Below are 72,089 nucleotides of genomic sequence, written 5' to 3'. Positions count from 1 at the left end.
TTAACATCGCTTGAATTGATGCTTGAAAATCATCATGTTGGCAACAGAAAGAAAACATAGGACACAACAAATGTTGGTTAATGTCTTGGGTACGAAGTGTGCCAATGCTAAACATGCACCGAAAGACCTTAATTTTGCAAAAAAGAGATGTTGTGATGCTACACTTATCAAACGCATTATTACTGGTAACGAGGCAATAGAGGACGACTAACTTAAGGGATAAGAAATTATAAACTTAAAAACAAGTCATAACGAGAAATCTGTTTAAAAGCTTCGAAATATTTCGAAAAACTGAACTGAACTTCAATATTTTCAAAACAAATTTTGTTTTTTTTTAACTTTCCAAAAATTCGACCTTTTCAGGGTGCACCTTAACAATAGGCACATTAAATCAGGATTGCTAAAAAATATAAGCAAAAAATCAGTGGGTTTCGAGTGCACAGTTTTTATTGATTGAGGTAAATAACTACTGCTGGCGCTGAAGCTTCCGGAAAAAAAAAGAAAACTAGTTAATTTATGTTTGAGGCACCAATATTTATTCAAGTAACTGCAATAAGAAATAAAATCGATGATTTATATGAGTTCGTGTTGCAAGATTGACACATAACACCTGCTCCATCTACGCCAGTTCTATTGCGCGCAACTTCACACGTGGAAAGGTCAAGGGAAATTATTTTTACAACCTTTACGACACACAACGCCCAAAACAGTAACGGAATAGTAGCAAACAAAGGGAACGCTAGCAAATACAGAAAAAACGAATTTGCTACATTGTGGCAAGATCATTAAAACAAGTGAAAATTTCAGCGCTAACAAGAGCGCAGCTGCCACAATTAAGATAAAGCAGTGAGCTAATGGCTTTCAGTGTGTGAAAAGCCGACAACATCTATTTTTTAAGTACCTCAGTACAATTTTATTACTTTTTTAGCGGGTCCATGTCGAGCTTGGCATACAATAGTTGCATAAATTAATTTCATTTCTTTTCATTTCACTTTCAACGCAAAACAATGCAACAAAGCTCCGCGCTAAGCATAAGATCCCAAGCTCTGGTGGCTAAGCTGAATATTTTTTTTAGCCCTGCCAGCACCTATTTGCTTGTTTATGGTATTATTGTGGGAATGCGGGAGCGAGAAAAGGTTGCTTCGGTTGGTGCGAGGGTGTACAGTGGCAATAACTGTCAGCAACTGTCTGCCACAACTTTTAACTGTGGCGCTGTGGCGCCTCACCGCCAATCATTTCCATGCTTTCTTTCTGCGAGCGTAGCATTCATATTTTCCAGCAGCATAGATCCATTCATTAGCCGCCCATCAATCATGTGATTATATTCTCATGCACACTTTTTATTAAGAGCGAATTCTCTTGTAAAATATTTTTCGCCCACTCATTTCATATTCAATGGCAATTATTGTTGAAGAAAAACTATTTCTGTTTCGAACACAAAAACCGCAGATCACAGGCGCATGCAACCTCTGCAACACTCATTACAATCATAGACAGCAAAATGCACTCTGGTGCTTGAGAAAGTGCGCCACCGTAAAGCCATCGTGGTTGACAATGAAGCGAAGGCAGTGCCAGGCGAGAGATGCACAAAGTTCACACGAAGCACACCGCACATATTTGCATAGAAGTGCATGTAGTTATTACTTGGATGCTTTTGCTTTGCATTTTCTTCGAATTGCTCTCGATTTTTATGGCGACAACGCAGCCCACAAATGACATATGAGAGCAGTGAAAACCGCGAAGTCAACTGGGCGTTCGTTTCAGCGAAAAAGAAGGTCACACACTAGTGAACTTATTTACTCGCATGCAAGCTCACTCACTACACACTCACTTACAGCATATGTATGTGGTAGAAAATGCATACAAAATTGCTAATAAATCTCTATATATATGTATGTGTGTGTAGATCTCATTATTGTTCAAACAATGCATAATTTTTGCACAGATTTCTCAGGTATGCAAATATAAATAAGAAAATAAATTCATTTTATTTACAACTTGGAAATGGGAATGACAGAAACTCGACCAAATGTCGCCTTTTTGAAAATAAGGTGTGTGAGGGAGGTGTAGCGGTACAAGATCTAGAGTCGATCACTGATATTCTTTTTGTTGTTATACCATTTCATTCTTCTCACAAACGAAAAAATGGTTAGTGATCCAGAACAGACTCTAAGATTTCAGCCAATACCCCAGTTCACCCTTGAATAGCTGCAACTAGCAGAAAGAAAGCTCAAGGTCAACAATTCATCCGGCCCGGATGGGATCCCAGCAGAAATCGTGAAAATAATCATTGCTGAGCAATCAGCAGTACTATTGAAAATGTACAACGCCTATCTCGAAGCCGGAATATTCCTTGATGCCTGGAAAAAGCAACGGTTGGTACTAATCAGTAAGGGAAAACTTACTATGCTTGACACAGCTCTATGACAGGCTACTTAAACCCAGACTCGAATGGGCTACCAAAGAAGCTGAAGGACTTTCCCTAGACAACCCAACTTTAGACACGGCAGATCAACTCTAGGAACTATAAAATGCGTCATTGAAAGTGTAAAAGCCGCACAAAAGAATAGTGTTGCTGGCGACTTTAAACGTTCGAAACGCGTCAACAGCGCTATATGATAAATGATATGATCGACGCTCTCGAAAAAAGCTTTAAAATCTTCGACTACCTCGGAGCTGTGGTGCGGGGAGCTACCTTAGTAATAGAAAACTGCCGTACCAAACTAGAATGGGATCACGACAAATAGTGATCACGTCAGAAGCAGCACAAGGATCCATTCCAGGCCCAGACTTGTGGAACATCACCAATGAAACTCGAAATTCCAGACGAATCGTACTTAATTAGCTACGCGGACGACATTGTAGCAGTAATTACAGAAAATGACAGAAGAAAGGCGAAAAAAGCTTTATCAGGTCATGCAAGCATGGCTCGGCACACAACCTCCAATAGCCTCAATAAGCACATACTCCTCGAAATACAAGTAAGTATGCAAACGACTACGGATATATTTAGGACACAAAAAGCGCAATAGAACAAATAAAGATAAAATACAGTAACAACATGGCAATAAAGATGGAAGAATGAGAGTCCGCAGATGGACGGCCAGACTAATAAAAGATCTAAACTTATGGACAAGCCGTAAATTTGGAGAAGTCGATTTTTACACAACGCAGCGGTCACGGATACTTCAAAAAGTACCTCCACAGAATGGGAAAAGTCGGAGAACGGTCATGCCTGTACAACGACGCGGCAGAAGACGACGCTGAACACACATTCTTTGAATCTGTGCGATGGCAACGAGAACGCAACGCCGTAGAAGACCTGGTTAGCCCAATAAATGCGGACAATTTAATAAGCGTCAACATATATGATCATCATCCTCTGACTACCATTTTCTTCGGTCGATGCAGAACGGCCTCACTCTAAAAAATGGAAAAAACTTTGAACAGCGAATATTATATGCCTTAGAAAATAATTTATACCAAATTTCGTAAATATATCTTGTCAAATGCAAAAGTTTTCCATACCAGCATTTGATTCCGATCATTCAGTTTGAATGGCAGCTATATGCTATAGTAAGCGAATCTGAATTTCTGCAGATATTACATTATTTTAACAAACAATAACTCACACCAAATTTCGTGAAGATACGTTAAGATTACATTGTTGCCTTAGAAAATAATCTATACCAAATTTGGTGAAGATACATTTGCAAATGTGAAATTTTTCCATACAAGAACTTGATTCCGATCGTTCAGTTTATATGGCAGCTATATGTTATAGTGGTCCGATATCGGCCGTTCCGACAAATGAGCAGCTCTTGAAGAGAAAATGACGTTTGCAAAAACTGAGAGACTAGTTCGTATATATACAGACAGACGGACAGACGGGCATGGCTAAATCGACTCAGCTCAACATACTGATCATTTGTATATGTATATACTTTATAGGGTCTCCGACGCTTCCTTCTGGGTGTTACAAACTTCGTGTTCAGGGTATAAAAAGAATACTAACCTTAAATAAATGTGGCTACTATTACTATGTCTCCACGACTGAGGCCTATTTTGAAGACAAATTGTACCACAATAGTGATATTAAATTTAATATCTTCAGCCAAAATATATATTTTTGATAAAACATTATTTTTCTTCAAAACGATACGAACTTTTTGGTCTAAGTCGATTTGAGTATAGAATTTGCCTGTTCCGAAAATCTCATATCGGAAGTGAAATGCCGTTCTTCTCTAACGAGGGATATATGGACGGTAGAAGGTTGTTGCCAAGGGCTTATCATTACCTTGAGCTTTACTTGAGCTTTCCACACCACTATAGTATTTTTTAAGCAGAAGTGGCTGCAGTTAAGCTAGCGGTAGAAGTACTGAAGCACGGAAGTGCAGTTTCATTCAGAGAAATGTGCATTAAATCCGCCAGTAGATCAGCTATACTGCCCTTACGGTCGCACGGTCACTCAAGGATAATGAAGGAGTATCTGACTCCACAAGCATTAGCTTCAAGTTACTTAGATAGCAGAATGATTCGGATGCCTGGTCATAATAGCTCAAACTGGAAAGCTGATGAGCTCGCAAAAAAAGAAAGACATTTTAGTACTGGCTCTGAGGACTTTCGTGCGCTCAGCAAGCATTGGTTAACAACGAACATTTGTCCGACAGTGATATTTTTCTGGTTCAAAGTGGAACGGAAGAAGTCTATTGAATTACTTGCTCTTAGCATTTCACCGCAATGATAAAAGTTCTCACTGTACACTGTCTTATTGGGTCTCACACGGTACATCTTACACTATCCAATTTTGGTTAGATTAAGGCTGAAGGGGGGCTGCTCAAAAGGGGAGTGCTATCCCCACTATATGGAGTCTTGTCGTGGACGACCTACTAGTATTGCTAACTGACGATGAGGTTTAAACCTGGCAAAAGGGTAGTGTAGTGGGGTTGAGTTGAACATCAACACCTCTAAGGCGACCATCGTTCCGTTCCCGGCCTCAGGAACCTTACAGTTGGGTGCAGAGAGGTAGAGATTACCAACATGATCAAATATCTTGGTCTCACGCTGGATTCCACACTGCGATGGAAGCAGCATGTTGACCTGACCTTGGTCAAGGCCACTAAAACACTAATGGTTTGCAATCGGCTAGCTGGAAAATTCTGAAGCTGCAAGACAAGGATCGTTAGGTGATTGTACACCATGATCGTGCGATCGATAATCACGTAAGGGTGGTGGCCTGGGTTTCAAAAGCTTGATAGTCTTCGGTAGGGCTCCAACTATCGAAGCTGTAATGACTTGCATATATCTACATATCCGGTGCAATGTGCACTTGTCCGACCGCAGCACTTAAAGTCATGCTTGAGCTCACACCGTGATCGGTCAGGTAGTCAAGCACACACTTCTACAAATGACAGCAGAAGGGTGTGGCAGAGGTAAGGTAATCTCGTTCCAGCGGATGAAATAGTTAAGTGGTAATATATCATTGGCCCTTCCTTCAAGAGCCAGCATTACTAAAAGGGTTAACTTCACCAAAAAGTTCAAGGTTACCGTTGGCAGCAAGGCCAAATGGAATGATTCCACTCTCGAACTACTGTTTAGGGATAGTACGATCAAGTGGTACATTAATACTAGGAATAAACACAGACTACTGGTAGCATTTTACACTGCCCACTGCAAGCTGAAGAAGCATTTACACAACATGATCCTAGCTTCTTGCGTAAATTTCCGGCTCTGCGGCAGGGAGCCTGAAACACCAGAACACCTGCTAGTTGACTGCACAACAGTCTGCAGACCCAGGCTTAAGGCTCTTGGATCCATGTTTTTAAATAGGGATTACATAGCCCCAATAATACCTAGCACTTCTACGAACCAAGCACAGTGGCTGCAATTGTTGTTAGCCGCCTAAATTTGTTTTTTACAGCCCCAAGACACTACAATTACAACGAACCGAAGACTTCAGAATAAATAAAATCATACGATTGGCAGAACATCTTAATTAAAAACGATATCACATCAATATCATTAGGTTCTTGTAACGTGCCTGTAGTACTCAGAAGTCATGGAATCTCAAAGTGTGTCAATTTTTAAAATCAAAATTCATAAAAATTCTAACAAAATAATGAAAAATAAAATTCGACTTACCAACACAGTTGAAATTAGGATGCCAGTTCACTCAAACTTTTTTCTGTGCCTTATTTCTGAACCTTTTCTTCTTTCTTTTATGCATTATTTCCTTTCTTTTTACACACAAACACACACTATTTCGACTGACCACATAGCCAGTGGCAACGGGCAGTGCATACATAACTGCAATTTTAGCCATACACAACCACACATTATTTTTTTTCTTTTCCTTACAGGCAAAACCGATATTTACACAATTTTGAAGGCTAGAAAGAAAAGAAAAAAAAACAAAAATTTATAAATAATAACTCAAAAAGTAAAAAATTTTGAAAGGAAAGATAATTTAGTAAATAGTAATTTAGGAAATAATAATTTAACAAATAATTTTGTAAAAAAATAATAAAATTATATAATTAAAAGTTGTTTAATTTTGTATAGTTAGTATTTAATATAGCATAAATTGCTTGAAATATTCAAAAAAAAATTTTTTTCAAAATAAAATAATATATAATATAAAATAAATACATTTCTTTGTCAAATATTAATAGCTCAAAATTTCCAAAAAAAATTTCATTTAAAACCCTATTCAGCACTATCTTTTTGCTCAGCGGACCCCAATTGGTTTTATAAAAAAAAAACAATATTGCCTTTAAAAGCTCCACTTCCCACTACGAGGTAAAAGTAATATTAATTAAAACAAAAAAATTCCATACATTTTTCTTTTAAATATTTTTATGTATTTTTTTCCATATTTTTACTTCATTTATTTTCATTCATTCATTTATTATATGTAATACTTTTATCTTTTTTCATTTGCATATTTTCATAATTTTAATTATTTTTGTTTTTTTTTCTTCATTTATTTAGCATATTTACTCTATTACTCCAAACACATTTTGGTATTTCAAGTAATGTATGTTGTTGTTGCTATGTGTGTGTGTTATTTTTTTTTTTTGCCTTTAAATTTACTTCGTACGCCAAGCTCTCCCGCCACAAAACGCCTCTCTCAGCCGCTCATCCAACATACATGTACATATGTACTCACATTGCTAGCAGAAAATTTTCAATATTTTTTTCGTTTTTTTGCTTTTTCAATTTAAATTTAATTTTAATTATTAACTTTTCTATGCATAATTTGAAATACACTGTTGTTCTTGTCCAGATCGTTACAACTGCGAAAATCACTTAATTTTGTTTTTTAATATATTTAATATAGATTACTTTAGTTCTTAATAAATTGTACGTATGCATATGTGTGTGTGTTGTGAGTGTACAGGTGTGAATGTGTGTGTGGTTTTTTAGTATTTTTTTTTGTTAAATCATTACTGCAGTATTTTTTGCTGTGTTTGGTGGCATTTGTTTTTGTTGTTTCTTATTTTTATGGTAAGCCATTTGTCTTGCTGGCACTGCTGAGCTGCCATTTTTGCTACAATTCAGTTAAACTTTTTTAATCCTTTACTATTGTAGTTACTACTATTTTTTGTTTGTTGCCTGTAAGTAAGTCTATGTTTCGTCTTTTTTGATATATTTAACAATCAAGAAGTCTTCCATAACTAGAATTTTTATTTTTTGGATTTGAATTTCATAATTCTGTTTTTATTTTTTATTATTGCACTAGTGTTTTTCCTTTCAATATGCAATTATTTACTGCGCTAACACTGTTGTTGTTGTTGTTACAATATTAAACTTTAATTTTAATTGTTTTTTTTTTGTTTTGTTAATCTGAGAGAGGAAGAGAAAAGTTCGATATATACTATGTATGTATGTATGTTAGCATGTAACTATTTGCTGTTGCCTACGGTTTTTGTTGTTGCATTCTTCGCTTAGTTTTAGTTTTTTATGAGCGTGTGTATGTATGTTTTTTTCTGTTTTATAATTTTTATTTTTTTTTATTTTGCTGGAAACTCGGATTTTTTGCCAACATGTCATTTTTATATTTTCGTTTTATTTATTTGTTTTTGTTTGTTTGCAAAGTTATTAGCCGCCTATTAGAAAACATCTACAAATTGTTAAAATTAATTTATTTCTCTGTTGTTATACTTTTTCACATTTATTTTCATTGTAAGTATGCGTAAATTACTTGCAGTTTGGCTTTTTCTTGATTGAGTGGTTCAATGGATTCGCAAAATTCTTTTCATTTAATATTTAATTTAAAAATTACACAAGTGTCTATTTTTATTTTTTTGTCAGTTATTTTACTTAGTTTTACACTTCATTGTTCTATGTTGATTTATTTTTGCTTTTGCTTTGTTAATTTACTGGATTTGCTTTGGAAGTTCTTTCTTTTTTAAATATGTATATTACAAAATACTTAAAGTTTTAGTTTTCACTTCTTTTTTGTTGTTACCATTTATTATTGATGAATGAAATCTTCAAAAGTATTTATTTAGTTTTTTGTGTTATGTGATTTGTATGTTTGTTGACCATTTTATGTGTCTGTCTGTTGATTTGCTAGTGTTTTTCATCACGCTTTAATTACATATGAACAATTTACAGTATGGCCTTATGAAAAAATAATTTATTCGTTGTAATTACTTTTGGTATATGTACTATCATATGCGAAAGTTTTCGTTTTCCAAATTTTCGAAAAGTGGACGATGTTGATTTTAATGATGATGTGAAATACTAAAATTGAAAATTACAACAAAGTTGGAAAAGCAGGAAGAAAAATAAAAATAAAATAAAACAAAATTAAAAATATAATAAAAAAATATAAAAATAAAAAATAACAATAAAAAAATTATAATAAAATATGAAAAATAAAATATACAAAAATTTAAAAAATTTAAAAATATAATAAAAAATATAAAAAATAGCTCTTCCGATCTTATATAAAATTTATAAAATATCAAAATAACAAAAACAATTAATAAAAAATCATATAAAATAAAATAAACACTAACTGAAAGAAATAAATACAACCTAAAGTAAAACGAAACAACAAAACTTAAAATTATGAAATAAAAAACTAGCATCATACAAAAAAATTAATATATGTAAAAATATATTAAAAGATATATAAAAAACTTATATAAAAAAAATATTATATGTAAATAATATTAATAAATTAAGGAAATATTATAAAAAAATTAACAGTCCAAAATTAATTTCCAAAAATTAAAAAAAATATATAAAAGCGAAAAAATAGACAAATAATTAAAATTAAAAACAAGTTAAAATTGGAAAAAAAATTAAAAGATAATAAAAAAAATTAAAAAAAAAAATAAAAAAAAATTAAATAAAAAAAATTAAAATAAATAAAAAAATTAAAAAAAATTTAAAAAAATTAAAACAAAAAAAAAATTTAAAAAAAGATTACAAATTAAAAAGTCTATAAAAAATTTTTAAAAGTAAAACAAAAATTAAAAAATTAAAAATTAAAAAAAATATTAAAAAGTATAAAATATATAAAAAATACTAAAAAAAGTTAAAAAATAAAATTCTATATAAAAAATAAAGGAAAAAATAATAATAACAAAAATAAGAAAAAACGTTAACTTCGGCTGCTGCGCATGTCTTAACGCATAAAGGAGTCCGTATCCTAGTTTTGATCGATCAGTTTTTATGGCAGCTATATACTATAGTGGTCCGATCTGTACAATTTTTTTTTCTTTTAGATTGCAGCATTGTCTTGGAAACCCATGCCAAATTTCGTGAATACGTCGTCAAATAAAAAAAGTTATCCATACAAAAACTTGATTTTGATCGGTCGCTTTGCATTGCAGCTTTGTACATATGTATGTATAAGCTTTAGTGGTCCGATGTGAACATGAGATTATAGCATTGCATTATCGGACGCCCAACTTGGTAAAGATACTTGTTCAAATTGAAAATTTTTCCATGCAAGAACTTAATTTTGGTCGTTCAGTTTTTATATCAGCAATATACCATAGAGACCGCAAATTGGTGATTCCGAAGAATGAGTTGCTCCTTACGGAGAAAAAGACATGTACAATGTTTCAGAGCGATATTTCAAAACTTGAGGGACTAGTTTTTAGTATTTACAGATAGACAGACGCATCCGGCTTAAACGACTCAGCTCCTCGCCATAATATATACTGTTTAGGGTATAATAATAACAAATATTGAAGAAAATACTGAAAAAAAAATACAGCGCTGCAACTAAAAAATTAAAAATAAAAATGTTGTAAAAATATGCTGTAACAGGAATGAAAAAATAAGCACTTAAAATTTTAAATAAGAACAGAAAATAAATTTTGAATAGAAGAGAACAGTACTCAAACATTTTTTTCTGCCTCTGCTAAAACGACAATTGTTTTCGAATTATTTTATTTTCATTTTTTGTTTGTAGTTTTAATATTGGCAACCTCACAACTGGGCAACAGAAATAATATAAATGCATTGAGCAATGCAATTTATTCTGCTGCCGCTAGTCATTGCCTGTTTCTGTTTAAATTTGCTGGATTCTGTTTCTGTTTTGAATTCTGTTATGCAGCACAATTCTCATCAGATTCATATGAAATTTAAAAAAATAACTAGATAAGAAAAATGTGTTTACAAACAAATAAAATAAGTTTTGAAACAAAAATATACATACCTCTGCAAACAAAATCAACAAATAAATTATTTGCAAATAACACAAACTGAAAACAGAACGAAGCAATTTTTGTACAAAAAATATAATCGAAGACAACTATGAAAATAATTTAACATACTTTTAGGCGTTGAATATTTCAATACGACGTTGGTTTTAAACATAAATTTTACTTTTTCGGCAACTCTGTAGCGGAAGCAAACAAACGAACGCACAAATAAACGGAGTGACACAGGTAGAAAATATTTAAAAATTTTTAGGCATTTTTTATTTAAAATAAAAAAAATAAACGCTTTCATTTATTCAATGTTGTTGTTGCTGCTTTTATGTATGTTTGTAATTTTTATTACTGTTTTCTTGCGGTTAAATGTTTTATAATTTCGCAGTAGTTAAAATTTATTGTTTGCCTTTTTCTGCTTCTCCTCTTTGTAAGATAATTTGCATTTTGCTCGTTTTGTTGCTAATTTTTTAAACGTTACTGTACTAAAATGTAGTTTCAAAAGGACCTTCAACGTTTCAGGCATGCATATACATATGTGTATATGTAAATATTTATATATATTTACTTTAATTTTTATTTTTTGTTTTCCGGTTTGCTTTGCTTCATTCATACATACACATTACTTTCGCAGTTGCCTAAATTGTAAATTTATTGTAACTGTTATTAATTTTAATGTGTATATGTTATAGTTTTTTTTATTAGTTAGCATAAATCCTAAGAATGCTTATGTATTTGACGTGAATGTGTATATATGAACATATATATATGTATATGAATGTATGTGTATGCGTAATGTTGTTTGTAGGTGTGGCTGTGTGTGTGCGCGTATGTTTGTAATTCGGAGTGTGAAGTTTGTTACTGCAATGTTTTGTTGTTTTTGTTTTTTCATCGATTCTATATATATCCATATATTTTAAATTAAATTTACTTGTTTTCATTGTATATACGTAGGTTTATTTTAATTTAATCCGACATGCTATATTTTTTCCATTTAAATATTAATTAATAATAACTATTTTTTAAGTTATAAATTTCAATGTAATAATATTGTTATATTTAATGTTTAATATTTATAATTTTTATTGTAATTAAATTTATTTTATCCAATCCTTTCAATCTGCAACACCACATTCAACTCACTTGATTTAAGAATTAATTAATATAGTATAATAATAATAGTAAAATACTCAACAAAGATTTGATTTCAGTTTTGTTTTCCACATTTGTTATTATTATTTTGTTATTATTATTTTATTTTTATTATTTTTTCAATAACTTTGTATCTGTTGCTCGGAAATTTTTTAATATAAATATTTTTTTTTTTTATTTTTTTTTTGCAACACAAGCGCTTAACTATAACTATTTGTTTTTGTTGGTGTTTATTGTGTTGTTTCGTATGAGAAATGCAAATTTAGTAAGAAGGATATGAAGAAGTGGCGAAATTTTGATTCAAAATAAAGTAAATATAGTCATAATATAAAAAATTTGGAAACAAAATTAATTTAAGCAGTAATTATTAAATATAATGAAAATTATAATGAGAAATTCAATAATTATTCAACACAATCATCAAAAAACTCTTTTTTTTAATTTAACTTTCAAATAAAATTAATAAAAGCATAAAAAATTACTCAAAAATTTTTAATTTAAATTTAATATAAATAGATTATAAAATGTCGATTTAGATTTAATGGATCTAAAAACTGTTTTTCTTAATTTTTGCAGAAATATGAGAAAATATTCTAAAAATTACTAAAAAAAAAAAAATATAAAAAAAGTATAAAACAAAATATATAAATTAAAAACTAAAAAAAATATTAAAATTATAAAAATATATATAAAAAATAACAAACATAAAATTTAATGAAAAAAATATTAAAATTTTCCGAAAAATATTAAACATAAAAAAATAAAAAAATATGAAAAATAAATTAAAATATTAGAAAAATACTAAAAAATTTTATAAATAAAAATATAATAAATATTATAAAAAATTTCTTAATAAAAATGATAATAACTATAAAATAAATATTAATAAAAATAAAAATTTAAACTCACAAATCGCAATATATGTACATATTTAAATGAAACCTTGTCAAGTTAACTCCTAAATATGCGCAATCTCAACAACAACAACAACGCAAATGACATCAACAAAAACCACCACCAACTTAACCATTTAAGGAAACGAATATATCAGTCAAAAGCAAATAAATAATTCAAAGCAACATGTTGTCAAGCTAAGAATTCGCTAATACAAATACATATACATATGTACATATATACATATACAAAGCGCCTTGTTCGTTAAGCTCTCCAAACGACAGGAGGCCAGAAGTACATGTTGGACGCATTTGCGCCTCACGAAACACAATGCGAGCTAATACTATGCAACAACAACAAAGCACAAAAAATAAAAGAAGTCCTACACGAAACCGGTTTTTTTTACATTAAAAAAGAGAAATTGCGCATCGCCATTAACTGGTTTTGTTTTACACAATATTTGCCTTTTGGCGTCGAAAGAAAATCGCGAAATCGAAAAAGAAAATAATTGTATGGAAAGAACAACAAATAATACATGCAAACTAAAGACGTTAGCACTAGCACGCACTGCTTACCCGGCACGGCACGCGGTGTAGCGCTTTAGCAATGCTCAACCCTGAAATAACCTCAAATAACGAATATTGCCTCTTTCTTTTGTCACTCTGGACGCTTACGCTAGTGCATAGATTTATAACAATTGCACGTACCTACAAAGGTAACTATGCGTTCGATTTATGCTTTGGCGTCTTAACATGTTGTTAATGTTGCTGTTGTTGTAGTGGTTATTGTTCACAGTGTTGGTACGACGCTTGCATGTTTTTACGTTTTTTTTGTGGATTTTTTTCGCTTTTAATTACACATACATATAATTTTATGTTATTACAGATTTTATTTTTATTTTTGTTTTTTGTTTCTTCTGCTATACGCTTCTTTATTACATACATACTTGCATACTTATATATTTTTTCACGTCCTGTTTGTTTTGTGGTTGTTTTGCATTGCTTTATTCACTTGTTTATTGTAATAAACTATTTTTAGTGGTAATAATATTAATAATAATAACTAAAACTATAAATATTCTTGTTGTTTGTTTTACTTTAAATAATAGTTTAGGTTTAGGTTTTGTTTTTGATTTTTGTTTTCAAAATTTCCATCGTTTTTATCAATATTTTGCTTTATTATTATAGATGTATTTTTCATTTTTTCACTTACGCATTCCTTTCATTAATTATGTGTTTCTTCCATAGCATAAACATTTTTATTATTTTTGTGTATTTTATGCTGTTCTCTATTCATCAATAGTTAATTGTTAATAATTAATTAATAATAATAATAATATAATATAATAATAATAATAATAAAATGTGGCTTGCGGCTGGCTCAGCTCACCCGCTGAGCACCGCGCATACCCAACCACACCCCCGCACTGGCTATATTAGCCATCATATTTATCATATCTAGAGCATTCGTTTTTCTTGCGCTTCGCAACGCTTTCACAAATTCTACATTTTAACTTATAATTAGTTGCATTTCTGTTCTCACTTATGCGATATTTGCAGTTATCGCTTTATACTTTTATGTTTTTTTCTTTTTGTTTTTTTTTTCGCCGCTTTCTCACTTTCTTTCCTATATGTCTATATATATATATATATATATATCTCATTACAATCATCTTATGCTTATGTAGATTTCTATATATTTATATTTATATATATATATATATATATATGTATAATGTATAATGTAGTATGTGTGAGTTAATGCTAATTAGAAATAATCCTAAGTTTGCGTGCGCGATTACGTGTTGGTTTTCCTAAATGTTCTTGTTGTTAATATTATTTTCTTGCTGCTGCTGACGCGTTTTATTGTTTTTGTATTTTATGCTTATGTTTTTGTTTTTGTGTCTATTTTAATTTTGAATTCTGTTTTCTTCATCATTTCTCTCTGAACGTATTCGCACCGTTTCTCAACAATATACAATTTTTTTTTTTGGAACTCATGCATTCCATAGCTTAACCTAGGCATTACCGCAAATGCTACTGATATCTTCTGCTATACGTTTGTTATACTTGAATTTCTATGATTTGATTCCAACGCTTCGCTTGCTTCGTGCACTTTTTTTAAATTTATTATCGAATTTTAGTGCACATTATTTAGTCTGGCATCTATTGCGTGCTCACAGCGACGTAGTGTGTCGTAATCGCGTTTATGTAACATAACTAAGAACAAAATGAAATCATTTTCTAACTTTTCGATATTCGAAAATTGTCAAAATTTGTAATGAAATAATGAAATTCGTGGAAAAAACCAACGCCTATTGTTACATACAAATTAATACCGATTCGCGTGTACAACACACCACCGCAACACCGCGCGAAAGCTCAACTGTTTAATCATTTAGTTAATATTACTGTACAATGTTTTGCAACTTATTTGTAAGAAAAAAAGGAAACTTAATAAGCTATTTTAAAACAAAAATGCAAACCGTTTGGCATTTCAAAGGCATTTCAAGGCTTTTATATAACGATTTCTATATATAAAATAGCACAACAAAATGAAAATTTAACGCAAGTAAACATGCATTTTTCCCGATAGCATTCAAACGACTATTTGACGAATGTTTTTAGTAAAAACTTTTTATCGATCGTGTTTTTTTTTACTCTAACCATCTTGAAGCCAACGTCACATATATTTTTCATACGCCGACTGCTGCAAACGTGCATATTTTTTGAAATTTTCTTACACAATAAACAAATTTAGCAACGCTAAATGCAGTAAGCGCACAGTTTGAAGTGAAAAAATTATATATGTATTAAAAATGTTCATGCATTCAGCAATTTGAGACTCTCAACTATCCATTTACCGTTTTTAGCGTCGCAAACACAAGCGTATGTCAAGCGTGCCGCACTGCTGATCTAACATTTGCTGCACTATCATTTGCATTTGACAAAATTCAAGTATATTATCACATTTTCTTGGTTTTTTTTTATAATAATTTTGATACTTATGCTTTTACGAAAGTCACCGAGTCAAGCATTTGAATATATATGTATTTACTAATAATCACTTACAGCCAGCAACACTTATCGCGCACAACTCTTGCCGCCATCGAGCATCATGATTTTTTCTTGGTTTTTATTGTTTGCTTGTTGTTTTTTACAAGTCTTGTTTGCGGCAGTGTTGATGCTGATGATGATGTCTGTTGGGCGACGTTGTTGCTTTCAGTTGACGATTAATTGCGCTAATGCTGCTGTTACAGCGACCGCTGCTATGCTGTGCCATAGTTCGTTCTCTGCCAGCTGCGACACATTGTCGTCGTCGCTTGATATGACGCTGCGGCTGTGTGGCGATGTTGTTGGTGGTGGTGATGCTATTGTTATAATGCTCTGGACCAATTGTTGCTGATGTGTTATTTACTGCGTTTTTTCTATGCGTGTAGACGCAAATTTGCGTATTCTCCAAGACTGTTGGCTCCATGGACGCGATTGGCTCGCCAGACGTTAACATTTTAATGCTATTATTACTTTGATTGCAATTGCTATTGTTGTATGTAGTGTTGTGATGGTGATTATTTTGGTTGTTATTGTAGTTGTTGTTGTTGTTGGTATTGTTCTTATTACTGCTGTTGTTGCAATTAAAATGATATTTACGACTTTTGCTGCTACAATAAATGTTGCTGTTGTTGTGGTTACTACTGCTATTGTTGTTGTTGTTGCTGCTGTTATTATTATTATTGTTTTTGTTATTATTATTATTACTCGCGATCAGCATCAGCAATTAGGAATTTGAGTTGCGTTTGGTCTGCAGCTAGGATGAGCTCGACTGATTCAAATTACCGAACATACCCGCCGAAAAGGATGTTTGCCCAGCAGAATTCGCTTGTGAAGTGGTCGACTGCTGCTGCTGCTGTTGTTGTTGCTGTTGCTGCTGTTGTTGTTGCTGCTGCTGCTGTTGCGTTAACTGCGATTGACCACGCCCATGCTTGGGAATTGGCGGCTGTATATATTCATGTCGCGCCAATGCAAACACATCCATGCGATCCTCTTTGCGATAGGCCAAACAACCGCGTATGAAACTCTTTCGAAAGAAAACAAACAACAATAAATCACAATTCTAAAAATATAATAATGCAGTATGCGCTTGTTAACGCCAACTTACCTTTGCTTCATTGGAGACAGTTGGTTTATTAGAGAATTGTACCTCTGTGGCTTTGAGAATTGTGTTCTCCTCAAGGATGGTGGCCTGCGACTGATTGTGTCCAAAAGGCTTTTTGCCATAGAGGCATTGGTAGAAAATAACACCAACACTCCAAACATCGACTTTCGATGAGATTTTCGGGGGATTCTTACCAACAACAAAACATTCGGGCGGTAAATACCTGTATAGAAGGCAACATTTTTGAACAATTAGTATTGAGTTACTACTTTTTTTAATTTAAGGAGTTAGAGGTAGTCAGAATTTCGAAAATATGTTATTTTTTTAATTTTCTTAAATTTTAATATCTAAGAATTAATCGCTCGAAAACTGCTTGGAAGATTTCAATGAAATTTAAAAACTTTTTAAAAATTAAAAACAAGTGCTTAATTAAAAAGGGATTTTTTCGATCTTCTTTTTTAACTATTTTTTTGATTTAATTTTTTTTTTTCAATTTTCCAATTTCCTTTAATTTGTATTTTTTATTCCGATTATTTTTAATTTCAATTTTTTATTTATTAGATTTTCTTGTAATAAACCATTTTTTTCGATTGATTTTAGATGAATATCCAACGGTTGTACCTGACTAAACTGAAACAGCTGTTACTTTTAAAATTATTATTATCTGTCAAGTCAAATTGACACCTTGCTATGTATTGTTTACTGGCAAAAACAAAATTATTGAAAATTGTAATTTTTTTGTCTCTGACTACACCTAACCCCTTAATATCATTTAATTTTTCATTCAAATTTACGTTCAATTACTTATTTATAATTTATATATATAATAGAACATATCACCTTAAAGCATCAATATTTAAGAAAAGTGTGCACAGTTGTTAAGCGAAAATTTAGTTTACTTCTCCCTGCCGAAATTGTCTACAACTATGTCGAATCACTTCACAAACTAATCTGTGTGTGTGTGTCTGTTGCCCCACACATACTCACCAATAGGTTCCCGCGCCTTGGGATGTCAAATCCATGCCATGGTCTGGATTGTAATTTTCATCATCCATCACTTTAGACAAACCAAAATCGGTGATCTTAATCTCACCACACACATTGCCCTCAGTTAATAGAATGTTGCCTGGTTTCAGGTCATAATGTATAACTGGTGGTTTAATCTCATTCAAATATTTCAAAGCCGAAACAACCTAAAATATTAAAATCTTCAAATTAGCAGAGGAAACTTGTAAAGGTAATCTTCGCATAAACATACCTGCATAATAATCGAACGCGCCTCACGTTCGGGTATAGTTTTATGTTGTTTTAGATAGAAATCTAAATCATGACCATCACAATATTCGAGCACTGTGCAAAACGAATTGGCGTCTATCTCGAACACATCGTACAGTTTGACCACACGTGGATGGTCCAAAGCCTTGTGTATATTATATTCTCGCAAGGCGTGTCTAAAATACAACAAAACATATTTAATAAATAGGTGATTATTTTTATTTTTGTATTCACACTTACTTGATGTAGTTGGCCTTTTTATCTTCCTTCCAATCTTTGTTTAGTTGATGCACTTTACACGCTACATATCGTTGCTCTTTCAAATCAAATGCTTTGTGCACTTCGGAGAAGCCGCCTTTGCCGAGGAGCATAAGCAGCAAATACCGATTATTTAGCACTGGATGGTTGTTGAAGCGAGACTGAAACAAAAAATGTGAAATTTTAAATGAGCATATTTGCCAAAAATTTATAAAACAAAAAAACCAGAAAGAAAATGTTAAGTTTGTTGAAGCATCTTCACAAATAAAAGTAATTTGTTTGTGATCGATCAGTTTATATGACAGATACAAGTTATAGTGATCTGATCTGGACAAATTGTTCAGAGAATCTTCCAAATCTAAGGGACTAATTCGCTTATACTCGGACAGACAGACCGGTAGCCGGACATGGCTGAATACATGGCTTAGCTCGTCACGCTCACGCCTCCGACTTTTCCTTCTGTGTGATCATGATATAAGATAATATAGAATTTCTCGCTTACCTGATCTTCATTCAATATCCGCTTCAATTCGCGTATATGTAGATTACGCTCACGCTCTAACTTCTCCATCTCAAGCTGTAAATCGGCATCTTCTTTCTTGAGCGCATTTTGCCGCAGCTTCAATATCTCATCGTACTCGTAGTATTCTTGCGCTGTGTATGCCCCTGAGACGGGATCGGGTTTAAGGAACGTTGCATCGCCGCCACCGCTGTTGTCACCACGGCCGGTACCACTGCTGCCGCCGCCACCCCTATCGGAGAGACGATCGCCGACACCACTGCTACCGCCCACACCGCTGCCGCCACCATTGTGCAGCAATTGCGTTTGGCCGGCCTGTGTGGAATTGGAACGTGAGAGACCGCGACCACTGCCGCCACCAGCACCACCACCTCCAGCAGTCGAGCCGATACCACTGTCACCACCGCCTGTCAAACGATCACAACCAGCAATGTTAGTCGAATCGTTGGAGTTCGAATTCTGTTGCTGGCTATTGTTACTATTGGCGTTGCGTTTTCGTCCCGATTCCGCAGGCCGCTTTTTCATCAGCTGCTTCTTTTGACGGTCGATTTCTTCGCGCTCGGCTGATATCTCCTCCTGCCGTCGGGTAAGCTCATGAAAAGCATAGCCATCTGTCCAATTTTCCTGGAATGTGGCACCAACGCGCTGCGTCACAAATTGACCAAGACGCAGTCGATTTTGCATGCACTTTTGTCTCGCTTCCTTCTTTTCGATGCTGCTCTTCTCTTTAAGCAATTTCTTTACCACGTCAATGCACTTGGCTATTTGCGACTTGTGCTGGTCGATCAGCTTCTGATGAGCAATTATCTGGCATTTCTGCTCATCGGACAGTCTTGTCATCTCGTCGAGCTTCGACTTGCTCGATTCGATCTCCGAGTCACGCTCTTTGATCTCCAAAAAGGAGAGTTCTGTTTGCGTGCCCTTTGTTATGGTGCTAGCCGGTACCGGTTGCAAAGGCGGTTGCATGCCACCCATTGCGCCCGGCATAATGCCGGCATGCTGCAGTGAATTTAGCTGCACAGCGGCTAGCTGCTGCGAGGTTACGCCACTTGTTAGCGTTTGCTGCGCCGACGTGACTACCGATGTTGCGGGAATATGTTGCTGCGGCGCCGGACCCATAGGAGGAGGGGGTGGTCCACCGACAACACCAGCACCTAAGCCTCCCATGTTGTTGGCCAACACACCGACTATTGCTGACTGAGGAGGAACCATTGCATTGGAAGTTTGCGGTTGTGCCACACGCTGTTGTTTTGCAGCGTTATTCACCGCCACAGAACTATGGTAATGGAATTCGGGTGGTGCTTGGGATGTGGGTGTTTGTACACCGCCTGGATTCAGTTGTTGAGGACTAGGGGGATACATGCCATATGCGCCTGTACTAGTGCCACCGCCAGCATTGCCAGTGTTCTGTACTTGCTGTTGCGGCGTTTGTTGCTGTTGACCACCACCTGCCGATGGACTCTTCGAACCGCCCGTGTGTTGACGCATAGGACTATTTGTGGCACCACTACTCGGTACACTGTGCTTATTGAAGTATTCATTAATTTTCTTGCTATCCATGCCATGTTGCAATAGTCTTGCATTCTTTCCGCCAGCCAAGTTGCAGCGATCTGCCGATGTACCTATATTCAATGATAAATTTGTTTTGCTTAGTGTCTGTCCAGTTCCGATCATATTAGAAGATTTTGATGCCTTGTGGGCGCCAACAATTGTTGCATTTCCAGCATTATTACCTCCATTTCCTCCACTGCCAGTACCACTACCAGCGCCACCGCCACCACTATCTTCGGTATGAGGAAATTTCCTTTTACGTTTTCGCTCTGTTGGTGTACGTGACGGTTTTTCTAGACGACCAACCATATTATTGTGCTGCACTTGTTGCTGCTGTTGCTGTTGATTGCTGCTAACGCCTGCGCCACCTCCCATCATACCAGCTACGTCTTGGCCTATACCACTGCTACTCATCATAGCCCCTGGGGCTCCGTTATTGGACAATATACCTATTTGATTGGGAATGCCTGCAGAACCTAACATATCGGCAACATCTTTTTCACTATGTGATGAACCTGTGCTCATATTAGAATCGGGATTACTACTATGACCGCCGCTATGCGTATGTTGCAGCGCAGCTGGCTGCTGCTGTAGCGGAGGCGCAAGTGTACTATGTGTCTGAGGCAACAACTGTTGCTGATGAGGCAACTGTTGGTTGTGTGGTGGATGTTGTTGAGGAATTTGTGACTGTTGTTGATGAAGATGATGATGATTAGGCAACGAATGCAACGGTTGCGCTTGTTGTTGCGATTGTGTTTGCTGTTGCTGCTGTGCCGTATGATGCGTTATATGTTGCTGTTGTAACTGTTGTAATTGCTGTTGTGTTGGCGTAATTTGCTGCTGTTGAGCTATAATTTGTTGTTGTTGTTGCTGCTGCTGCTGTTGTTGCGGATTATGATGGGCTGCAGTAAAATGGTGCTGCTGTTGTGTCTGGTGATGATGGCTTATCGACGAAGTTGTCTGTGGTGCCATCTGCAATTGAGCGCCGGCGGACATCTGCAATGTACAAAATCGAAAATACGAATTAATATATTTTATATTTAACCAAAGAATTGCGACATCTTACGCGATCTAAAAATATATATGTATACATGAATTTTATAAACTTTACACTACAACTAGGTATTTAATGCTATTTATATTAAAAACATATACACTATATTTCCAGAGTATTTACTAAACACTCACAATTTGCATACAATGCTGAAGCCATACCCATTATTGGTGACACCATCATAGAATTCCGGTATATATAATTGCATCTTTAATAATAAATGTCACAGTTAAAGTTGGTTTTTACAACTCTAATTATTTGTTTTCAGTGTTTGCTTTTCAAATAAATAAATGTTTATTTTAAGGCGTAAGTTAATATCCCAAAGACGAAACCTATGAATACCGATATCAACATTATAATTATCGATTATCACTGACTGACCGATAAAACAGCAGCTGGTGGAGTGTGGAATACAACAACACTTTAGGCTCAGATATAATATAAGGAAATATATACATATATGAATATATATTCATATTCCGACGTTCACGCAATAACGAGTCGTACGAAAAATCACAAACTAACGATTTAACGAACAACAAACGAATGAACGAATTTATAACCAACGAATAAATTCTTAATCAACGAACGAACGTGCGAGTAAACGAAGGTAAAAAAATAGTAAAAATGTCAAAGCAGGGCAGAAACAAAAATGGCTACCGTCGGCAAATACTCGTCAATTTGTCAGCTAGCCAACCAAATAGCCAACTGCTTCGCACCAACTAGTTTTTTTGCATTGAAATGCACAACTACTACGCAAAACTACTTTTAACTACTAAACTTTCATTTATCAAATCTAATTACATATACACTTTAACTACTTATTCAGAAAAACGAGCAACACTAATTTGCAACCTCCTTGTGGATTCGTATTCTTGTCACCTTTTTTAAATGCCGCATTTTCGTTGTTGCTCTCTTTGCGTTACGTTTTAAATTTTCTTTCACGAATTTGTGATTTTTGTGATTTTCACCACGCTTGAGAATTGCTTTTGGCAAATCCTCGTGAAAATAAAAACAAATTCGACGATAATCACACTGATTTATTTCGTATTAAACGCAGCAAAATATTTGATCGCATTATTCTATTATTTAGTTGAACACTTATTTATTTAAAATTATTTAGATTATTTCAAATCAAATTTATAGCACCGAATAGTAATTTGCAGACCACAAAAACTTCTTTCTCTGACTTTGAGCGAAAAAAAATTCTTTGCCACTGATTCGTTTTTCTTCACGTCTCGTTTCGTCTCTTTGTCTTAACGAGTTCTGTCGCGAGTCGCTTCCAAAAGCAACGAGTCGGTTGTCAGTCACTCGATTATTTCTCGTTTTTCACTTCGTCATCGTTGTTGCTGCCAAGTCTTCGTCGTCGACGTCGTCGTCATCGTCTTGTTCACTATTGCTTTTTGTTGCTACTTTTGCCATCAACGCTGCTAAGTTTCATCGTCGTCGGCAGCCATTGTCGAAAAAACTGAAATAAATATTTTCTCCACATTTCACACACCTCTTTACAAAAATCTTATTTATTCTCAATATACGCATTTCTTTTCGTAATTATCATGTTTTTTTAAATATTTCTAAATGTGCACACGATATTTTACTTGTAAAATATGCGTTCAAATATGTTTCATTAAATTTTCAATTAGTTTATTTCATATTGTCACTTTTATTGCAAATTACTTTAATTTACACTCAACGACGTTTTTCATTCACTCCGCACACAACTGACCGATCCAATGATGATAGTGTGTAAAAGTAAGGAAGAAAAATTTCATGCATACCGAGAGCTGTGCGCTCACAAATTTGTCACTGTGTATGTATATGAGAAAATATGCGACTGCTGAAAAGGTGTTGCCTTTACAAGTCCGACATTATGCCCCTTTCAATTCCCGCGACACTGCGCCGAACACAAGGCAATCAAATGTATCTACTTGCAAGTTGCTATTGACACTCGGAAGTGAAATAATTCAGCATTTAATTGTAAACAACGGAATCGCACTTACAATGTGACACCATAATTCGCTAGAAGGGAGATATTTTGCCCCCAAAAAGGCAGAGATGTGAACACTTTATCTAAGTGAGAATAAATGATTATGGCACTCTTTTACTTTTCTGGCGCTCACGCTAGAACGAGATAAATCTATAACGGCACGCAATTACACAAACACACAACTTTACTCATGCCTTCTTTGCGTATTGCATTCCGCTCATAAAAACCAACAAATTTTAATTTGGGAACGAAGAAATATGACAACACGATGATTCTACTGGCAAAATGAATACCGCACAGCAGGGATAGTTCACAGTGCGACTGGGTTGACAGTTAAAAAAAACGTTCAACACACTTACATACATGTATATATATTTACGTATGTATATCGAACTGTTATGCCTACAGAGAATACGAAATAAAACTGAATAAATAAATAAATCAAATGTGCGGTGTTTGACGTCTCTCTCGTTGGCTCGCTCGTGCTCTCGAGTTCCGCTTTAGCTTTGTTTGCAAATAATTGCAAAAACAATTCATCTCAATTTTGCAAACACTTCGGACAGTAGAAACTTGGGAATTAGTTGTAAGCAGGCAAAATTTTAACGAGTTTGAGAAATATTAAGTGTTTAGCTAGTTTAATCAGAAAATGACAGATGGTTGATGTTCGTGTGTAGCGAGCTGTATGTGCAGATACATTATGTATTTATGTAATTCAATTTACATACATATGAATATATGTAAATAAAATTTTTACAGATGCGCAAACATACATATAATTTAATTTGTGATAGAATATTGATGTAAAAAAAAATTAAAGTACAATATGTCAAGTATTTTAATTGTTTTAGTAAAAAAATTAAAAAATAGTTTTTGAATAGCAAAGGTATCATTTTAATTATTTGTAACGCCTTATAAAATAATTACGTTATTCCATATGCTTACGTAGATGTATTTAAATGACCATGCATCAATGGAAAACAGCAAATAGTTTTGCAAAAAAAAAAATATAATTACACAGCATTTGAACTGCATTACCAACCATTGCGAAAACAAATCGGTTGAACCCGATGAGTCGATGAGTAAAAACAATGCCACCACATTCGACCCGAAAAAGTGCTGTTGATAACAATTATGCTGTCATCAGTTAACAGCACATACACCGTCATGCATACATACATACCTACAATTGAATATACATATGTATACATTATATACACACCTATGCATGTATAAATATTTCTTCACTACGCCATGCCAGATGTACCGACCATCTGTCAATTACATTTCGCTATAATCCCAAACGGAACGGCAACACCGCAGCTTAAATAAATAAAAGAAACTGAATAGACACAGAGCAGAAGCACGGTCGCTGGCAAAAGAGTGCACAGCAGCAAAACAGCCACCCGAGCCACCTTAAAAGCGAGTACGCTCAATCAATTATGTGCGAATACATAGGAAAAGTATGTGTAAGTTAGTTGAGAAAATAGCAAGCGGCGGCTGCCACATCGGTGTACAACGTTAGTGATAACGAATAAACTCACATCGTGCCAAAAGTTACCAGATAGAAAGTATCAGCAAACAACGAACTTCATTTGCGCAGCCCCGTATCTTCATACGTATTTATGCTTACGAATCTTATTCAAGTATTCAATATTATAAAATCCCCCAACTGTGTGGCAACACGATTGTGTACGTCAAGTTTGGTATCAGATCACATTGGCTTCGAATTATAACACAACAGTTTAACAGTTCATGCCGATGAGTCAAGGTCGAGAGACGTCACGTCACGCAAATTTTCATTTTCATTCCCCACACACATACACAAAATAAATGCATACAAGCACAAACATATGTAATAAGTTTATATGGGGAGAGTAAGAGCGAAATTTGAGTGCGTTCTCTCTTGTAGAAATTCCAATAGGGCAACCAAACATTTGCATTTATTTATAGCACTAACAAGCAATTACATACATGTGTGTTTGTATATACTATAAACGCACTTGAGTTTTTTCAACTTATTTATGTTGAGTGGGGAATAATAATAATAATGGAGAGCTGCGAACAGTTGGTGAGTGAGCGCTCTGTTGTTTTGATATTGTCTGTTATGTTTGATGTTTCTTTCTCTGAACAGTTCGGTGTTTATGTTTTGTTTTTATCGCTTATTCACGTTTTATGGAACGGTTTTCACATTTCGATTTTTCTATTTACATTTTTTTCGTTAAAAGTTTACATTGGATTAGAAAATAGGAAATAAATGTATAAAAGTGAGGAGGTTTTCAGTTTCTAAACTTGCAGATATGCGCCTATAACAGAAAATATTAAATTATTAATTAATAATTATAATTATAGACAAACTTGAATTTGATCATTTGTCGGATCGGCCTATAGCAGGCCATTATAGCATATGCTATACAAACTGAACGATAACAATACACTTTTATTTGATATAATATCTTTAAGAAATTGGACATAGATTATCGTCCACGGCAATACTACAATGTCCGAACAAATTGTTCAGATCCGACCACTATAGCAGGTAGTTGTCATATGTATACTACACTATTTGATCCGTCAAAATCAAATGATGAAGATATTTTATGTTTTTTACTATTTTGCTACGTTGTTTTCTATTTTAATTTAAATTTTTTTGTTTTTTATCAGAGTTTTTACATCAAAATTGTGAGGGGTGATCTAATTTTTTACTATTTTACTACGCTTTATTTCATTTTATTATTTTTAATGAGAGTATTTGGATCAAAAAGTTAATTCTGAGTTTGCAAATCGGTATTTCATATGTGAATTTTAAAAATTATTTTAATTAAGATTTTCTGAAAAAAGGTAAATGTTAAATGCCTTTTAAAGGCATTAACTGCTATCCTGTGACAACACAACTGTGCGTGAGCTCCTACAGTTCTAAACAACCATATAACAATTATGAAAACGAAAGAAGTGCATACATACATACATAAATGAGTTTAGAGAAAAAATCAAAATTAATATTTTCCGTTTCGGATGTCGGCTCATTTAACTTTATTCTCTAAAATTTAAAAATTCATTTCAAACCTTCACAAACAAATTTTCAGGATTATTATCAGATTGTTCAACATCAGTTTCATTTTGACAACAATTAGATACTAATTTAAGTATGTAATTTAGAAAATTAAAAAAAATGTAATTGATTGAACATTAGTATTAAATAGATTTACGCAAAATTTATTAGAAATGCACTTTCACTAAAAATATTTATTTCGGTAAATTTGTAAATTTTCACCATCTTTGCTCGGAAAATCTATACTATGTATAAAAAATATGTACATATGTATGTACATAGAGGCAGGCTAGAGCCTACAAACAAACACCCACAATAATATCTCTCAGACTTTATTAATTGGTGACCAAAAGCCGAAACAAACGTGGCAATAATACTCGCCCAGCGTGAGAAACACGACCCACAACCACAAATCTGACTTTAACGATTTAATCCAATTTTTCAAATTAACTGTCTGTGGCATTCGCACTGCTCCACATTTCAGCAAAGAAATATATACTTATTTAAATGCACATACATATGTATGTACAATATACATATGTACATACCTATGGACGGTAGTATGTAGCGCTAACAAAAACTTCAAAAGTCGACAAAAGCAACAAAAATCAAAAGTGTACCGGAAAAAACATAAGCACGTGCAAGGCAATGATTAAATAAGAGAGCAAACCACTACTTTACTACTATTGCGCTTGCTCTTGTGCTCTTGCTAATTCGTTAGAGCCGAGTACCGAAGTTGAAAATGGAACACGAAATGCGCAGCGAACTGGCATCAAACATGTATGCTGCTTCGTCGCCCACTTTACGATTACAGAGTTGCGCACAAAAATAAAAATGATAAATTAAAAATAGAACAATTTTCATATACATACACTACACACTAAATAAACCCTTTCGCAAAACGGAAGTCAAAATTCGAACTCACTCTCTCAACTGTTGTTTTTCCTGTTGCTGTTGCTGCCACTGTTGTTAACAGTTTACGATTTCGTTTCGTGATAGGCGCTGCTACTGTTGTTGTCGTTGTTGTATGCCCCATTATTTGTTGTTGTGCCGCGACATTAGCACTCATACAACGACGCTTGCCGCGGGGCGTCGACGGTTGTGGCTTTCCGCTTGTTATCAAATTCGAATTTGAACGATGACGATGCAGCTGTTGCTCTGCGGCTGCCGCGGCCACTACAACCATTTCGGTCAACATGGGCTGCACTGTGGCCGCAGTATTATTTGTAATATATGTGAAAGTGCCTGCACCGCTACTACTACTACTGCCACCACCGCCGATACCGACGCCGCCGCCGCCACCGCTGCTGCCAACTAAACCGCCACCAAAGCCCGAAGCAGCGGGCAACATATGTGCACAATTAGACGACATGCAGCACAATCCAATAAAAATACACACACGCGCACAAATATTTTGTATACATACAAATTATCAAATAATTTTACACTCTCTCTGTATCTCTGTGCAGTTGTACGTTAGCGATACGACACTGCTGGTTCTGGCTGTTATTTGGTCGTTAGGTCAGTCGCGAGGTAAAGAGAAATCAGCTGATCGGTATAAACACAACAAACGAACAACCGGCACGAAACAGCTGCTCGTTTAGTTGGTCGTGGTCGTAATCGCCGTCGACAACACCATCAACAACCACATCACAATTATACTAAAACGATGTTTGTTTGTTTGTATTGTAAACAAACGAGTGCACAATCACTCGGCATGCGAGAGTTCAATAGTCACGACAGCAAGAGAATTACTATGTATTTTTTTTTGCTTTTGTTGATTTTCTTTTGTTTTCTCGCCTACTTTGTGTTTCTATTTGCCGTTCGGTTTTCTTTTATTGCAGTTGAACTGCTGTAGGGATTTGATAAATTTTGACAGCACGTACTCGACTGTTAAACAACCGAGTTTTTTTATTGTATGTTTATATGTATATAAATTAATGATTACACGAAGTGTATTAAACGTGCACTATTGTCGTTGATTTGTTGGGGGATACAAAGATGACGACCATCATGGTGAGACATCATGGTCTCTCGTTTGGCATTATTGGTTTCTTTGGTTTTCGTTGTTGCCGATTTCTACACAGACACTACACTTGCAATTTTTTCGTTAGCCGTTCTATTCCGCCGTTCGATTTTCACTTATTCCTCAATGTAGAAAAAAGGTATAGAAACCGGTCGGAGGAGACAAGATGCTGCCAATTTAAATATACTTGTGTATACACATATAATAAATGTTGCGCAGCAGAGCTAGTAACATAACTTTCGGTTTGCAGCAGTCCGAACGCCGGTATTTTCGTTTCGTTACGTTTGCTGTTGTCACTTTGACTGCTGCTATCACTTGAACTTGCTAGAATGTTTCATGTACATAAATATACTTTATGTATACGTTACGGACAACACACATATGGCCTATGCTGTTATTATGCTTTTGTCAGTTGGCGTGTTGTTGTTTCACCTTTTCTTATTAAGCGTATTAAATTATTGTGGTAGCCTTTCAATGACACCGCGGCGCACTAGCTTGCTGGCTCTCTCTTGCGCGTCGCTCTTTTGACTGAGTTGGCGCTGCGACTGCTATTGCTACGCCACTGTTAATTACCGAGACCTCTACGCTCTCTTCTCTGCTCTGCAGAACATTCACATTTTTCTTTCGCATTTACTTTGCACTTGCACAAGTGTTTAGGATTTTCTTTTCTATTTTTTCTACGTTTGTATAAATAAATATTTCATTTTTATCTCATTTCTTCACTACTTTGCTCTTATGCATGTATTATTTATCACTTAGTTTATATGTCTGAATTTTTTTCTTTCTACACTCTTGTCTATATTTTCTTTGTGAATTTTGCCAATGTGTGTATTTGTTGTTTTCTTTTTTGCAAATTTTTCAACTGTCGATCAAATGATTAAACACACGTCACGATGAACGCTCTGCGCGACCAACACTGACAGTTACGAACGCAGAGAAGATACTCGGATACCGCTGCTGTTGCTTTGGTTTTCAATTGGTTACGCGTCGTCGCGACGTTTCTCATTTCGTCTCGTCGCAACTCGCCACACCATCTTGCACTTAGTAACTGCAATATACAGCGCGATATACATAAATTATAGTTAACTAAATACGATGCATACATATGTATGTATGAAAGTATATCGCGGTTGTATAAAAGGTATGTACACACAAACATAAATGCTTGAGCCGAAAGTTCGACCGTCTCACAGTCTTCTGTTCAATCGATTGACAGAAAGACAGACCGAACGACTGTTCGTTGTCGACAAGGCGAACCAAGGTGAAATTAGCAAAATGTACTCGACTCGTACACACAACGCACACATGCGATGCAAACAAGCGAAGCGAAAATAATCAACTAACCGACTGAACTTAAAATTGTTGTTTTGCTTTGGGTTAGGTTAGAGAACGCGTTGCTGCCGGAATGACACAGCGCTGCTAAAGTCGTTGCCGACGTCGTTGTTGCAGCTGCTCCGCAGACTGTTCGCCTGCCTTCGTGCGGTATATTTGTATATTTTGTTCTTATTTGTGTCGATTTTCAACATACAGACACATACACAAATATTCATACATAAATGTGTGTATAAAAATATGTATATAAATATTGTGTGGATTTTCATATTGCTATTGCCAGTCGATGTTGTATGTTGTTTGAGCTGTGGATATCTTCCTTCGTCAGACCAAATACTCGCGTTTGCAACTTATAATTGTTCGTTGCCACGTATGTACATACAACATACATACATATATGTACATGTGTACGTACAACACTTCAATAGATTTACCACTTTTCTTTCAGCGAGTGGTATCCATACGCCCCTTGGTATGCTAGTATCCACTGTCTATTTGCATAGAGGTTGAGAGGAATTTGCTATTTTTGCAGCGTGTAATTTTTGCGGGTTTCATTATTTGATCCATTAGTTGGAAGTTCGTTTAAACAAATTGCTTTAAGAAGCAGTTTATATAATACAGAATTCTTATTAGGTCAGTTAGAGAGCTTTGTGCTATTTCCTAACTTCATGACCCGAAGCGTTAAATATTCTGGTTGTCCCATTTCGTGTCAATTAACCACCCACTATTGCTCACAGTCTCACTACACCAAGAAGCAAACAATTTCGGCACGTATAAATGTTTGAAATACTGAATACTGATCAGTGACATTTTCTCAAGTTCGTGTCCTCACCACAATTCATGCTATTGCATAACTTTGAAGCAAGTGAGTCACTTTGTAATAATTAAAAATATATAAAAGGATATGTATCAATTTCACTTTATCACGCTGAGCCAACTTTGCTATATTGTAATTACAATGGCGGCCGCAACGTCAGCCAACTAGTAGATCGTGCTCGTTGAAAAAGTGAACAAATAAACGCACTGTGGCGCGACATAATGCTTCATTCGCCAATTTTCGGTCGCAAAATTTGACTTTGTAACTTGTTTTTGTCGTTTTTTTAGGGTGAACCTCGCTACTCCACAATGCAAAGCAAAAAAAAAATATCTATGTACATACATCTGCAGCGAAATGAAACGAGTGCTTTAATCGTCGTTGGTAGGTACCACCCGAAAGACACCGAGAAAGGCTTACAAATTTATGCGCGCTGCATACACACTCTACAAGATTGTTATTATTATTATTTCGGATTTCCATATATGGATTTAAGCATAAGCGCATAGGTACAAAAAAGATTTGCCTTTACTTCCAATATTAATAATATAATAAGAGCTGGTGACCGAAAACCGGTTCATATGCATTTGGCAAACGTTATTTTTTACCAACATACATCTATAAATATACATATGTATGTACATGTTAATAGAAATACATACTTACATACATACATGCATACATATGTATGTAAATATCTACGTTTAAGTATGAACATAAGCGCGGCATTTGTACTCGACTCGTCACCTTCTTTGTGCTTTCATTTACATACATATTTGCAATAATGTACCCTCTGAGAAAAATTTGTTTATTTTCAAAGGTAGTGTGTTCAATATCTTAAGCAAATAGTACATGCACATATGTATGCATTTAACAAAAAAAAAAACAAAAAAGTGTGTAAGATACAAATTTCATCAACCAGCTCTCACAAAAATTAACACAATCATAAATATCTAAAAAAAATTGACCCAACATATTTAATCTGCTTTTAATTGGCAGAGAAAGGAGAAAAACAGAACAGGTAAAAATTGATAGTAATCGGATTAATTGTCTCCGAGTAATTGAGCTATACGTCTACAATTTAGATTTAGTTAGGAAATACAACGATCTACAGATTTAATTTCGATGCATTATTTTATGATATAATGAAAAAAATACTTAGTTAAATTTCCTTCAAGATTAACTATTCATTTTCACACAATAATTTTTGCCCGCAATTTCGGACGTTATTTTCATGGTATTTAAGATGAACAAATTAATGTTTTATTTTGATCCACCCTAGTATGCAAGCTTATACATATGTATGTATGTATGTATGTATGTACATATGTGTATATTAACTCCCGGTGATGGAGCCTAAAGTATAACAATAATTTTTAGAATCATTTCGTTTAAAAATATTATAATTAGCGCATTTATTAATGCTTAATACCTGCTCCTTTGTATTCCGAACTGTTCTTTTAACATTAAGTACAAAAATTAAACTTGTTTAAACGTGTTCGCACATGAGTATATTGGTTACAATTTCAAAAGTACCGTATTACTGCACATACCAAGCGAAGAGAAACTCTTTCACTGCATCACTATTAAATATCTGCTCTCGTGCTCTCTGTGCGCCTACTTACCACCCACCATTTCGTGTGCACACCAACACTAATCATCTAGCCACGAAACTACTCACATATGTATGTACATATATATGTATATATGGATATGCATACGTACTTTCTTGTACGCACACACCATTGCCACACCTCGACTTTCCCCTCCCTGCACGAATGCATACAAGCAGAGTGCATGCAATTTACAACATAGGCGAAATTTTGGTTCTATTATACTCGCGCATGCAGTGCAAACTATCGCACACAGGAGATTAGGAGAACCACTCACTACGTATATAATATGTAGAGTATGTATATATATGTACATATATACTGTGCCCGTTGGCTACACAACCGCCACCACCTGACACTGCCGATAACAACGTTGACGTCGATGACGTTGTTTGTTGATTTGTTGGGCTCGTTCGCCAGCTCGCTGCTAGCCGTTTGCTGTTGCTGTTTTGCTTGCTTGGTTCGTTAGGTAGTTGAAATTGTTGGCGAACGATTTGTTTGGCTGCTAACAGGCGCACAGCGACAAGCAACGAGTAACTCTGAAAATTTAGCTGCCGTTCGAGACAACGAATTTTATTTTATACATACTTGTGTGTGTATGTTTGTATGTCTATTCGGTCGGCAGGGTTGGCACAAATTAAATTGCAGCTGGTTGGGTGTGATAAGTAGTAGGTAAAGTGCGCGGGCGGGATGAAAACATGTAGTCAACGAAATGAAATGCAAAGTGAAGGAAAGACAAAAATGGAAAGAACACATGCACATACATACATACATATGTATGTATATAGAAAATGTGTACAGAAAAATAATTGTGAGTGCGAATACGAAAGTGAGGAAAAGATTTGAACACGCAGGCGAAAAGACGATAACGGCAGACAACTCGTCATCGAACAAACAGGCTAATAATTGCCATTGGCTTGCAGCTTTAGTTAAATTATTGGTAAAAAAATGGTGCTAATTTGAATTAGTTGTCGCACGTCGTCAAACACTATGCATTCAAGGTGACCTAACCAAAGTTATATTTTCTTTGTATTTATTCTAAAAATAGGTGCATATGTATAATGCACACTCGTATGAATTTATTTGGATCACATATTCTAATTATTTATAATTATGTATGCCCTGAACAGGGTATATTAAGTTTGCCAAAAAGTTTGTAGTAACACCCAGAAGAAAAAATCGGAGACCCTATAAAATAATATATGTATTTACATACATATGTGTACATACATACATATGTATATGTATGTATAAGCGCATATGTCAACTAGTCCTCAAGATTTCACACACCCTGTTTATTTGTTGGATCCGCCGTTATCGGAACACGATAACATGTAACTACCATACAAACTGAACGTTCAAAATCAAGTTCTTCTATGGAAAATTTTTTTTTTTTTGGGAAGATTTGCTTACCAAATTTAACATGGATTTCGTTCAAGGCAACACTATAATCTCCCAATAAATTGTTCAGATCGGACCACTACTGCATAAAGCTGCCATACAACGTGAACGATAAACAACAAGTTCTTGTATGAAAAACATTTATATTTGTGAAGGGTATTATAGATTCGGTGTAACCGAAGTTAACGTTTTTTCTTATAATATATTCTTATGAATATTCGTCATTTGGATTTGGCGTTTTGCTCATGGCCCTGCTGCATACATATGTATGTATGTACATATGTATATACATACATACATAAACAAACTTGCACTCGTCCGCAATTTCGGCGAATAGGAACTGCGCCTTGCAATAAGTAGAAGGCGAAGTTTAAAAAAATAAAGCTACAAATAAGTGAAAAGCAGAAAAAAATGAATGGCGAGTGCGAATGCATAACAAACTGAAATGCAGTTCGTTCGTTGTTAGACACTTGGCTACATATTAACCATAAAGTAATTCATATACATACTTATATGTACATATGTATGTATGTTTCTGAATTTAGCTAGAATTCCTTTGGTATGTAACAGCAGCAGATTGCAGTAGTCGTCCCAAAGTACTCAAAAGCACGGAGAGCAAGATAACTCTGGAAACCGAATGCTGTGTTGACCTGTGTGGTGCTGCGTCAACCAAACAAAAGCCAGGCAGGCAGCCAGAGCCACCCAATCGAGCGGCAGTAGTCATCCAGCCGTCAGGCACCCAAGGTTGCCGTATTGCTCGAGCCTATGCAGTAGGAGAGTAAGCGCAATGTATGCGTTGAGATGAGTAACCCTTGAAAACTTTAGTGGATGCACGCAACATGACATGCAACAAAATCGATAAAGAGGTAGCCATGCATTTGTGCACACACAATTATACAAATTTCCATTTGGTATACCTACATGCAGCTGCACATATGTACATATACTTATGTATATAAATATATAAATTTGTGTATTAAAATTGCAATTTCCCTGGGATGTCTTTATTAGAGCACCATTTCGGAAAATGTTGTGGAGAAGCAGAAGCCTCCCCCATATAATATTTATGTATGTACATTTGTCGTTACAGGCATATACATATGTATGTATGTATGTATGTATACTTGTGTATATAGAGCTAAATTTTTCTAAAATTTCTATGAGCACACATAAAACAATACATGCTATATTCAGAATATGAATATTTACACAAACATACATATATACATACACACATACATATGTAGATACATATCAGGTCAGAGCTATCCCGCAACTTCGTGTTTATAAATTTATATTCCTAGGAGAGACTAAGCAAGTGTCGGTATATACCGTATTGTATAATCTCGCATTCGGAAAGTGTTCTGAAGTGGAAAATCGTCGGCAGAGTTCGTTTCTGGGGGAAAGTGACCTCAATGTGTTAATCATTACTGCACTTTCTAAGCAGGCAGGCCACCAGCAAGTTAACTAAATTTTATTTCAATAGCAAAAATCACTGCTTCACTACCTTGCTTTTTCTCTCTTTTGGAAGCTGGTCATGTAAACTGGCTTTTTTGACGCATTGCCACACTTAAAGTTATCGCAACTTTTGCTAAATAAACGGGTACGTATGCATGATCATTGTATATATATATATGTAATTATATATAATATACAAATATACACATGTACATACATTTTTTAGTGTGTGAGCATGTATGTTCGTATGTATGAAACTGATTTGGCTTACTTTATGCTTTGCACATTTTCTTATTGTTTTTTTTTCTTGTTTTCTCGCAGCGGCTGTTGTTGTTTTTGTTACATGATTTTCTTACACGGCAAAGGTGAATAAACTCACCATGGCTATACAAGAAATGCAGCCCAGCGCCAAGTCGCTAGCCGCCAGTTGCCAGTCTCCAAACAGCCAAGCAGCGCGAACAGCGCACAGCAAGAAGCGAACAAACGATTTACAACAACAACAAACTAACACACAAAATGCGACAGCACTGCGCTTGCTACTGCCTGAGCGGCGGCTATTGCCAACATTGCGATTTAACGGCTATAACTTTCAAACAAAAAAAGCGTTCAAAGAAGCAGAAAAACGGCAATGTACAAATTAAACGAAATAACAAGAAAAAACGTTAAGTTCGGCTGCACCGAAGCTATAATACCCTTCACAGCTGCATTTCTTATAGCCTAAAGGGTATAAAAAGATCTTTATCTTTATTTAGAACAGTCAGTTTGTATGGTAGCTACATGCTATAGTGCACCGATCTGAAGAATTTGTTCGGGGGGTTGTAACGTTGCCCTGAATAATAGCACACGCCAAATTTCTTGATGATATCTCGTCAAATAAAAAGGTTTTCCATACAAGAACTGAATTTTTATCGATCAACTCGTATGATAGCCATATGCTATAGAGATTCGATTTGAATAATTTCTTCGGGGATTGGACTGTGTACCTTGAAAAATAATCCGTGCGAAATTTCATAAAGACATCTCGTCAAATAAAAAAGTTTTCGATATAAAGACATGTATTTGATCTTTTAGTTTATATGATTTGATCTTTTAGCTATATGTTATAGTGGTCCGATATCGACAGTTCCGAAAAATGTGCAGCTTCTTGGAGTGAAAAAAAACAGGTGCTAAATTTCAGAGCGATATCTCTAAAATTTAGCTGCTAACTCGCGTATATACAAAGAGACGGACAAACAGAAGGTCCCAGCTAAATCAACTCTGATCGTTACGATGATGATTTACATATTTTTTTAAAAGCCCTCCGACGTCTAGTTGTAGATGTTACAAGCTTCGTGGCAAACTTAGTATACCCTGCGCAGGGTATAAATACTAACTAAGAATGGCTTAAAGCGAGCAGAAAAAATACAATATATATAAAGACTAATATGTACATACATACTCGCAAAAACATAGTACACATATCACAAAAGTAATGCAAGAAAGGCAGCACATCAACAAATCGAAATCAGTACCAACTAAAGAAAAAGCAACACTTAACAAACCGTAAAAGCGATCAGCCAAAGCAAAGCAGAAATAATATTTACTAAAAATCAGTAAATGTGGCAATTGGAGAAACAAAAAAATTAAGAAGTACACGTACGCTTATGTCTAACGCCTCAGCTTAGACAAAGTAAGCAATGAGCAGACAGATAGACGGACGGACGAGACAGAATGCCTGCCGGCCAGCTAAATAGCCAAGCGAGGCAGTCATTTAGCCAATGATCGTGACGTCGCGACCGCGTCGAGTCAACTAACCAAATAAGTTTTAGCAAACTACAGATACGACACATCAAGCCATAATTTTATATGTACTTATACATACATTTTAATATACATATGTATGTGGATACTCCTTGTAAGTTTCTCGAGCTGGTGATGCCAACACAATGCAGGCGGGAGATAGGCAGACAGACAGACAATCGTACTGACACACAGCCAGATTGACCGACTGACAGACAGGCGTGTAGGCAGGCAAGCAGACAGGCGCGCAAGTTAACCGACCGAAAGCGTCAGAAAGCGAGTAGCAATAAGCGATCGACTCCAATACAGGCGTAGCGTGAACTGTTGCAACATGGAGTGGCTGAAAGTGCGCTGTTGGATCATTTGTGCCAACATCCAAACGTCAACGGCATCGATAAATGTGCGCAGAATTCGTTGTTGAACTGTATTAACAGTAACAGTTGAATGCAGCTTATTTTTCGCTTTTTCGCTTTTTAGCTTTTTGTACTTTATACTTTTATACTTTGTTTGCTTTTGCTCTCTCTCGTTACTTTGGCAAGAAGGCGGACAACGGAGCACCGTAACTAATGAAAACGTCACCGCACAAAATCGATGCGCTACTACGTTGGGTAATCAACGAGAATCGACATTATCTGAGACGCCATTATTAATTTTATTATACCTACAAATATATATGTACATATGTATGTACATACATACATACATATGAATGCGCGTTTGTCTTTTCGGTCGAGTATTTTTATACTTATGCATAAATAAATGCCTGTATATAATAAATATATGTATGTGTATATATTCGTCAGCGTATGTAAATACATCTTTGAGTATGTATGTACATAGTACATATGTATGTATCTTCGCTCGTCGCTTTTTTGTTTCCGAAGTAAATGAATGTATCGTTTAATTTGCTATTTAAAGTTCTGTGTATAGTGACCCTGACGAGTATTGAAGTCAGCGACAAGAATTTTTTTTGCCTTAAATTTTTGCATTTTTTATTATTTGCTCAACTGAATCTCAGTGACATAATATACCTACTTACATGTGTAAATAATTTTACGGTTTATTAACATTTTATTTTAAACGTTTTAAGTTCAGTTTAGCTGCGACTAATTACAAAGCAAGAAAAATATTGCAAAAGTCAAAAAAAAAAAACGAAAACCGCTCATTTCGGCTACAACGCAGCAATAATACCCTTCACTAATGCAACCGATTCCTTACAGGAAATTAATTCCGATCGTTCAGTTTGCATGACAGCTATGTATGTATATGCTATAGTGATACGATCTGAACAATTTCTTCGGAGTTTTCACCATTGCCTGAAGCAAGAATCCATGCCAAAGGTTTCCTACTTCATTCTGACTGTTCACTTTGTACGGCGGCCTCAGACGTTTTCTTCTGAGTGTTAGAAACATCGTGGCAAACTTACCCTGTTCAGGGTATGCAACGATTTAGATTGAGGTATTATCCCATATGCTGAGAATATACACACTCACGTAAGTATAAACTAGAAAAAAGTCGGGTTAGTTACACAACTTATGTATGTATATCTCTAGAATGAATGGACCGAACCAGAAGAACTTTGATTTATAGAGTTCAGCTCGGAAACTAATTACTACAACAATTGAAATATCCGACAGATTAAGATATACATATTTATTTCATAGAAAATATTGGAGCATTCTTTTACGATAACGTAATTGATCACCGACCGCGTTGATTGATTACCTTATTCATATTAGGCGGTATGAGATCAAATTTGATCCGGACTAATCCATTTAAACTGCGCACGCAAACCGAATCGATAATTGGTTTATCTGACGACTTTTGCGATGGAAAAAAATTTAACAAGCAAACTCAAAATTTTGTGTTTTCAATCACGGTTACGGACTCGTCCATCCACTTCTAATTATGATCGTCAGTTCCGAAAAAGTTAAAGAAACAGTACTAGAAAATCGTCGTTTTGGCATCAAAGAGAAAGAAAAGGATCTCAAGGATCGACCCAAACACATTTTGTATTATGAGTATAAAACGAATTAGTGTTAGACTGGTACCAGAAAACAATCTTTTGCATCGAGCAATGCAATAGCTGACGCCCTACATTCATCATTACCGAGAAGTGGGTTTATGAATATTGACGAAACTATCGAACAATCTATTGAATGGCGTTTCAAATATGAGCCATAAACCAAAATTCGGCACTGAAGGTCATCCCAGCGGAGTCTTATAACAAGTGTAAAGATAATTGGATTAAGCTTTAGTATGCTTGTAAGGGAATGAGGAGCATATTTTGAGGGCGATAATAGAGATTTGTATTAAAATACGTGAAAATGAGATTTTTTGGTCAATCCGGGTCACATTTGATCCGGATGATGATATAATTCGCCCGATTCGATATTTCTTAGAAGCTGTCGAACACATTTGAACAAATTTTAAATTAATTGTTTAATTGTCAATGATAAAAGAGAATCCTTCCCAGAGTAGGTTGACAAAAACTGTGAACATTGTAATGACGACAGTAAAGATTTAATGCTATTTGAAGAATTTCAAAGTTTGAATCTAACGCCATCTATATGTCGACTGGTGCGTTAGAATCTGCTGGCTTTAACGATTGTACAGTGAGAATTTCATGACATTTCATCAATTGTAAGTGAAGTTATTGCGTTTTAAGTGTCAGTATGTTTGTGTTATCGCTCCGAAAATGAGCTTCGAACAAAGAGCCAACATTAAATTTTGTTTTAAAATTGGTACAACTTTTACCGAAACGTTTCAATTGATGAAACAATCAAAATCCAAGATCATTGGAAATTTCATCGAAATTGTGCGCGAATTCATCAAAAATCAGCCGAAATCATCATTGAGATTCATGGAAATGGAATTCCACATCTCCAAAACAAAGATTTATCGCACATCGCGAACATTCGGGCTTACGAAAGGTGTGTGCACAGTTTGTTCCGCACAAATTGACTGACGACCAAAAATTGCTCAGAATCCAACATTCGAAGGACGATTATTTGACCAAAAATCACATTTTAACCATTAACCACACCCCGTTTTCACCTTATATGACACCGTGCGACTTCTTCCTTTTCGGATAAATGCATTTGCTTCTTCCTTTTCGGAAAAATGCATTTGCGAGCTAAAACACTCGTTCGACATGCTTTTGGACCGTGCAAAAAGCTGTATTGAAGCAGAAGGAGACTATTTTGAATAAAATAAATTTAATTTGCCGAAAAAACCATTTGTTCTGTTTTTTTAAGTTCTGTTTACTTTGGAATGTACCCTGTATATAGGCTAAAGTGTCATTCTCAGATATTTTAGTATCTAAAAATCATGGTTCGCAAATCAAAATCGCAGCTTGTTTAACTTTAATTATATTTTGTGGTTTGCCTTTAGTGAATATTACTCAATTTATACGGAATTTCTGCATAATTACGATTATTTGCTAATTAATGATAAAAGTATGTTCGGTTTTGAATATAAATGAATGTCTACTTCACATGTTTATCAAAGCTCTAGTGGTTTGTATGGTTATTTAAAAATTAAAAATAATTTTGTTTTTTTTTGTGGTCAAGTATTATCAAAACCTTTTCGAATTATCGTGTAAATGTAATGGCTATACTTATGATAAGCTACACTGTAGGAAATATTATACACTATAAAAAAATTATCACAGGTGCACTTCTCATAGCATAGAATTATATAAAAAAATCTTTATCTTGAATTTGGTCGTTTGATTTTGAGCTACATACATATGTAAGTATATGCTATAGTGGTTTGATCTGAATCATTTTTTTGGATTGTAGCCTTGCCTTGGATAATGATCTATGCTAAATTTCGTGAAGATATCTCGTAAAATTAAAAGGTTTTAAATACAAGTATGTACTTCATTTTGATCGATCAGACAGACGCACAGACATTGCTAAATCGACTCAGCTAGTCACAGTGAACAATTTGTATACTCTCTTTAGATATATTGTGGAATTTGCCACACATATTCCTGGGACTCAAGGGAGGTCGGTATTGCAAATGGGCGTAATCGAGAATATAAAAGAAACGGTTATTCACGAACATAGCCCTCCCTTACTTGTTATAAGTGTACTTCACTCGGAGACCATACGTACGTTTATTTCTGGAGTATTACAAACTTCGTGGCAAAATTAATATACGCTGTTCATGGTAATTGACTAACTTCGCGATCTTGCTTAAAATCAGCAGTTAATAAGTGATCTACTAAATATGTATACATTTATAAAAATTATTTTTATACTTATTAGCATATAAAAATACATACACACTTAATATGTACATATTAGATTAGCTGATTATAATTTATAAAATTATTTAATTTCATTTATCTACTTGGCACGTTCGTTTTTAAACAACCGTAGACAATAGTTTATTCATATTTATGCACATATGTACATACATATATACAAATGTACATACATATGTATGTGTGTGTGGAAAAAGAATATAGAATTCTGCTGGTAGGAAATAGCGACGTTTCGGAGACTAATCTATTGCCGTTAAACACCTGTGAAGCGTCGGTAATATTATATAAACACTATACAGATAGATATACATACATAATATCGACAATATAAATTGCTAAATGACTATCAATAAAGAGACGAAATCACAGCTACATACATATACATACATACATATGTATGTATGTATATATTGTTGATGTATAAATAGAATAGATGAAATAATTAAAATTATAAATAATAAACAGGTTCTCTTTTACTTTTTTCCTTTTTTCCTTTCAAAACAGTTAATACAAATTCCTGAGCGAACGTTTATTAGACAACTGACGTATAGTACAAGGCTAAAAGATTTAAATACTCACTTTTTTGCATAATAATTAGCGCTTTTTCGGACGATGCACAAAGCCAAACATGTGTTAAACGCGAAAAATCAACTTGAAACGGTAAACGCAGGAGTAACTGACGCTTAGGCTCGTTGCTCTCTTACGAAGATTCTGTTGTCGTTGTTTGGTATGTTTTTTCACTAACTTAATTTACTTTTCCACTTCTGGCTGCGAAGTGTGAAACCAGATTAATACGCCTTGGTCCGTGTCGGATTTTGTCTTTTTCTTTGTTTGTTTCAGCGTTTTACTTTCTTTTCTATTGGTGTATGTTGCTTTATTGTTTTTTATCTACTGCTTTCTATGGTAGTTTTTACACAACTGGCTGCTCACTTTTAAATTATAATTGTTATTTAGGTGCCACAAGCGAGTTTAATTTCATTGTTTGCACTTTTTATCTACAATAATTTTTTCGTTGTTCGTTGTAAATATGTTTGTTTGGTTTAATAAATATTTTAGCGCACTTGGCGTGTGAATGTATGCACTCGGCTTCAATGTATCGCAAGTTTTTCCCACATACATACATACATATGTACATGTGTAAGTATGTATTTATTATTTTTACTATACTTTCACCAGCTTTTAATGGAATTTCAATTGCTGTTATAATTAATAAATACGAATATGTGGACCGTTTAGTTGGTGCGTAGATGAAAAAAGTTCGCAAACTGTTATATACATACATATTTATATATTTATGTAAATATATAAATATGTACATTTTATGACAACCAGGGTTGCAAATGTTTTAAAAATGATATTTGTTTTAATTTTTAAATTAATTGTTTTTGTAATTCCCAAAATCTTATTAAAAATAATTTTCAAATTTCTAACCCAAAAAAAAAAATAAATTTTTAAATCGTATTAACAATGAAACATGAAAATTGTAATAATTTTTACAAATAAAAATTCCTAAAAAAGTTTTGAATTTAAATTATTTGAAAAATATTTTGTTTCTTTTTATTCCAATTATTAAAAAAAAAAATATTTTATAAATAATTAAAAAAAATTAATTTTCAGCTTCTATTTACAATTTTTTGGTTAAAATTTAAGTTTTGATTTTATTTTTGTTTAGAAAATTATTTATTTATTTTATTTGCAAGACTATGAGCTTTGCAATTTAAAATTATTTTTTTTCATTTAGTCATAAATTTAGATGACATACATAAGTTTTTTCATTAAAATAATTATAATTTTCAAATTTCTAATCTCAAATAAAAATAAATTTATAATCCCAAAAATCATATTAACAACGAAAACTGAAAATTTTAAACCTAAACTAAAGAAAAAATTGTTTATAATTAAAAATTAAAAAAAATTTTTGAATTCATGTTATAAATAATGAAAATATCAAAATATTTTATCAACTTTTTAATGTTGGGATAAAAAATTAATTTTCAACTTCGAACTACATTTTTTGGACTACAAATTTTTAAAATTAAATTTTTGCTTTTTTTAATTTCAACATTTGATTTGAAAATTATTTTTCATTATTTTTTTGATTATCCAAGTTTTAAATAAAAAATATTTTATCAATTTTAATTCTGATTATGGGACTGAAAATTAAATTTTTAATTTCTAATTAAAATTGTTTGGGTATAAAAATTTTAAATATATGTAATTTTTCCTTTCTTTTAATTTAACTTTTTGATTAAATGTTTTTTTCTACAATTCTTTAAATAAAAAAATATTTTATTTGATTCTGGGATAAAAATAAATCAATTTTTGACTTCTACAAATTTTTGGGTACAAATTAAAATAAATTAAAAATAAAAAATAATAAATTAAAAATAAATTTTCCTTTCTTTTAATTCCGGTATTTGATTTGAAAAGTATTTATTATTTGTTTTTTTTGTTACTCTAATAAAAAAATTTTAATGAGGTTTTTATTTCGAAAAACTAAATTTTTTTAAGTTTAATTACAATTTTTGTGATATAAAAAATTAGTTATTTATTTTTAATTAAGAATTTATATTTTTAATAATGAATTTGCAACTCTGATAACACCATAAAAAAATTATTAGAAAGTGTCTTTTTATATTATTATTTAATTTATAAATATCACACAGCTAAGTTATGTAAAAAATCTGCATTCACATTTATAAAAAAGATGTGAGCCAATGTATATAATAAAAATGAGTAAACACACTCTGCATCACTCCATTTACTTGACTTAATGAAAATTAAGTGGACTTAGATATTTGAACATTTTTATTTATTTAGTCAACTAAAACAACGGCAATAGCTAATAGAAGGGAGCACTCATTTAGGCAAATAAATACACATATTCAAAAGTATGTACATATGTACGAAGTAACAGATTGAGTATATGTATATGTAAGTATAGATACTTAACTTTAAAAAATGTATCCTTGTATCTAAACAGTTATACATATTTACATATATGCTTTATCGGTACACATACAAACATATTTATATATGTACATACATAAGTATGTAGAGAGAAAAAAATAGATGCAGTGGTAAATAAGGCGCAATTTACGGTGACAAGAAAATCCATATACCTGCATGCATAAATATGTATGTATGTGTACATATACTTATAATGCGTAGCGAGATATGTACATATGTATGTATATGTATGTATATTCATTCAAACACACGTCCACTGATTTGTGTTGAATTACGCGATTGAATGCGTTTCAGAGATTTTTTCAGTTCACTTTTCGAATTATTTTCTATATATTATCTCGAGTCGTTGTTATTCTTGTTGGCTGCATTGTTTTTATATTCAATGAATACGTGCGTACAGATGTACAAACATTTGCAGCTACATATATACACGCTCAATTATATACATATTTACTTATATACATATGTATATACACGTATATCTGTAAAATCGCCTCGCGTTTTGTAGTTTTGAGAGTTTAGCCACTTTCCGAGCGAACGGAACAAAGAAACTGACGTAATCGTAAAATTGTTTGCTGATTTTATTTCACATTCCTACAACAAAGATGTGTATGTCGATTTGCAATTTATTTTTGTTAATCAATAAGTCTGCTACATAAACTTTTTTGCTTTTGTCAAGACTTGAGATGTTTCGACATACATACATATGTATGTACATACATATGGATTTTCAGTGAGGTGCATATCTTTTGGATGAAAGCAAAAGAAAGCCTATTGCAAAAACAGTCGAAAACAAGAAAAAAATATATAGTAATTACCACCAATCCTTTACAGAGGCATTTCCTCTAGCATAAAAGGGTATAAAAAGATTTTTATCCTGATTTTGATCATTCAGTTTGCATGGCAGCCATATGCTATAGTGATCCGATCTTAACAATTCTTTCAGAGGTTGTACCATTGCCTTGAATTATAATCCATGACAAATTTCGTTAAAATATTTTGTCAAATAAAAGAGTTTTTCATATAAGGACTTGAACTTAATCGGTCATTTTGTATGGTAGCTATAGGATATAGTAATCCGATAACAGCAGTTCCGACAAATGTGCAGCTTATTGGGGAGTATATGTGCAAAATTTCAGATTGATAACTCATAAAATGAGGGACAATTAGTGCTACAAAAGTCGTGGCAAACTTAATACTACATAAGAATACCCAATTTAGATAATTAATGTATACATACATACATACTTACATATGGTATACATGTGTATATATACATTTAAATGTTTCCCACTAACCACTCTACACCTTTACACATCGATTTTTTCAAATTTTGTTGTTGGCGTTCTTCGCCACAAAGTTGTGGCGCTTTGATTCACTTCAAAACACTATTGCGTGCCTGACATTTCCTTTGTCGCAACCACAAAACGAACGAAATTCATAAAAACACACTTCACCACACTACACTACACTACACTGCAAACAGAAGCTACAACAATTATAAAAGCCAAACCTCGTTATTCAAAACGTAAAAATGACTAAATGTCATTCAACCGATGTGAATGTGACACGTTTAGGCAGAGTCACAACAGCAACAAGCAACAAAAATAAGCAAAAATGAATCAATTACAAATTACAAACATTTTTTGTTTCATTTTTTTTTCCATAAACTGCAGAAGTGAAGCAGAGTTTGACCGAAAATGAGGCGGTTATGGGCGAGTATGCACGCACACATCGCTTATTTATGGTGCTTGCACAATGAATGGAAGAGAGGTGGCAACGAAAAAAATAAGCAATAGCTAATAAAAAATTACGAAGATGTTAAAAAAGGAGATACGAACTATTTAATAGTCATTTTTAAATTATTTTCTGCTATTTTTCTTAATTTTACTTATATTTTTTTCCTTAATTGTGACTTTAATTAATTTTTTTTAATTATTACTAATTTTGAAATATTTCAAACTGTTAATTGCTTTCTGATTTAAGAAATTAATACACTGAAAAATTAATTTTAGTTTTTTTAATTATGAAATATACAAGATATTATTTTTATTTACTTATTTTTTTTTTATTTAGAAAATTATTTATTTTCTTTTACTTTATTTTTCTTTATAATAATTTATATATCAAAGTATTGTACATACATATTATTTTTAAAATAATTATGTAAAAAATTAACATTTTGTTTTATGTATGTACGTATTTCATTTTATATAGTATTAATGAAATTGTTTATTTATTTAATTTCATTTCAAAAACCAATAAGTTAGTTCAAAGATGTTAAAAAAATGCAAATATTGGAATAATGGTTTATAAATTGTTTTTTATTCTTCTATTTTTTAATTTTCTTAATTAATTTATATGTATTTTTTAATTTTTCTTAATTAATTTATATATATTTTTTCATTATTTGCGACTTTGATTAATTGTTTTTTTTAATAATTACTAATTTTGAAATATTTAAATTTGTTAATTGCTTTCTGATTTAAGAAATAAATTTAAATTTTTTTAAATTATGAAATTTTTTATTTTTTTTTATTTTGAAAATTATTTATTTAATTTTCCTTAATAATAATTTATATTTTAATTAATTATATTATTTTATTTTTTTTTTTTTGTTTTTGTTTATAAAATAGTTATATAGTATTTATGTAATTATTTAATTTTATTTCAAAGATCAATAATTTAGCTGCTTATTTATCTTGGTGCAATTCAGAGCTCACCTAGTGTAGCTTTTTTTAGTAGGGTCTATCAATCAATTTTTCCGAGTATGAAGCGAAAAAAACATTCGCATTTTTGAACTACCCTAATGTATGTATTACAGATGGAATTACGTATTTATTTATTTATATTTTTGTTCTTTAATAATTTGTATATTTAAAATATATTTCAAAAATTAATAAATCAGCTAATTGGTTGTTGAAATACACAGAAGTAAATATGTGAACAGAAGCATACATAAAAGTATGGATTTTCGATATTTTCGCTCATTTGAACTTCTAATTTATTTCTACTCAGCTAAATTTTAAATATAATATTTTATACTAGACTAAATTGAAATGTTAACACATAGCAAAGCCTGATTACTTAGTATATTATACAATTGAGGCAGAAATATTTAATTACCCTTAGTTGCTGTTGCTTGAGAAGAGAAACAGCGGCGATGCGAAGTACAAAATAAATTCATATAAAATGTCAATATGTACAAACGTTTATATTTGCATACATATGTATTTACGTATATTTACATACATATGTATATATACACTTACATATATGTGCATACTTATATAATATATGTATGTATAATTATATAAATCAGCTAAAACAAAGCGTCGGATAGTTTTGTCCACATTAACACATATTAAACCGAAAGACGAGCGCAACTATCGATAACCGATAAACCAACAAGCAAACCGTACCGAGTCACCAAACGACTGCCCGACCGACCTACCGCCCAACCAGCCCGTAGTCGACACACACCAAGAGCTAAAAGCTTAAACTTGACGTTGCTGCTGATAGCGAGACGCGTTAAATTGCGTCGTCGTTTATGCTTATGCCAAATGACGAAGATGTGTCAGTGGAAGTTGTTGCACTGCCAAGGGAAGCGTGGGTTGCGGGTCGGGTAAGGAGCTTTTACAGTGCTGGGTGGAACAAATTTTATACACATTTGGGAATTATGAAACTGAATTAGGGGTCACTTTAGATAGAAAGAAATATTGCATCACTATTTTTAATTCATTATTAGATCTATATCTTTCTCAGATCGGAGTAGAAGTTTGATTATAAATACGAAAAGACTTTTTCCACTACCCAATACTTAACCTTAGAGATTTTAAAGGGGAGAAATTTTATTACTTCTTCCTTACACTCAAAATAAATTGAAAAAGTTGGGCCTTTTTTGAGTGTTCCAGAAAAAAATTTATCAATTCGCCGAGGAGAACCTATTAATAGTTCTATAGCAATTCTTGAGAAAATGTTTCCTTGACGAGATTGTGTCTATAAAATTAATATTTAACAAATATAGCTAAAATACAAGTAATATCACGCAAGATGTATAGCAAACATGTCAATTTCTGATATTTGAAGAGGCTACATAATTTCATTTCCATTGTGTGTACACTTTTATTGCACGCCACTGTGCAAACTGGCTGGGGAAGTAACAGGACGTCGGAGGATGGTTAATGGCTTGTGCGAAATTGCAGGCGAGACATATTCCAGTTGAACGCGACATTGTCGGAGCATTGCTAGCAAACTTGTCGCCATGCGCCAACGACAACGGGTGTGGTATAGTACTGGAGGAGAAACTTCTTTGCTTTTAACTTCATTCTTCACCTACTTATGTACCTACTTAAAGATGTACATTCATATTTACATACATACATATGTATGAACATACTTGAGTAGCTGCTATCTTTATCTGTTCAATTCCATTTAGTAAGTTTATATGTCTGTCCGTGCAACGTGTGCCTATAATTGTCTTCTTTTTGCGCTCCAGCTCCGCGTCTCGTTGAGATTTATTTAGTGCTTTAGTCTGCGCGCCCGTCCGTCCGTCTGTCCGTCTTGTGAGCGCACTTGACAATCAGTTCGTACATGTTTTGACTGACTTTCTAACTAACCAAACGCCTATTTTTTCATTATTCTCGCTTACGCACAGTTTCTTTTGCCGCTCAGCTTCAGTAAATTTTCATATTCTCTTATTATTAGTGTATCTACACTTAATTCAGTTAGCCACTTAGTCAAACTGCCACTCAACAACGCGTTCCGGTTGAAACTCACCGCTAATTTCAATGATTGAAATCTATAGGCGAATCGTTTAATAGCCATATACGACGTGCTCGTATATAGCCGTAGGTATATTTATTAGCTTGTTTACAACAAGTTTACGCTCATCATACTTACGTATATGGTTATTATGACGAATATGCAGAGTATTAAAGCGTACGAACGAAATATGAGAGTACTGGGGCGAAAAAGCACAGGCGTTGAAAAAAATATTTTTTTTTAGAATATGTCTTTACTTAAAAAATTATATTTATAACTCAAACATCCAACGTCGTGTATACAAAAATAACATTCGCTGTAAGATTTCCCATATAGATAATTATCTCAACGATATCTTTCAAACTCCGGTAACTAGAAGAGGAAGAAAATACTTTTTCGACTACCTAATGATATCTTTCAAACTCTAGTTCTGTTGGATTTAATATTTTAAAATTATCTCAACCATATCATCAATCTAGTAGCTAGAAAATTACCGTTATGTTTCATTCTGAAAGAGTTTCCTAAATCGAAATGTTTAAGTATGCTAATCTTCATATTTGTAACTTTTGAGTTATGACATTTTTGTAATAAAGCAGCGAAATCAACGACCAATTAGACACCATGACTGATGGGATAATATTTTAATCTCATAAGAAAAGACATTAAAACCAAAAATTCAAATATATTTAGAATCCATAGCTTATAGAGCTTCCATTATATAAAAAAGATTATTTAAAGGGAATATTATTTTTCAAAAAAACGAGAAAAGTCTTAAACTTCGGCTGCACCGAAACTATAATACCCTTCACCAGTACATTTCTCAAGCATAGAAGGGGTCAAAAATTCTTTATCTTGCTGTTGGACGGTCAATTTGTATGACAGCTACATATATACATACATATGTATGTATGTACATATATGGCATAGTAGTCCGATCTGATCAATATCTTCGAATATTGTGGTATTGTCTTGGATAATAATTTATGACAATTTTTTGAAGATATTTTGTCAACTAAAAAGATTAATACATACAAGGACATGATTCCGATCGCTCAGTTTATATGACAGCTGCATCGAATGGTGGTTTGAATTATCCGACGTTTCCTTTTGGGTATTACAAACTTCGTGGCAAACTTACAATAACACCTACAATATATACCTGTTTGGGGTATATGTAGATCTTACGAAATTACAAGCAGTTCAATTTTTCAAAGTTTGAGCTGAGAATGCAGTTTTCCTCGAAAGTTTTTCAATCCTAACTACTGATTTAAATGATTATTAAAGCGGAAAATTCAAGTCTTAAAAAGGTCTACATATATTTCCGTTTGTTAATAGGAGCATTAACATTAAAATCCAATTGATAGCGCTCCGGATGATTGTGGCTGGATCTCGCTTCAAAACATCCTCAAGCCAGACCCATTTTCTTTCGAGTCTTTTTATCAGAAAATGCTGCAAATATTGCGATAGCATCGGTGTGTGAAAACCTGCAGCTTTTAAATGTCAGAGGCTACGAGATTCCATGTTGAAGATATACAGTGTCGGAGAAAACATATTGGACTCATACCTAAGAATTACGTTATCACCTCCTATGCTCGCAATATAATTATAAGCTTACGAAGTGCAGAAATCAGTTGTTACTACTGAATAAGGACTATTTTTTTGCTGTTATAACAATATCTTCGATACGGAACAGTACTGTACGATACTCTTCTTCACTGGAATTATAATCGTTTCTGAAGAAAATGTTGTTTGAATGATGAGTTTGTTTTTTGAAGCCTCGAACTCTTGAAGATCTCAAAGAGAACAAGCCTCGAAAATGCAAAACCGAAAATGCCGAATGCAAAAAGTCAACCTTTGATATCTTCAAACTCCCGTTTTGATCTTATATTCGATTAAGAAAGATCTTAAGAAGTATGATGAACTAATAAAACTTGGAAACAAATAATGGTGATAATGTTAGACAACACTTCGCTCAGATTTAAAAAAAAAGGACTTTTTTGGGTCAAATGACAGCTTAGAGCTGACGTTTGCTTTACTCGAAAACCTTATAGAAAGTGCTATATTAAATGAAGTGTGTACTCGATTTGCCTATCTCGCTTCGTGTACTATATAAAAAAAAGTAGAAAACGTTTAATAGAAAATTAAAATATATTTACAAAAATCGATTTAGTAATAGCAAACAAAATAAAGCAAATAATACTGCTTATTTTAGCATAATGATTACCTAATTAATTAATTCAAATATTTGCATAGTAAACTCACGATTACAACAAAAAGAAAAATTACCGCGAAAAATTGAGAGAGGACAGTTAATAAACATATTTAGTTAAGTCGATGAATCAAAACTTAACGATTTTCAGATAAAAACGAGTCGTCGAGGCTTCATAAGTTACACACCATAATAGCGGAAGAGTATGACAAACGAAAACATAATAGAACAAATTGAAATCAAATCGAAGACTATATAGTGTGGGTAGTGAGAAAAATCAAAAGAACGAAAGGGTATAAAATATGCAGAATAAATATAACTAAGTAAAAGTAGAAGAAAACTGTCGAGATTAAACGATGGTGTACAGCAAATTGGTGCAAATGTTTGTATGTACATATGTATAAAGCGTACATTTTTATATACATATTTATGTATGTATATAGTACAAATATATGGCTGTACAAGGCATATAGCGCGTAGTACATAGAGATAACCTGAGTGCTAAGAACAGATGGAGTAGGCAAAGGGGGCTCTTGCAGGCACAGCAGCAGTACTTGAAAATATGCGCGCATGTATTTATGAGGTAAGATGGAATACATACGAATAGCAACACGCAAAAAAAAAATATTATAATAAAAAATTCAATCGACCGAACAACAGGCCAACCAACCGACTGTCAGGCAAATGAAAAGGCGTTGTGCGAAGGCAGAAGGGGGACGACAAACCACATCGTTGGCAGGACGGGAGCGGTGGGCGAAGCAAAACAAAAAAAGCCAAGCAACAACAGTAACAACTAGCGGAGGCAGCGAGAGTGGGGAAACGTAAGGCATGGAGCAGGGCAAAAGTGGGAGCAAGTGAATTGCGGAACTGGTGAGTAGTAGAGTGGAGCAAAGCAAAAAAAAATCAACACACAAAAAAAATGTATAAAATAAAATGGAAATAGAATGGCAAAAAATCACATTGGAAGGCAAGGTGGTAGCCGGGTATGCGGTGGATGCTTGATGGCAGTTAAAAGCGTTGGAGCGGTAGAGCAGCAGTTGAGCGCTAAAACAAACACACATACATACTTGCATAGCTTGTAGACGCGTTAATAAAATATATACGAGAGGAAGGAGTATATTGTATGTATGTACAGTATGTATGTGTATTTTTATATACATATTTATACTTGTATATATTTATGTCGATTTGTAGTAGGCATGAACGCAAAAATTGTGTGATGCGACCGAAAGCGAGCAAAAATGAAATAAAGTAACAGGAAAAAATCATATCACAAACAGCAATCAACCAACCGAACAGTCAGTGGACAGTCTTAAAACAAAATCAAGTACGGAAAAAATAATAAAAATTCATACGAGTGCCAATCGCTGGCAAATGTATCCACTTGCATGCATACTACATGCATACATACCTACACACATACCAACGAGTAAAAATGTATCGCTTTGCACCGAATGGGGCGAGTATGCAGCCGAGAGGGTGTGCAAGGAAAGGCAAAAAAAAACGAAACGAAACGAAACAAAAAGACATCTGCAAACAGCACTTGGCACTCAGTGCAAAACATTAAATTGCATGGGAGTAGAGCAGAGAGCAGTGCAGCGGGCTACCGATATTAGAGTCGCTCGGCAATTTGGTGGTCCGAGAGTATAAGAATGAGAGCGCATACATATGCTGTGCAGAGGAAGCATTTGCGAAAAGTACAAAAAAAAGTATTAGCTACAACAACAACAATAATAAGCGCAAATAGTGTTCAACGGGCGTTGCTATTTCAAGAGGTTGCAGAGGGCTAAGTGGTCGCGGGTTGTATGAGGCGGTGTATTTTAATTGTGTTGTACTCATATTTACATATATACATACATACATATGTACATGCCTAAGATGCGATTGTGTGTACACATGAATTCGAAAACTTTGCCACGGTACATGGAAAGTATTTAAAAAAAGCCACATTTTCTTAAAGCGTTTCAAATGTTTAATTAGGTATGTATATATGTATATATGTATGTATGTATGTTTGTTGATATCTTTGCTTTAGTTTTTTTATGTTTTTTTATTTTTAACGTTTCTCTTCGAGTAGTTGGAGAAAATGAGACAAAAGTTGCTTAGCCAGGATTGCATTTTAATATGCACGAGTAAATATGTAAATACATATGTACATACATACGTACTTACATATATGCACTTCTACATACTTATGTACATATGTACATTATTTTCAAATTCAATTTATTTATTGCAGCTTATTTAGTTTTTCACACTAAGGTGCGAAGATTTATCGGCTAAGGCGATTTAACTTAATAATTATACCGACTATATTCTTCAATTATGTGTTTTTGTATACATATGCATAGAATAATATGTAGAAATATGGCCCTAAAAGCATTTCTCGCGTTATTAAACGTTTTAAAAAAGATGTGCGTATTGACTGGCAGAAAGGTTCTGGTAAAAAGGGGCCACATGATCGTGAGAAGGCGAAGAACGTTGTGACCATTCTCAAGAAAGACCCAAAGAATTTCTTGTGTGGCAGGCCGTTACGTCGGGCACAATCAACAGCGAGATATATGAGAAGAAAGGTTTACAAAAGAACTTGCATCCATTCCTAAGCCAACATGAAATGTCCACGTTTTTTTGGCCTGACCTCGCTTCATGTCACTTTAGCAAAACAGCCTTAGAGTGGTTCCAACGGAATGAAGGGATTTTAGTACCTAGAGAAGCGAATCCAACTAACTATCCAGAATTATGGCCGATTGAGAGATATACTGTGTTTTAGTAAAAAAGGAGATGAAGGCAACAAAAAAAGTGACTAAAGACCTTCAAGATTAAAAAAAAAAAATTGGTTTTCAGCAGCTATGAGAGTATCGGACAATACCATAAAAGCACTAATGGACAGGGTTCCGGAAAAAAATAAAAAAATATTAATAATACATAATTTTAATAAAATATTTTAGTTTATAAAAATCGGATTACAGGTTTTAAAGTTTTTTTCATTATTGTAACGGACAATTTTATTGGACGCAGTCCTTAAGAGTCCGCAGACCATTGTACCATCTGTCATATCGATTTTACACCTTTTGATTAATTTGCAGTAATGAGAATTTAATAATTTATTAAAAAATTCAAAACCTTTCCAGTTGAAAAAAAAATTATTATTGTATAAGGGGTGTGTTAATTTCTAATCTAACTAATCTAACCATGTTCCAATACCATACAAATTTTTTTTCATTAAAATTTATTTGTTTGAACGTTCAAGCTTGAAATTTTAGTAAGTTAAATAGCATATCAAAAAATTACAATAAAAAAATCTTATTATTTTCGCATCTATTTTATTGCACAACACTGTAGCTGCTATTATTAGGAAAATGTTTAAATAATTTCTGAATTTTGGTACATTCGTTATTATCTAATGGGCAAGTGACATGATCGATGTGTTGTATTAGTATTTTAAGGCAAATCGTGTATAATCCGTTATAATTTTTCAATTTCTCGAACAATTTCAATATATGTACATATAATCTAACTAGCAAATCAACTAGAATATTCACAGTGACACTCATATTTAACTCACTCACTGATATTTAAATTTAAGCTGATTAATACTAATTTCTGTGTGTAAGTATACATATACATACATATGTATGTATGTATGTATGTACATATGTATGTATGTATGTATATAAGAAAGTAAGTTTGTGTGATCTATCTAAGCGTTTTATTTGCATTTTTAATTTTTATTCTCTGCTCTTTTACTACACTGTATTCTACATTTTGTTAATGTTGTTGTTTTATTATTATAAGAAAACGTTTCTGGCATTTAACTGTCAACACTTTTACCTTTTTCACTTATTTTGAAAATGTAGTTTTATTCAATTTACTTTTGTGTTTTTGCATTTACAGCTCGTGAAACACTTTGTTGCGATAACTGCGCCGCTATTATCTGTGTGTTTTTGCACTTTTTCATACGCTTTGATTTTTTTACTAAAATTTGTTATCTTTTATTTTATGGTTTTTATATTATTTATTTCGTTATCTTTATTTTTTTTTTACTTTTATTTTTAAATTTTTATTTTTACTTTTATTTCCGTTTTCGTTGTGTTTTTAATTTTTTCACCAACTATTCACTCCAACTAACAATGCTCGGCTAAACGAGTCAATGTACAAACATATTTATTTATTTTTTATTTTAATGTATTTAATTATATACACATGCACAAACGTATAGAGTATTTTCGCACTGTCTTGATTTAAGTATTTTTGCGTTGCTTTCCGACATTTATGCACAAAAATCACTGTACACCAACATTTCCATGTACATACACAAGTGGGTTGTATGCTTGCTTGCATGTAAGTATGTAGGCAGGTAAGTATGTCTGTGGATTTTACTTTGCTGCTATACGGCGGCTACTGTTATGCTGCTGCTGCTCGCTGGCGCTTGGTTGTGTGTTGTGGAGGAGAATCGCGTGGTACTACTCGCAGATACATTATTATTGTAGCGCACGCGAATTGAGACTAAAAAGTCGAAGAGAGATGTGATTTTGTGTAAGCACGGCAACAGAAAGCCCAAAACGCATTGGCAGCAGCGCGACCGTGGCATAGCAAGTCGCATTGTGAGCGCTGACGTTGTCGTTGACGTCGCAGTGAACTGTGTGTGCGCGCGCTAAGCCCATAACAGCAAAGCCAATTGCAAAACTAAAGGTGAAATAATAGCAACAACAAAAAACACAACAACAATGGCAAGAAATACAACAAAAATCAAAACAGTGGCAGCAGAACAACAGGAACCAAATGGAATGGCCAAAGTGGAAATGATATGAGACGACGACGATGCGGCAATGCGACGGACGACAGACAGACGACGACGACGACGACGACGACGAACGACGCTTAGCGGACGTTGTACGATATATGTATGCGATACGATAACGAAGCAAAGTCTCGTCGACGATGATGACTACGCCGACAACAGCAACGACGACAGCGACAGCGACAACGAAACGGTTAAAAGCCGCACAAGAACCAGAAGTTCAGCAAAAGCAACTACAGAATTGTATAATTGGGATTTGAATTACTAGCAGCAGTTCGGCAACCAACAAAACCGCAACGGCATTAAACAGCAAAGGTTGTATAGCGTTCGGCGTTCAGCGTTGGCGGTGCGGCCGTGTATGTTTGTGTACGCCGCTGTGCTTTCAATCGCTACAAATTAAACTAAACGATAGCGTGAAAATATCGTGTTGTTGAAAAGTAATTGTTCTCATTTATTTATGCATTCATTTGGCATATGATTTATTATTGAGATATTTTCTAAAAATTAATTACTAAATAGTTTTTGAGAATTTTGAGAGGTGTTTTTATAACTTGAATAGGGTATATTAAGTTTGCAACGAAGTTTGTAATGACTAGATGGAAACGTCGAAGACACTATATACTTACACATACATATATGTACATATGTATAGGGTATTTATATACATACATACTTATATAAACGAACAGCGTGACAAGCTGCTTCCATTTAACTATATTTGACTTTCCCTCTGTATATTCGTCAACTTAGCCCTAATTTTTTGAGATAACAATCTGTAATTTTGCACACCTGCTTTTTTCCCAACAAGCAGCTAATTAGTGGAACCGTCAATATTGTATATCTAGGCATATACAGTAGCTGCCATGCAAGCTGACCGCTCAAAATCAACTTTTTGTATGGAAAACTTTTTTATATGACATATTATCCTTACGAAATTTGATATAGAATGTTGTTCAAAAACGCGCTATAATTTTCGAAAAAATCGTTTAGATCGGATCACTATAGTGTAGAGCTACCATACGAACTATTCAATCCAAATCAAGTTTTTGTGCGGATAACTTTTTATTATACGATATATCTTCACCAAATTTGGTATAGAATATTATTCAAGATAACGCTACACTCTCTAAGCGTATTGTTCGATTCGGACTACCATAGCATATATGTATGTAGCTGCCATACAAAATGACTAATCAAAACCAAGTTCTTGTAGGGAAAACTTTTTTAATTGACAAGATATCAACATGAATTTTGGCACAAAATAATATTTAAGACAATGCTACAATATCTGAATAAATCGTTCAGTTCGGTTCACTATAGCATACAGCTGTCATACAAACTGACCGATCAAAATTAAGTTCTTGTGGAGAAAACTTTTTTATTTGAAAATATATCTTAATGAAATTTAGCACAGATTATTGCTTAAAACAAAGCTACATCCTCCGAGCATTTTGTACAGATCGGATAACTATAGCATGTAGCTGCCATAAAACTGACGAATCATAATTATCTTGTTTGATTTTTATATAACCTGCTATGTAGTAAAAAGTGGTCCGTGAAGTGTACTATAGCTGCCTTAAAACTGAAATAATTTTTTTTGTTCTTATATATTTTTGGAACACCATGGCGTATACGCAACCAATAAGCAATTTAATTTAAGCTTCAATATTGTGACTTTGTTATGACTTTAATTGAATATACTCTGTGAAATAAATATTTTTCAAAGCACCTTTGTAACTAATGGCTTGTTTTATATATAAAAAAGATATAGGCATACTCGACCATAAGTCAAGTGCGGCTGCAATTAAGCGGAGTACTTAATGTACATATTCTGTCTGTCGCATGAAAACATTCGAAGTAACGTTAGAAAGTATCACGGAATAATAGACTCATAGACTCAGTGTTTTAGAACACAAATGAAGTCAGCAAAGTACAGAAGAAATAAAAATTTGCAAAAATTTACATATGTATGTCGGAACATACAGATGTACATATGTACATACGTACATACATTTTATATACACATATTTATATATACATACAAGTATGTTTGTGAATTGACTACAATGCGATAGGTTATAGTACGGCCGGAGGCGGAGGTAGCACAAAGCCGAGACAAAGCGAAGCGAATAAACGAGCTGTCAGAGCTTTAAGCACCGATTGTCGTTATGGTTGACGTTAGCAAGAGCTAGTGATTATTGTTGTTTTTGCTAATGTATTTTTTTTATTATTATGATTGTCAAAGCCGTTACCATTTGGTTGCCAACCAAACACAGCTAATAAACAACCCATCAAACGTACAAACATACAAACAGACAGATCCACCTAACTAAACTTTGTTCATATACATACGTGTATTTGTTTATAAGATTATGCATATGTATGTATATGTAGCAGTTTCCATTTATAGGTACATACGTAAGTCACGTGAACAAACGCTCATACTTATATATTTTGCATGTATGAATGTATTTATGTATAAGTTTATGTGTATCTAAGTTAATGTTTGTGGGCTGTATGCGTGTCTGCTGTGCGTAAATCGAAGAAAAATAACATAACTTATGGGCATCTATGCTTGCTAAGCTCATTTATAATGCCGCGTTATAAATATGTATGTGTGTATATACAGTGAAAGCTCGATGGACAATCTAATTAGCGGACATCTTTTATATGTAAAGTGGTTATATTTTTTTGAACGCAAAACTTTTTTGAAAAGTAATTTTCACGTCAAGTTATTTTAAATTTAAATGTAATTATTTGAGACACACCGTTTAGATGGCAAAAAAATAAGATGGGGTTCATTTATGAAAGCTTTCACGGTATATACATACATACATATTTCTGTGATAGTTTTCAAGTGTTCAAGGTTAAGGTATTAATATATCTATGTAGTATAACTACTCAGGTGTTTTCCTTATAACATCAAGGGGTATAAAAAGGTATTTATTTTGGTTTTAATCGGTTAGTTTGTATGACAGCTATATGCTATACTAGTCCGATCAGAGCAATTCGCTCGGAGATTGTGGCGCTGCATTGGAAAATAATACTTGTCAAATTTCATGAAGATATCTTGGCAAAAAAAAAAGTTTTCCATACAACTTGACCTGATATTGATCAAGTCTGTTCAGGGTATAAATATAGTAATATATTGATATAATGATTCCAGCAACTAAGAAAAGCTAAACAAATATACACAAGTAATGATACATACAAACATACCTACATACATATGTATGTACATACATATACTTGCATAAACAAGTGGCAGGACAGTTAAATCGCCGCAATTACACAAGTAACGAATGTAAATTTAATATGAGAAAGCGATGAGGCAACTTAGAAGAAGCGGCGAAATATGGTGTAAAACTAAAGCTTGACTGCTGCAAAAAAAGATAATTCAATAAAACCAATCTGACAGGGATAACAGTCGACAACAAAATGCCCACAATACGTCAAATACAAACACACAGAGCAATGTATGTATGTATGTGAATATATGCATTGCCAGCGGCTACAAACGACTGCTTAGACTGTCTGACGTGCAGACGCACAGACAGTCCGGCAGCTAGTTAGCCAAACAGGCGACTCGACTGCCGCGCTCCACTCATCCAACTCCACCAGCCTTGCTCACACATTACACCCGTGGCTTAATGGAGCGCTAAAGTGTGAGGCTGTTGGTGCGGACATAAAAATGGTGTAGATACCGTGAAGTGGATGACGCCGTTGTCGTTGTCACCGCTGCCGCAATCATACACTGGGTACAACAACTACAACAACACCGAAAGCAACGCGACGCAGCTGGCAAGAGTGAGAACAACCGTCGTCGTCCATAATGGAAAACAAAACGGCGAATGAATATAAGAAATACATACAAAGTAGAAAATGGCATTCGCACTCGCACAATTATTATACAAAGCTGATGATGATGAATACAAAGTTACACAAACAAACAAACATACAATACAAACATACGAATACCTACAAATATGTGTACATACTAAACATACATACCTACAAGTATAAAAACAAATATTAAGGCATATGGAAAAATATAGTTTTGTATCAGCTAAATGAGTCTATTTGCCCGACTAACTGACAGACATTCACTTGTTCGGCGGGCAGTCGTGCAAGGCGCCTGACCACCAATGTGTTACTTAGAGAAAGAAAACAACGCACATACACACGTACATATGCACATACATTAGTACATATATAAATAAAGTTGTATGTATGTATTGTGCACATATCATAAATATGAATAAACAAATGCGCACATACCACACATACATACTAACAAATTAAAATATATATGCAAATACATACATACACACATAAATAAATGTATAGAGCTACTCGGCTTGTAGATATTTCTTTCAACTCACCGTCACCTCCACGCCAACCACACAATTTGTACTTTAGCAGTAAGAAAAAAAAACAACAACAACCATAAAAAATCCACCAAACGAGAAATGTGTATACTACATATTAGAGAAAAAAGGCTGGAAAAATCAAGTCACATTCCAATATGGCGTTGGTTTTGCATTTTTCGCTTAATTTTCGTTGACTTTCGCCCGTCGCGCTATCTTCTTTATGCCCAATGTTAGCGGCTATTTTGCTGTAAATTCTATTTCGCCACGTTGCAAATCATCGGCTTGCATTCTACTAGTTCATATGCGCATACATACATACATACAAATATATAATAATTGCAAAAAAAAGTAGAGGAGAAAAACTGTGTTGTCACAAATTTATTTGTGCACGGCTTTTCATACTTATATTCTTACGATATGTCCGTCTAAAAATAGTTTCATCAAAATTATATCATTTCAAGTATTCTGTGGGTGATGAAGTCAACTCAAATGCTGTCGTTTAGTTCAGGTTGTGCTGGCTGCCGTTAATCTAAGGCACATTTAGTTTAGTGGGTCGAAAGCCAAGTATTTGAGTTAAACCTCGGTATAGTCCTATCATGAAGTAATGAGGTCAATTCGACAAATCTTCTCAATGTTTCTCCTTATAATACTTTGATGATGAGACACTTTTTTGGGTTGAACAATCCTTTATCATTGAAATATCGATTGAGTTCATCAAGATTTCCAACCCTAATACTTCCAAATAAGGGCCTGAATAGGAATCCAAGGTCTTGATGTCAATTAGTGGACAGAAAAGGTTAGATGTCATTAAATGTTACAGTCAGCTAAATACTTCATCGAGGGAATAGAAAAAGTCCTAGCCAATATGTTCATAAACAACCAACGTTTTATACTAGAAAACGTTGTATTTCACCTTTCTACTGAAGTGGCCAAAATGACATCAGATTAGAGTGTAAAAAATCAATAAATGTGGTACACCGAAACTTCCTGCTACCGGAGATTTGAATTCTTAGTGAAACCCAAATAAGTGGGAATCCAAAGCTTTTCCTCAAGGAGAAAAAAATAGTTATTTCTACATAGGAATACAGGCAATGATCGAAGGACTTCTTCTTTATTGGCGTAGACACCGCTTATGCGGTTATAGCCGAGTTTTCAATTATGGAAACATGTGCAGGAGGTCAAGCAAGTGGGGAAAGTTTGCTGAGCACCATTTACTTCGGAGTGACCAGAAACGATTCTTTTACATATGGCTCAAGCAGCTCAAGACTTCCGGGCTTAGACCAAGTATTCTCTGTGGAGCCGCAAAAACATCCATTTGAAAGCGAGCTAGAGTGAGAAGGCGAATCATCTATCCCCAGGGTTGCCCGTTGGGTTTGGAACCCGCCATGTAAAAAACATCCCCAATGAAAAGATTAAACCAGCCTCGGATGAAAGACCCTCTTTTTGATGACTATCGAAGGACTAGTCAAATTAATTTTTTAAATAATTGGCGGCTTCCCAAAAAAGTCGATTTTTTTTATTTACACTTCAAAGTTGTTTAAAAAATCCAAATGATCGAAAATCTTATTCCTTCGAGTATTACCAGATTACATCACACCCTAACATATATTTATTATAAAAAACACTGTACGCAATAACAACTTGGTGAGTCAAACCTCCCTTATAAGTCATTTAAGTGATTAGAGAGCAAATGTAATGCAGTCACAACTTAACTAAACTACGACACACGTGAAGGTTAAATTCATACGAAAGATAACTGAAAAGTAAGTAGTAAACGATACCTATCTATCTATGTACAATGCAAATATCGGACAAAAAGTATTTACCTTATTTTCACAAATGACCGAAATGAAGGGCATGAAATTGGAGTGCTTCGCAAATAAGGTGCACACTTTAATGCAAAACATTGCTTTCTAATAATAATGTATGTAGTATGCGAGTGCCAGGCAAACTCAAAAGTTTGTAACGTTTAAATGAGAGGGTGCCACTAAAATTCATTTACATAGTATATTTTGTAATTGACATAAGCTCGTTGGAGTTTTGAAGTTTTGAAAAAATACACATATAAAGAAAAAATTATTGTAAAATTTCTCATACCAAAAAAGGAGCGAATAGTATATAGCATTATTGGAACAATTCAAGGACAAAAAATTCAAAAATGATTCCAGTTGAAGAAACAGTATGGTTTCATTAATATGAATCACCATGAAACATAGTATATATGAAAACCATAGAAAGATGACATGATTTAAGCTTTCACACAAGCATTTTTTCTACTACTATAAGATCTCATTACTCATGGGGGAACAATCCAGAACAAAAACGGTTTCTAAAAGTTTTAAGATCGCTATAAAATCATCTTTAAGCTGCCATGAATTGAATTTCGTAATTTTTTTCAGCCTGAGTGATAAAACAGATTTTGAATTCACGATTCTTCCCGGTGACTTACAAATATTCACGGAGCAAATGTTATCTTGTCATATCTTATGTAACACGAAACCCTCAATTGCTGGTGTTTCTCTTCGAAATGATAACTCCCTTCGTTATTTCAACTTCTATAGTACTACACTTAAACAACTTCAATAGATGACCCATATACCATCCTATATTGTATTTACTTGTATCTCGGTTGTTACTATTCAAATTGATTAATAGAATGGAGCAAAGCTCAACCAAATCAAACCGAGAAAAGCTAATATGAAATAGCAATTGTATTGGTATTTTCCTTTTAGCAAAAAAATTAAAATAATACTTTACTCAAAATATTATATAGAGTAGTCGAAAAAGTCTTTTCGTATTTCTAATTAAACTTCAACTAATTTTTTATATTTATACTAATAAATAAATAAACAAATATGTACCATTTTGGCCAACCACTTTTTACCATTTTTCCGCTGGAGACATTATGCCACCAGTGTAAATCGAAATTTCCAGAACGGAAGCGAGCGAACCATTGTTGTGCTACTCGAACTGAACCAAATTTCATTAGTGGCTTGTGTGGTATTATTCCCTTTTTTATATAAAAATTTCAAAATATAACGAATTGTTTCATTATTTTAGCTCATTTTTAAATAGCTGTAACTTTTTTTCAACTTCCCCGAATTTAATTTTTTTTGGGTAAATGGAGCTTAAAATCTCACCTTTCCAACACTATTTGGTATGACACAATGTGATTGGTACCATTGGAGATATACGACTGCAACGACGTCTATTGACAAAATACGAAAAGACAGTAGGGTAATCTACCCTGTTTTATTGACATTTTTTTCATAGAAATTTTTATTCTACAATAGAACTTTGGAGTGGTGTGGAGTGTATAAATAAATTTTTTCGGAATTTTTTGATGACATCTGTCGGAAAAATGGCTGGGTGAATGAGATATTTTTTTTCACTGGCGGACACGATTTCTCATGTTTGGATCATCTGAAACACAAAAACCCAATTTATTCTTAAAAAGTACGCGAATGGTTATCGTTCCTACTAGAATCATGAAAAAATTTTGATAAATAAAAAAGTAATTAACGTTTTTTTACATAAATTTTGCCATAACTTTGTCAATAAATTATAAAAAATATAGGGACGATAGCCAGGCGTTTTGTGAACATTTAAGAAGAAAAATTAAGCAAATCGATTGAGTAGTTCGACCGGAATCTTGTCCGCCAGTTTAAAAAAGTGAGTTTTGAGAAAAACGCGTTTAAAGTGCCAGGTGTGCATTCCGGGCGGTATTATTCTTTTTGGGCCTTTTTCGAAACCTTCCAATGGTAAAGTGGGTTTCTACATTAATTTTAAGGGTATAAGGGAACAGTAAATGCCAAAAAAAAAAGGTTTTTGAAAAAAGATTACCCTACTGACTCCTTAATACCTAATTTGTTTTTCTGTTAATTTTCTTCAACGGAATGCAACAATGAAAACCAAATAATTAACATAATAAAATTTTAGGCATTTATAAATTTCAAAAAAATATTAATTTAGCGGGTTTCATTTTGTAACGTCATGTTTTTGTAACTGATAGGTGCTTTTGTTGAAAAAAAAAATAGTTTCTAAAACCACAAAAAATCTAAACATTTTGTTGAGCTTTTGTTGAACAAATAATTTTTAAAATCATACACGAAATTTCACATATTTTCTATTGCTGCTTGTATTAGTTATAATATTTGGAATAAAAAAAATTGTGTTCATTTTTAAAAATGTTTCACTGGCGGGTATTAGTTCAAAATTAGAGCACACACAATTCTAGCCGCATGAGTAAATACCTACATATTTACGTGTGGTATATAAAAATAGCTGTCGAATATAATTATTCTGTAATACAAATACTTAAAATTAAAATGTGTGCATTGTGGTAGTTGGTAAATATTTATTATTTTAAGACTAAATATAATTTTGGGAAAATAATTACATAAATTAACAAAACATAATTTATCACTAGCATCATCAAAATATAGTGAAATAAGACAACAGATGAAATAAAAATCTCTTAAAATAAAGTAGAAAAGACATTATAGTACATTATATAGCATATAAATTTATGTTAAAAGCGAAAATGTTAGATTGAAAGAGAATAAATGACATGAAATACATTAGGACAAAAAACACCCTGAAATTGTAATTAAATTCCTCGAGTAAATGATATTTAAAAAATGTATTTTGCTAAGTTGGTAGGACTGTCCTTAATTACTATGGTAAATATGAGTTGTTTAAGTCGGTACACTTCAGTAGTGCGTTGCGATTTCTACAATGAATGTGTATTTCTAACCAAATTTCGTGTGTGGACCGTTGTGAATGTAGGAAAAATCACTTACTGTGATTCAAAAACACAAGCCTACGAGTGGTACAAAGCCTTTAAAGACGGCCGAGAGCTCGTTAAAGACATGCCTCGTTCTGGACGACCTTCGACCCATCAACTGATGAAAATATAAAAAAGGGAAGGAGCTAGTGCTTGAAAATCGTCAGGCGAGTGTTAGAGAGATGGCAAAAGAGCTCGACAACTCTCGCGAGTACGTTCGAATGACTTTGGTGGATATTTTGGGTATGCTCGACTCGTCCCGATAAAGCTAAATTTTTTCAAAAAGAGTACGATTATGACCGAGTTTAAAGCCAGAAACGTAATGAATACCATCGATCAAACACCGTATTCACCAGATTTGGCTCGATGTGATTTTTTCTTGTTTCTCAAACTGAAATTGCCGCTCCATGGAACCCGTTTTCAGTCGATCAAAGAGATAAAACAAACTTCGCTAAATGAGCTGAAGGTCATCCCAACAGGTGCTTATGAAAAGAGTTCCCAGGACCGGAAAAATCGTTGGCATAAGTGTATTACATCAGGTGAGGATTACTTTGAAGGCGACAAAATAAATATTATAACATAATTAAATATTTTGCCTTTAATTAAAATTTCCGGGTACATTTTTGTCACAATATATGTATGTACACATATTAAAAAAAGTTATATTTAGTTCCAGAAAATACGCAACACCGCACAGCATTTTTGAATAAAACAAATCGATAAACATCACTATTATCATGTATTCAATTACTTTTCAAGCATTCCTTTTCTTATTTTAGTTTCTATTTATAGTTGATAAATTGTAAAGCATTTGTTTAAGGCATTTGTAGTATACAAAATATAAATATTCGAGTCTAAAAATGAATTTAAGTATGTATATATGTATGTATGTATGTCTGTATGCCTTGGCACATATCAATCTACACGCGGTAAATGAAAATAATTAGGGTAACTAAGAAAATAACAAACTCTATTATAATTTCCGGTTTACTGGCCGGCACCAGATATTTAAAGAAAATTTATGGATTTAGAAAATTGTTTATTTTTAGTTTTAGTTAATTGAATTAGATGTTGAATAAGAATAACAGCTTTTTTTAAGAATTTGATTTTAGTAATTTTTTAAACAATTTTTTTAAATAATTTTAAAACTATTTTTTTAAATAATTTTAAATATTTTTGTAATTTTTTATAATTTTTTACTTATTTTTAACACAATTTTTTTTAAATATTTTTGTTTTTATAGTTTCATAAAATATTATTTTTTTTTTAATTTTTTTAAATATATTTTTTTAATAATTTTTTATGGTATTTTTGTTATATTTTTTGGTTTTACTATTATTAAAAAAATATTATTATTTTTTTACATTTTTAATGCTTTGTTTCAAGATTTATATTTCCATTTAAATTATTCTAACAATGAAAATAAACCTTAATACAAAGTATTAGAAAGTTAAAAAATTAAAATTAAAAAAAAAAGAAAAAAACAGCTAAAAAAATTAGCCCAAAAAATATATTACAAAAAAAATCGTTAAAATTTATTTCAAAAAATTATTAAAGAAATATATAACAAATTTAGTCAAAAAAATTCGTTAAAAGTAAAAAAAAATATTTAAAAAAATATATATATTTTTATACATATACATATGTATGTATGTATGTACCTATGTGTCTATACAATGTCTAAAATTCAAATATGCCGTGGACAAAGCTAATTTGTCAGCATGAAATCGGTGAATAATAAAAATCATGTGTTTGGTAGGGACTTGTTTTTCATATGTACATATGTATATAGTACATAGGTACAAATATACATACATATATAATTTATGTGTTCACTTACTATTTCACTTCATTATTTTTATTTTTCTCAAAGCCACAAATAAATGAACGCCTGCACCCACAGATCGAGCGCACGATCGGCTGACTATCACTTATGTATTTACACATCAGCTCACTAACTCACATTGTATCTAAATATAGTATATATGTATGTATATAGATATTCATATGTGTAAAGAGACACTTGACTGTTGTGTGGCACACAGTATTACACTCACATCCGTATATAATATACAGTACATATACATACATATGTTATATAGTTAGAGTCTGAAATGGCAACGCTCTGACAATGCGCTATAAATTGTCTTTCACATTTCAATCGCATACTCGAATAATTTAAAATATTTCACCGACATGACATGCTTACCTAATTAGGTATTTAATGCAATAAAATATCAGATAGCGACTGATAAAATAGCGAGTAGCGGCGAATAATGCGTTGTGGCGGTTTAGCAGCGAGATACTTGTATGTTGGTATTTTACGCAAAAAGAAAATTAAACAGTATAAACCAGAAGTGATATACATACATTGTTACATTTGAATGATCAGGAGCAAAAATTGCGATCGGTACTCTAGTTATAGACAGGCATATACGAGTCATAGACTGTAGTTTTACAGTTAAATTTCAATGATTGATTTTATGTTCTTTTATATATGTATATAAAAAAAATTTTTCTAATTATTTTTTGTACTCTTATCGTATAAATATCCGGCTAGAAACACAAAAAAAAAGTCATATGTACGTTTCAAGATTTGCATTCTTAAAATAATCTTTCTTTAATCAATTGCCATTGTAAAAATCATTGACGTTAAGTGGCATACTAATTGTGTGGTACATATTTGCTATAACTTCGCCTTATCGCGACCAACTGTTGATGACGCGACACGGTCAGCAGTACAAAAATCAATTAATAAAGGGTGTTTAGATATGCATGAGAGATAAAATCTAAGAATTCAAGTCTCTGGCCGACAAAATTATCCAAACGGTACTGTGGGCAAAAGATAGTAAGACTGTTTAATTTAAATTCCGTGCGAAAATCCGTTCGTCGAAATAATTTTTTATATTTGTATGATATCAGCGACATCTGTGCCAAATGTCACATGAAAACAATCATTAGTATTTAGTATAAGCTTGCCTTTCTAAAGTATGTACATAAAGGGAATTTGGCGATTTCTACTTTGAGTAAAATTATTTAACAAAGAAGTTCCACTAAATTTTGTGTGCGGAATCAAATTTCTGAAACCGAAACGTTCAGAATGTTGGAAAAGGACTTAAATGAAAAGTGGTTGTCGCGGCGAACAAGTGTTTTTGATTGGTACAAATTATTCAAACAGAGTCGAAAACGCCTTAACGACGAACCACATCTAGCACAACCATCAACATCAACTGATGATCAACACGTCAATAAAATAAAAAAATGGCGCTTGAGAATCGACCATAACCAGTTAGAGATTTTAATGGCATCGTTGGAATATCGGAAGGATCTGTGAAAACCAATTTGAAAGATAAGTTGGGTCTAAAAATCGTGAAAGCACGGTTGATTCCAAAATCACTCAATTTTTTCGAAAAACAGCGTGGCGATAATGTCTGTGAAACAATCATTTTCGACTACCAGGATGTCATGAAACGTATTATTACTAACGATAAGTATTGGATCTATGCTTCCGACCTTGCAACAGACAATAAATTAGCTAAATATCGTGACATAGGAGAGCCAAAGCCGAACAAACCACGTCAAAACAGTTCAAAAATCAAGGTTATGTTGACAGTTTTCTTCGATTATCGAGGTGTGGTGCACTCCGAATTCCTTCCGCCCGGCCAAACAACAAGGAATACTATTTGAATGTTATGCGACGTTTGCGCGAAGTTATTCGTAAAAAGAAATCAGAATTATGGACCGACAATTCTTGGTTTTTGCACCACGATAATGGACCGTCCCATACTGCATTGAATCTTCGTGAGTTTTTCACCAAATTTTCAACCAACATCGTTTCGCAATCACCATATTCGTCTGCTTTAGCTCCGTGTGACTTCTGGCTATTCAGCAAACTCAAACGACCGCCGCAGAAACCAATTTGGGTCAATTGAAGCCATTAAACGTGAATCACTAGGCGCATTGAAGGCTTTTACGGAAATTGACTTTTGATTGAAACAAAAAAACGTTGATACAAGTGTATTGAGGCCAAGGGGGATTACTTTGATCTGTGTCGTCTCCAGATTTTGAAGAACAAATTAAGAATTTGAAAATTATGAACAAAGTCTCACTATTTTTTGGTCATTATAGTATAACTTAAAACATAGTACAATTAGATTTAATTATTCTCATATTGCTCATAATAGCGCGCAAATCACGAAACACCCTTTATTTAAGAAAATAAAAGTTTTGGTAAATTAGTTCATTATATGCGTCCGTCCTACAAGTATACTCAAGGCTACTTTTAAATGCATTCCTAAACATCCAACGTATATATATATATAGGTATATATCGTCAACTAAAATGCAAAACAACGTATCATCAAAAAAAATAAAAATTGAGTTTTTTATCGCTTACGATCCACCACATCATATTATATGTATACTCGTATGTAATAACCAATATATAACCATTTTATAACCAATATATAACCATTTTATAATCAATATATAACTATTTTATAATTTTATATATATAGTTTTCCTTCACTTGTAGGCTTATAAAAAGTGGTGTTACGTTATTTTGCATTTTAAGTGGTGATATGATATGTATCTACAAACGTACTTATGTACATAAGTATGTACAATATAATGGGTAGAAATCACGAGTACGCCAAGTATATAATGAGATCGCGATCAGGTGACTTTCTGATTACACAAAAATGCCCAAAACGCAAAAAGTCAATAAATCTATAAATACACGTTTTATATATAGAATATATGTATACACATACATATGTATGTAAAATACTAGTATGTACAATTAATAAAAACTACTTTTGCTTACTTATGAATACTTTTATTGGAATTCACCGCGACTGAGTATTAATAATTCAACCCTATAGAAGCTCGAAGGTCATCTCATGTTTACCTCGCTTTTTGCATTAATCTACTTGATTTTAATTTATATAAAATAGTTACGATCTAACTGGAAAATTTAAGAGTTCTGAGATCACGCTCATTAATTTGGGATTTATAGGAGACAAGAGACGAAATTGCTAATGCATTTCTTCATATTTTCGAAGAATTATAATGTCATATTTTCCGTACATTGGGTCCTTATACCCTGCACAAGGCATATTAAACTTCCCAAGCAGAGAAGGAATCGTCGGGGACCCTGTAAAAGCCACGTATTGTAGAAATAATCAACATGACGAGCTGAGTCTGTTTGGCCATTTGGATCCCTCTGTACCCTTTGGTTCTTGGGAAATCTTTTTGAAATTTTACACAAGTCTCTTTCTCCCCAAGATACTAATAATTTGTTGAAACTGCTGATATCAGACCATTATAAGATAAGGCTGTCATGCAAAATGATCGATAAAGATCTAGTGTTTGTATGGAACATTTTTTTGTATGACAATATATTTTTACGAAATTTTTCATGGATTATTGTCCAAGCCAAAGCTATAGTCTTCGAAAATCTTGTTCGGATTGGACCACTATAGCAAATAGCTGCCATACAAGCTTACCGCGCAAAATCAAGATAAGTATATTTTATAACCTTTTATACTATAAGATATGGACCTGTGAATAAAATTATAGCTTTGGTGCTGCCGAAGTTGACGTGTAATCTTCTTTATATTATAAAGCTTACGTTTGAATTTACGTGTACCAGACTACTGTACTACTTGACTTGAGACTACTTCAGTCAAAATTAGTCAATAAACCTAATGAATAGTAAAAGTTGTGGAACTAGACAGAGACAGCTGTAAAAATACATATTATCCACGGCCCATAACTACCGTCATTTTCTGTTGTAACTTCTTGAGACAATTTTTAATTATCTAGGGTGTGGCAAAGCTTTAATGGCTTTATCAGTCCTTGAGTTGAGCTGAGTAATAATCTCTTGTTAAAAGACTGAATAAAATCTTATGAGAGACTACTCGTATTACTGAACTCAACACAACGACTATTAAAGCCATTAAAGCTATATTCTATAAAGAAATTCCAAATAAGTTGAAAAAAGCAACGAATACGTTTGCAAAATTTTCACTCTTCCTAAAATTTGAAATATTTTCACATTAAAAATTTTATTCTGTTTACCAAAGTTCAAGCGATCAGAGATCAGCAATGTTTATACAGAGAAATGAACGTTCCATTCAGTCGATCTGTTTACAACACATATTTAATTAATAAATTATTCAGTATAAAATCTAAATGTACACATGAATAAAAAGAAGAAAAAAAACACACATACATATGTATATACATTTAAACAACAATGACCATTGTATTTACATATATGGCAAGAAGTATAAAACGGAATTCGCAGTAAATTTATTTCGAGCTGCTAAATTTAGATTTACATTTCGATGGCACCTTTGTTGCGATTAGAAGCTGCCCGATACAGGCGCACAGAACTAAATACTTGTAGCGCACAAATTGTCGATAATCAGCACGATCGATCAATAATAATCGGTGCAAACACATGGGCATTTGCGTATAACAAGCGATCGAGGCGATAAGTATAGCTGTTGAAATGAAAGCGAAAAGTGCAAAAAGTAAGAAAAAATCAATCGATTGTGTTAATTTGAGTGAGAGAAGGTATTGACGAATTGTATTATTTGAATTTCTAGTGACAGCGTAGTTGGGGCGAAACTAAACGGTGGGCCCGGTGGCGAAAGGGCGAGTTATGTGGATTTTGGCGAATAAGTGGTTGTTCAGTTGAAGATCAAGCGAGTGTTTTCAATGCTAATTTGTAGATTGTATATATTAGTATGAATGTGTAGATCTCAATTTTAATTTAAATAAAAGCAATGAAATCACATGGTGCTTATAAATACGTAGGTATATAATATACTTATATGTATGTATGTGTAGTAATAAGTATTTGTTTATAAAGGTATGTGTGAAATTGATGTATGCAAAGCAGTTTTAGTATAGT

General features: G+C 33.4%; 1 protein-coding gene and 1 long non-coding RNA gene across 7 annotated transcripts; one reads left to right on the top strand and one right to left on the bottom strand.

The window, feature by feature from the left end:
- Positions 1-14,635: 14,635 nt before the first annotated feature.
- LOC120774977 (serine/threonine-protein kinase tousled-like 2) lies at positions 14,636-55,996 on the bottom strand. Of its 6 annotated transcripts, none has more exons than XM_040104879.1 (8): positions 55,525-55,996; positions 41,847-42,262; positions 18,913-21,477; positions 18,393-18,571; positions 18,136-18,328; positions 17,865-18,070; positions 16,881-17,100; positions 14,636-16,799 (listed from the first exon to the last, which is right to left on the bottom strand). In XM_040104879.1, exons 3-8 carry the CDS (start codon positions 21,475-21,477, stop codon positions 16,530-16,532), a joined length of 3,633 nt encoding a protein of 1,210 aa, XP_039960813.1. In that variant the 5' UTR covers positions 41,847-42,262; positions 55,525-55,996; the 3' UTR covers positions 14,636-16,529. The 6 variants fall into 6 exon arrangements, with proteins under 6 accessions (XP_039960813.1, XP_039960812.1, XP_039960808.1 ...); XM_040104878.1 differs by lacking the exon at positions 55,525-55,996 and adding an exon at positions 55,042-55,198 and having other exon boundaries at positions 41,847-42,464; XM_040104874.1 differs by lacking the exons at positions 41,847-42,262; positions 55,525-55,996 and adding an exon at positions 27,497-29,929 and having other exon boundaries at positions 18,913-20,552; positions 20,664-21,477.
- A 15,496-nt stretch (positions 55,997-71,492) lies between these two features.
- Positions 71,493-71,970, top strand: LOC120774978. Its single transcript, XR_005705280.1, has 2 exons — positions 71,493-71,706; positions 71,782-71,970. It is a non-coding gene; the product is annotated as an uncharacterized LOC120774978 (long non-coding RNA).
- Positions 71,971-72,089: the final 119 nt, after the last annotated feature.

Source organism: Bactrocera tryoni, chromosome 4, assembly GCF_016617805.1.
Source record: "Bactrocera tryoni isolate S06 chromosome 4, CSIRO_BtryS06_freeze2, whole genome shotgun sequence".
In the NCBI taxonomy this organism is placed as follows: Eukaryota; Metazoa; Arthropoda; class Insecta; order Diptera; family Tephritidae; genus Bactrocera; species Bactrocera tryoni.
This window is presented reverse-complemented; position numbering and strand designations above follow the sequence as displayed.

Bases quoted from the DNA above. Each gene is read 5' to 3' on its own strand.
- LOC120774977 (XM_040104873.1), bottom strand. From the start codon at position 27,943: ATGTCGTCTAATTGTGCACATATGTTGCCCGCTGCTTCGGGCTTTGGT. The intron at 21,478-27,496 runs GTGAGTTCGAAT...TGTACATTGCAG, and splicing joins GAAAAACAACAGTTGAGAGA to ATGTCCGCCGGCGCTCAATT. The intron at 18,329-18,392 runs GTAAGTGTGAAT...GTTGTATTTTAG, and splicing joins AAAAAGGCCAACTACATCAA to ACACGCCTTGCGAGAATATA.